At 42.6% G+C, this 72,089-nt stretch overlaps 2 protein-coding genes across 2 annotated transcripts; both read left to right on the top strand.

The window, feature by feature from the left end:
* Window positions 1-15,489: 15,489 nt before the first annotated feature.
* On the top strand, window positions 15,490-20,581 carry SPAM1 (sperm adhesion molecule 1). The gene is made up of 3 exons (XM_009482002.2): window positions 15,490-16,458; window positions 17,975-18,064; window positions 19,922-20,581. Exons 1-3 carry the CDS (start codon window positions 15,490-15,492, stop codon window positions 20,579-20,581), a joined length of 1,719 nt encoding a protein of 572 aa, XP_009480277.1.
* Window positions 20,582-32,384: 11,803 nt separating this feature from the next.
* On the top strand, window positions 32,385-60,553 carry LOC104038939 (ADP-ribosylation factor-like protein 8B). Its single transcript, XM_075725104.1, has 7 exons — window positions 32,385-32,573; window positions 37,027-37,107; window positions 51,421-51,494; window positions 51,852-51,945; window positions 54,104-54,171; window positions 57,670-57,740; window positions 60,504-60,553. The coding sequence occupies exons 1-7, from the start codon at window positions 32,385-32,387 to the stop codon at window positions 60,551-60,553; spliced, it is 627 nt and encodes a 208-aa protein (XP_075581219.1).
* Window positions 60,554-72,089: the final 11,536 nt, after the last annotated feature.

Raw genomic sequence — 72,089 nt, 5'->3', positions numbered from 1 at the left:
GTGTGATACAGTGAAAAATATTTGACTAAAAACAAACCAAAGAAAACTACTACTTGCTTTTAATAATTGGGTTGTGATTTGCCCAGTATTCTACATTAGGGTAGTAGTAGTGTAGTACAGAAATGTGATCCAAGTATACTCCCAGGCTGATCTGTGCTTTAATTAGCTGTATACTAATTGATATTAGTGATAGATATATATTTTTTTTATAGGATATTGACTAGTGATGCATATTTTTAGTGATTTCAAATCTTGCTATAGAGAGTGTGTTTGGACTCTTTCTGCCATGAAGCACTAGAGATTCAGCAGTGAATGTTTTGCACAATAACCTTAGAGAAATAGAATAGTCTGCAAAGTGACACGTGATAGACTCTTTATCTTGTCCCCGATTCTTCTGCAATGGAAACTGTCATTACAGAATCTGAGTTCTGCCAAGACTAATTATACGCAATACAGCAAATGGGATTTTCCAAATACTCTTGGAAATGTGTTCAGACATTTTATTTGGCTAACTTGCTAAAAACCAAATTAGAACATCAATAAATGGGCTGGAAGGATATTAAGAATTTTTATAAAATTGAGAATTAAAACTTGCAAGAGGAAAAAAAAAAAAAAGGAGAATGAAGAGGATAGAGTTTTTCCTAACATTTGAAATTAGTCATGGAACACTGCAGGAGTCATCGTAAAGCTGTAAAAAATAATTAGGACATATTAGTAAAAACATATAGCGGACTCACATTTAAATAACTTAACAGTAGCTTGGCTAAATCTTTTGCATACACATTTTTAAGGAGGGCTGTCTACAACCTGGATGCTCAGCTCTTGACCTTTATATCATTGGCATATTTTGATTTCTTCCACAGGCGACAGTCAGGAATGCCAGCGCAGAAATTTGTTTGGAGGTTTTCTCAGGCTTCAGGTCCTCATGCACTCATTGCCCTGTACTCAGAAACAGAACTCAAGAATGGGAGTAAGCAATGATGAAAGAGATGGTTCGGCAGTTCTTGATAAGGACAGCCGCAGCACTGGGGTGTAGTTTGATAAGCATTTCTTGAATCAGACATGCTGGCTAAACTAGCCAGTTTTGCTGGTTCATGTACTTAGTCATAAAAAAACCCTTCCTTTCTTTTCTTTTGGCTGAGGTACTTTTAACCTCAACAATTCATTATGTGGCCTCATAAACAGCTGCCCTAGTGCAATTGAGAAGATTACACTGAAGTGAGGGTGGAGTTTTAGAAACCACTGTTAAAATAAGTGCTTACCAAATTCTGAGTTTACAGACCAAGTGCAGCTTAATGCATTCATAACAATGAGGCTACATCCCACTATGCAAAGACCATCCTTCACATTAATGTTTGATCAGGTTAAACTTGCCATCAGCTCTGCAGCACAGATGGTTCATACTTCCAGAGGTAGACCTTCTTTCTGAGAAGCTTCCTATTCCTCACAAGTGTTAATGTTATCCTCACAACACCCGTGTGTGTTTGTGTTAATTGAATATCATCTCCTTCTCTTTTAGAAATGTCAAAATGACCCAAGTGGGGAATGCAATATAACTACAAGGTTATTCTTCCCATTCTTCTGTGGCTGTTTCATGACTCTGGCACCTGTTTGTAATGAACAAACAGCCTCTAGCCCAGGACATGCACCTCTAAAAAGAGCAGGAGGGTTTATATCCTCTCTAAGTTCAAGTTCTGGCAAGGAACTTCTTCATCCAGAAGAAGGACCCCTCCAGAACAGAATGTAAGAGAATGGGGCCATTTCTCACAACAGCACCACCTGGGGTACCCAAGGACAGGGCAGGAGGGATGTCAGGCACATTAAGTATTTTCCACTAATCCATGAAAAATACAAATATTGACCTTGGACAGCTTTTTGCTAGCAGTGGGGGCTGGTTTAATTCTATTCAGAGAAACTAAGTCTATGGACTGTATCTGTGTTGCTGGTACCTCTTTTTTTTTAAAAAAAAAAAAAAAACAAAACAAACCAACTTTGGATTCTGCTTCAGGTTCCAAGTTTAAATATGTTAACACTTAATTAAACATAGCCTTAGTCTGCTCCTCTGCTCCTTAGGAGTCTATTCTACATACTCCTTAAGACATAATCAGTGCTTCACAGAAGCTGGAGTTGAGTCTTTAGACATCTTTCACAACTTTGTATTTTCACAGCCTTCAATAAAGGAAGATACCAACCAACTTGTCCCAAGAACTTACAAAGTTACACTGTCTAGTACCATCTTTTGTCTGTAATGTTGGCAGTTATTTTTACATTTATGTAGCTAGTGCTTATAAGAAAACAAAAGAATAGGGACTAAATCCTCAATATTCCAGTCCCATCTGCATATTTGACCATGTATCTTGCACCACAGCTTTACAGGGATATCAAGACTTAAATTTAAGAGCTAGATTCTTCTGCCCCATCAAAAAAAGCAGTTCCACATGCAAACTTTTGTATCCATATTTTCCTCAGCACAGGGAAAAGACCAACCAATTTTCACATCAGTATTTTCTGTTGTTATTTTATGTCACTAATTAATAGGCAGTAACACGCACATTGTTTGCAATGCAAGAAACGGTTAATAAACACTTGAAAACTGTCATCTGTAATCTAAAATGATAATTATATTGATGATCTTGGGCTCATAAGTGTTTTTACATGCTGTTGTTCCAGATACCAGATATCACAGATCAGTAACACTCGTCTTCTCCCTTGGAAGTCACAAAGGGACCACAAAGTGGTCAAATTAGAACAGGGAAAGTGTGAGATTTTATGGACTTCTGCTTGAAATTTGAGAAGTGTGGTTAAGACTATTAACATAAGAATGTCAGGTACTGGTTGTGCTTATTGGGTTAAGTTTATTTTTAATGTTAGCAGATCTGACTTGACTAAGTGATGTCTAATTATTTCAAGGCTAAACGTGGACTCTCATGTCTAATTTTCACAAAAAAACAAAAGCTGAATTTTTCCAACATTTAGTGGTACTTCTTGAATATAAGCCAAACAGCATAATCAATAATTTTTGATGGGACACATCATCTGGTTGTGATGCATAATATTTGTGTGAAGTTCAAGCATTATGTATAGTACTCCTATCTCTTTTATTTTCTAACTGTCTTTGGCCAAGTGGGGCATTTTTTTTCAGGGTCACGGTGGCATGGCCCAGATCTATGACTGTGCAGCTACCAAAATATGGGAGCATACCTGCATTTTCAATCACATATGGCTCTGCAGTCCAGTTTATGCTGTGAAAAATGGTGAAATAATTAAATCAAGAAAATTAATACGATTTCCTCTAATATGTAACCTTTACAAATGCCAAATTCAGGAAAATGTAAAGCATAAGCTATTTCCCTAGACTAAGGGCATTTAGATCCATCAGTATGTACTTCTAGTCAGGTAGCCCCAGAGCAATTAGCGTTAATATATTGTAAAGATATTGACTTTTTGACAAAGACAAGGGCAGCTTTATGACTCAGCTCACTTAGACCAACATTCAAGGAGATTGAAAAGAGTAACATTTATCAGAGCTGTCATTGCTAGGCTGGGCCAAAGGCAATCCTTTTAACTGAAACTATCAAGTAAAATAATCTATTAACTTATACCCAGCAGAGTACATTACAGCAAGCTTTGGAGGAGAACCATTTTCCAACAATAGTTAAACCAAACTTTTCAAGATTAACCAATAATAAATTAGTTCTAACTAAACCAGTAAATACAATATTCAAAACAATGTTTTCCTCTTTTCTATATCAAATCAGCCTATTACTGAAATCCACTTATAAAAAAAGCTTACAAAGAATAAAATTTGTGTCCTGTAGTTTTCTGACTTCGATGGAGGCAAGAAATCTTTCATAACCAGAGCCAGAGGCATAGTGAAAGCTGAACTACTGCTACAACTCCTTTCCGAGGTGATCACATTTTGTTATGACAAAACCAATTACATAAAGGATCACTGTCCTAGCAGATGTCACTGTATCTCAGCTCTTTACGTATGATAATTTTAGTTCATTTTAATAAGCACATTTGCATAAGTGGAAAATATTTTCCCCCACAATTTCTGTATGGAATTCTCTTGGTTTGTCTTGGAAGTCTCAGTCTGTACCATCTCAGGAAATGTCACTTTGGATAATGTAGAAGCCAGCAAGGGGAGGTGCTCTGTTGGACATCATAGTTACAAACAGAGAAGGTGACGGCTTCGGGCAGTCTTGGCTGCAGTGACTATGAGATGGTGGAGTTCAGGATCCTGAAAAGAGAGAACAAGGCAAATGGCAGGATCACAACCACTGACTTCAGGAGAGCACACTTTGGTGTCTTCAGGGATCAGCTTGGAAGAATCCCATAGGAGACTGCCCTGGAGAGAAGAGGGTTCCAGGAGCTGGTTGATTTTCAAGAATCCCCTTTTCCAAGCTCAAAAGCAGTCCATCTCCACATGCAGGAAATCAAGCAAAGGCAGGAGGAGCTCCTGACAAAACTCGGACATAAAAAGGAAGCACACATGAGGTGGAAGCAGGGACGAGTGAACTGGCAGGAATACAGAGATGCTGTCTGAGTGTGTAAGGATGGGCTTAATGAAGTCTAAGCCCACCTGGAGTTGAATCGGGCAAGAGATGTGAAGGGCAACATGAAGAGCTTCTACAGGTCTATCATCAGCAGACCAGGGAAAATGTGGGCCCAGTGCTGAATGGGGCAGGAGATCTAGTGGCAAAGGACATGGAAGAGGCAGAGGTACTCAATGGCTTTTTCACCTCGGTCTTACTGGAAAGACTGGTCTTTTGGGATCCCAGGCTCCTTAGACCCATGGGAAAGACTGGAGGAAGGTTTACCTTCAGTGGATGAGGATCAGGTTAGGCAACATTTAAACAAACTGGACATATACAAGTCTATGGGGCACGATGGTATGTGCGCATGAGGAGCTGTATGTGATGAAGAAGCTGGCTGATGTCATTGTAAGGCCACTCCTGATAATCTTTGAAAGGTCATGTTGATTGCGGGAGGGTTCTGAGGACTGGAAGAAAGCAAATGTCACTCTGATCTTAAAGGCAAAAAAAGGAGGATCCAAGGAACTACAGGCTGGTCAGCTGAGCCTCACCTCAATCCCTGAGAGGCTGACAGAGCAAACAATTCTGGAAAACATTTCCAAACATTAAGGACAAGAATGTGATTGGAAGTAGTCAGCATGGGTTAACAAAGAGGAAATCATGCCTACCCAACCTGACAGCCTTCTACAAAGAGATGAATGGCTTGGTGGACAAGGGGAGAGCAGTGGGTATTGTTGATCTTGATTTTTTAGCAAGGCTTTCAACACTGTCTCTCATAACATTCTCACTGATTAAGTACAAGCTAGATAAATGGACACTGAAACTGAAAATTGGCTGAACTGCCAGGCTCAAAGGGTTGTGATCAGTGCCAGGAAGTCCAGCTGGAGGCCCGTCAAAGTCCAACTGGAAGCCTGTTCCTAGTGATGTACACTAAGGGTTCATACTGGCTCCAATACTATTTAACATCTAGATTAATTATCTGAACAACCCTTGGCAAGTTTGCAAACAATGAAAACTTGGGAGGAGTAGCTGATATGCCTGAGGATCATGCTGCCATTTAGAGGGACCTCCACAGGCTGGAGAAACAGGCTGACAGGAACCTCATGAAGTTCAACAAAAGCAAATGTGAAGTCCTGCACCTGGAGAGGAACAACCCCATGCACCAGCCCAGGCCTGTGGGCCAACTGTCTGGAAAGCAGTTGCAGAAGAGGCTCTAGGAAGTCGTGGTGGACACCAAGTTGACTAGAGTGAGCAATGTGTCGTTGCAGCAACAAAGACCAACAGCCTCCTGGGTGGCATTAACAAGGGTATCCATCACCAACAAGTCAAGGAATGTGTTTATTCCTCTCTATTTAGCATTGGTGATGCCACACCTGGAGTGCTGTATCCGCCCCTGGGCTCCCAAGTACAAGAAAGAAATGGATGTACTGCAGCAAGTCCAGCAAATTGCTACAAAGGTGAATAAGGGATTATAGCATTTGTCATATGAGGAGAGGCTGAGAGAGCTGAGATTGTTTCGCTCAGAGGAGAGATGGCTTTTTCCTGCTGTCATCTCTGGGCAGCTGGAGGAAGTGCATGAAGTCTATTTTCTACAAGTCTCATCAAGCAGATGCCATGCAAATGAGGTATTGCTCTTGGAGCAATTTCAACAAACAGAGCTGTCATCTCTGGGCAGCTGGGGGAAGTGCATGAAGTCTGGTTTTCTACAAGTCTCACCAAGCAGATGCCATGCAAATGAGGTGTTGCTCTTGGAGCAATTTCAACAAACAGAGCATACCTTCGTTCCTGGTGATCAGATCTATATCTAAGTCTAGCTTATAAAACTGCTTCTTGTCAGGGTTTCTTTAGTTACCACATCAGCAACTGTGAAATGGTGAAATATCTGTATGGATGTTTAGACTTCAGTCCAACTGCTGCTTCTTTAACAAGAACTTGTTTGCCTCCTGTGATTGATAAGGCTTTTGTAAGATAAAAGTGAAATGGACCATTGAAGGCTAGGTGAGGGAATCCAAAACAGAACCGTGACCACTCCTGTCTACTGTGCTTGTTCATCATCTCAAGAGAACCAAAGAGCTTGATCAGGAAAGAGGATCCAACTTTTTTTTTTAATTAATATGAAAACAATAAGCAGTCATCATAGACACCTCTTGATCCTAGGATCTCAGGTATGTGCAGTTTCACTTTTCCTTTACAGCTCTTGGCCATTCTGACTGGTAGTTCAGCCTTCAAACCATTGGTTTCCATTTCTTCCAAAATGTTGATGAGAACTTGTCCATTGAAGAAAGAGTAAAAATCTTTACTGTAAAGGGGGAAGGCGGGGGGGGATGGACCCAAACCAAAAAAGCTAAACCAAACCAAGAACTGCAGAACTACGTTTGACCAGAGCTCAGCTATTTGTGAAAGGCCACGGGGAACTCTTCGCAGATATGTGCATAACACTTTGGACACTCAAGTGTGGCGCAAAAGCAACTTGTATTAATATGTTGAGGGAATAAGGATGACAAGGCCAAAATCCTAGCTGAAAGTTTGTGCTGGTCTGTGGAATAGAGGTGCTGATGGCATTCCTGGTAGAGAATGAAGAATTTGCTTTAAGTTCCTTGACTTATGGTCAGAAACTGGGCTCTAGGGGCTCGGGGGCAGTGTGACTGAGGAGACAGAGGTGCTGTCAGGGCTGGTGGGAGGAAGCTGTTGCAGTTCTAGCTCTGCTGTATGTTGCACCTCACCACCTATGCTACATTTTACTTCCCTTCCTTACCTGTCTTTTACATACCTGCAGATAAGTTCTGAAGGGATATCTGATACTGCATGGTTGTATTTTCTTCTCCTTTTACTTGCATTTCCTACTCCAGGACTATAAGCTTCCGTTTTGAAAAAAAATTCTTCCTCTGCTGCCAAACCCCCTTTCACGAATCCTTGCTATTGGTGCTTGTTTGCCAGTCTTTCAGCTATGCATGCTTGTGTCTCCGAGTAGCCAGTTTCATTCATGTGAGCTGGTGCCTCTAAGCCAAGGAAAGGAAACTGAATTAGCTGTTCTTCCCTCCTCAGCTCGGCTGGGGACCTGGCACAAGGAATGGCCAGGAGCTCTGTGCTTCTCCATTGACACTATGATCAAAAGCTGGCAGAATGCCCAGGAAGAAAAAGAATGAAAAAGAATAAAAGGGAAAATATCCCTACCGCCTGTTGGTGTCCGAAGGGATGGATGAGGAAGAAACAAAGTGGGGTCTGCTAAACAGACTTGCTAATCTGGGAAGCTAAGTATCTGGGTTCTGGCATTTTTGGAAGAGCCCTGTAATGCAAAACCCCTCCTCCGGGAAACTCGACTCCTAGAGATCTCCTTCAGTACAACTTTTCTGTTTGTCGTGGTTTAGCCCCAGCCAACAGCTCGATTGGCAGATCCCCTGGTGTTGACTAACCAGGTGGCTTTTGCTAAATGCGTATCCCAATGTTTAAACGTCCCACCACCCATTGCTCTCAGGGTAGTCTTTAACAATCCATTGTATCGCTCAATTTTCCCGGAGGCTGGTGCATGGTAAGGGATGTGATACACCCACTCAATGCCGTGCTCTTTGGCCCAGGTGTCTATGAGGTTGTTTCGGAAATGAGTCCCGTTGTCTGACTCAATTCTTTCTGGGGTGCCATGTCGCCACAGGACTTGCTTTTCAAGGCCCAGGATGGTGTTCCGGGCGGTGGCATGGGGCACGGGATATGTTTCCAGCCATCCAGTGGTTGCTTCCACCATGGTGAGCACATAGCGCTTGCCCTGGCGGGTCTGTGGGAGCGTGATGTAATCAATCTGCCAGGCCTCCCCATATTTATATTTTAGCCATCGTTCACTATACCCAAGGGGCTTGAACTGCTTGGCTTGCTTGATTGCAGCGCATGTTTCACACTCATGAATAACCTGTGCAATACTGTCCATAGTTAAGTCCACCCCTCGATCACGAGCCCATTTATACGTTGCATCCCTTCCTTGATGGCCTGAGGCATCATGGGCCCACCGAGCTATAAATAATTCACCCTTATGTTGCCAGTCCAAATCCACCTGAGCCACTTCAATCTTAGCAGCCTGATCTACTTGCTGGTTGTTTTGATGTTCTTCAGTGGCCCGACTCTTAGGTACATGAGCATCTACATGACGAACTTTTACAACCAAGTTCTCTACCCGGGCAGCAATATCTTGCCACAATGTGGCAGCCCAGATTGGTTTGCCTCTGCGCTGCCAGTTGCTCTGCTTCCATTGCTGCAGCCACCCCCACAGGGCATTTGCCACCATCCATGAGTCAGTATAGAGATAAAGGACTGGCCACTTTTCTCTTTCAGCAATATCTAAAGCCAGCTGAATGGCTTTCACCTCTGCAAACTGACTCGACTCCCCTTCTCCTTCAGCAGTTTCTGCGACTTGTCGTATAGGACTCCATACAGCAGCTTTCCACCTCTGATGCTTTCCCACGAGACGACAGGACCCATCAGTGAACAGGGCATATTGCTTTTCATTTTCTGGCAATTTATTATACAGTGGGGCCTCTTCAGCACGTGTCACCTCCTCCTCTGGTGATATTCTAATGTTTTTTCCTTCTGGCCAGTCCATGATCACTTCCAAGATTCCTGGGCGACTGGGGTTTCCTATTCGAGCCCGTTGTGTGATCAATGCAACCCACTTACTCCATGTAGCATCAGTTGCATGATGTGTAGAGGGGACCCTCCCTTTGAACATCCAGCCCAACACTGGCAGTCGGGGTGCCAGCAGGAGCTGTGCTTCAGTACCAACCACTTCTGAAGCAGCTCGAACCCCTTCATATGCTGCCAGTATCTCTTTCTCAGTTGGAGTGTAGCGGGCTTCGGATCCTCTGTATCCCCGACTCCAAAACCCTAGGGGTCGACCTCGAGTCTCCCCTGGTGCTTTCTGCCAGAGGCTCCAGGTAGGGCCATTCTCCCCGGCTGCGGTGTAGAGCACATTTTTAATATCCTGCCCTGCCCGGACTGGCCCAAGGGCTACTGCATGAACTATCTCACGTTTAATTTGTTCAAAGGCTTGTTGTTGCTCAGGGCCCCATTTGAATTCGTTCTTCTTCCGGGTCACTTGATAGAGAGGGCTTACGATCTGGCTGTAATTTGGAATATGCATTCTCCAAAACCCCACAACGCCTAAGAAAGCTTGTGTTTCCTTTTTGCTAGTTGGTGGGGACATAGCTGTTATTTTGTTGATCACATCCATTGGGATCTGACGACGTCCATCTTGCCATTTTATTCCTAAAAACTGGATCTCCTGTGCAGGCCCCTTGACCTTACTCTGTTTTATGGCAAAACCAGCCTTCAGAAGGATTTGGACTATTTTCTTTCCCTTCTCAAAAACTTCTTCTGCTGTATTGCCCCACACAATGATGTCATCAATGTACTGCAGATGTTCTGGAGCTTCACCCTGTTCCAGTGCTGTCTGGATCAGTCCATGGCAAATGGTGGGGCTGTGCTTCCACCCCTGGGGCAGTCGGTTCCAGGTGTACTGAACACCCCTCCAGGTAAAAGCAAACTGGGGTCTGCACTCTGCTGCCAAAGGGATGGAGAAAAATGCATTAGCAATATCAATTGTGGCATACCACTTAGCTGCCTTTGACTCCAGTTCATATTGAAGTTCTAGCATGTCTGGCACGGCAGCACTCAGCGGCGGTGTAACTTCGTTCAGGCCACGATAGTCCACTGTTAGTCTCCACTCCCCATTAGACTTTCGCACTGGCCATATGGGACTGTTAAAGGGTGAGCGAGTCTTGCTGATCACTCCCTGGCTCTCCAGTCGACGAATCAGGTTATGGATGGGAATCAGGGAGTCTCGGTTGGTGCGATATTGCCGCCTGTGCACAGTTGTGGTAGCAATCGGCACCTGTTGTTCCTCAACCTTCAGCAACCCTACAATCGAAGGGTCCTCTGAGAGACCGGGCAAGGTGGACAACTGTTTAATTTCCTCTGTCTCCAAAGCAGCTATACCAAAAGCCCACCGGTACCCTTTTGGGTCCTTGAAATACCCTCTCCTGAGGTAGTCTATGCCAAGGATGCACGGAGCATCTGGGCCAGTCACAATGGGGTGCTTTTGCCACTCATTCCCAGTTAGGCTCACTTCAGCTTCCAGTACAGTTAGCTGTTGGGATCCCCCTGTCACTCCAGAAATACAAATGGGTTCTGCCCCTCTATAGTTTGATGGCATTAGCGTGCACTGTGCACCAGTGTCCACTAGAGCCTTATACTCCTGTGGGTCTGACGTTCCAGGCCATCGAATCCACACAGTCCAGTAAACCCGGTTGTCCCTTTCCTCCACCTGGCTGGAGGCAGGGCCCCTCTAACACTGGTCACAGTATTCGTTGTTCACTTCCTGTAAATGTGAATCAAAAGTTCCCTGATCAAGGTCGGAAGTAAAATTAGCCCTCTTACTCTGTCTCGGGAACTGCTCACTGGAAACTGGAGCTGCAATTTTCCTGGGAGAACCGCCTTTTCTAATAGTTTTTCCTTGCAATTCACGCACCCGTGCCTCTAAGGTTGAGGTGGGTTTTCCATCCCACTTTCTCATGTCCTCTCCATAATCACGCAGGTAAAACCACAGGATGCCCCGTGGTGTGTATCCTCTATATCCTCTCTCTTGAGCATAGGGACGTTGACTCCTAATGGCTGAGACACTGGTCCGTGCAGGTGGGGAGTAGGACAGATCCTCTCTGAGTTGTTGGAACTCTTGGCATATTTTTTCAGACAGTTTTTCCACAGCCGAGACACAGGCCCGTAGGGAGGAAGAGAGCTTTTCTTCGTAGTCCCGGAGTTGTCTAGCCACTTCATCCACCGTTGGTGCCTCGTCGTCTTTCCAGGCTAGTATTGCCAACGAGTTGGAATACGATGCTGGTGCGCTCCGTACCACCTTCCGCCACATGGATTGTGTGCACCTGACTTCATCTGGGTCTTTGGTTAACCGCTCATCATTCAGGTCACTGTAAATCACCTCCAGCACGCCTAATTCCCTCAGGTACTGGATACCTTTCTCTACGGTGGTCCATTTGCTTGGGCGGTATAAAACATCCTCCTTGAAGGGATACCTTTCCTTCACGCTTGACAGAAGTCGCCTCCAGAGGCTGAGCGGTTTTGCCCCTTTTCCAATTGCTTTGTCAATGCCCCCTTCCCTGGAAAGGGATCCCAGCTGCTTGGCTTCCCTACCCTCTAAATCCAGGCTACTGGCCCCGTTATCCCAGCATCGGAGCAGCCAGGTGATGATGTGCTCGCCTGGATGACGACCAAAATCTTTTCGCATATCTCGCAGCTCACTCAGGGATAGGGATCGGGTGGTCACCATCTCATTTATGGGTTCTTCCTCCTCTGGTTCTCGTGATGGCCCTGGTTCATCTTCATCCCTTACTAAACGAACTGATTTCCTCGTGTATTTTTTCTTCTGTATAGGGGCAACTGATACCGGCGCAGGTTGGTTCTCTGGTTTAGCCACAGTGTCTGTCACTGGGGTTTGAGTAGCCGCAGTGCTCATAGCTGTGGCTGGAGTAGCCACAGTGCCTGGGGCAGGGGTTTGAGTAGCTGCAAGGCCTGTAGTGGGGGTTGGAGTAGCCGCAGGGCCTGTAGTGGGGGTTTGAGTAGCCACAGTGCTTGTTGTTTTGTCATCAGATCCAGAGACCTTCTCTTTCTTTTGAGGGTACTGATTAGCGTTGACCACGGCTCGATAGGCATGGGCCAGTCCCCAGCATGTTGCAATGATTTGTGTCTCTCTGGAGCTACCAGGGTGACAACATACTTCTTCCAAATACTTTACTAATTCTTCAGGATTCTGCACTTGTTCAGGGGTGAAGTTCCAAAACACTGGAGGTCCCCACTGCCCTAGGTACTTGCGCATACGATCCCACACACCCTGCCACTCATAACTATCCAGCCTTGGGGTAGATCTCTGGATGGTATTTTTAAACTGCTTACTGACCTTTATCAAAATGGAAACAACATTCCCAAGAATTATCAATAGAAGTATCTTAACTGCCCAGGGGTGTTCAAGATACAGGAAAGTTGTTGTAATGAAGGAGGAAACATCATAGAAGAAAGCAGCAAAGGTGCCATTCTGTATTTCCTCCACAACAAGCCTCTCAGAGTAAGAAGTATAATTGCTAACTCTCTCTATGAGGTAGTACCCGAAGTACAGTAGTGACTTCTGTATGAAACCCAAATACCAAAGAATGCTCAAGGTCAGGGCTTTGATAAGGAGCCTCCCAAGCAAAAGATCATGAATCACTGCAGAGCATAGCACACTACACAAACTGACAGCAAGCTTTAACGCGTGCTGCAAAAAAAAGAACATGGTGCAGATCAGAAGAACTAATATCGTGACCGGCAACTGTTAACAGACTCCTTAATACACTCTGATTAATCTGTTGTTATCTCAAGTCCCTGTTCGGGCGCCAAAAAGGACTGTCGTGGTTTAGCCCCAGCCAGCAACTAAGCACCACGCAGCCGCTCGCTCACTCCCCCTACCCCGATGGGATGGGGGAGAGAATTGGAGGAGTAAGAGTGAGAAACACTCCTGGGCTGAGATAAGAACAGTTTAATAATTGAAATAAAGTAAAATAGTAATGCTAATAGTAACAGTATAATAATGATAATAATAATAATGATACACGAAACAAGTGATGCACAATGCAATTGCTCACCACCCGCCGACCGATACCCAGACAGTTCCCGAGCAGCGATCGCTGCTCCCCGGCCAACCCCCCCCAGTTTATATACTGAGCATGACGTCATATGGTATGGAATAGCCCTTTGGTCAGTTTGGATCAACTATTCTGGCTGTGCCCCCTCCCAGTTTCTTGTGCGCCTGGCAGAGCATGGGAAGCTGAAAAAGTCCTTGACTAGCATAAGCAGTACTCAGCAACAACTAAAAACATCAGCCTGTTATCAACATTCTTCTCCTACTAAATCCAAAACACAGCACTATGCCTGCTGCTAGGAAGAAAATTAACTCTATCCCAGCCGAAACCAGGACATGTTTGTCCTTGATTTCCTCCTACTTCTCAGAATAGGCAAGCTACTCTCAAATGAAGAATCCCAGAATCATCTCTAGACAGTATTATGTCTGTGACCAGAGGCAGGATCTAGTCCATTTGTTGACATAGGTTTGTTCATTGTTTTGGTCCCCCAAAGGCCTAGATTTCACCATTCTGGCAGAAGCTATGCTGCTATGTTATCAGTCACACTTTTCTGCCTTCCCTTTCACACATGCTTTTCTCCCACAATCAAAGCAAATCTGGAGTTTTCAGTAGATTCAGATGTGATGAAACTCAATGAACACACAGGGAATCTCATTGTACTACTACTACAACAATCTCTGCTGTGAACCTGGCTTGAGGCTGGATTTAGGAAGGTTCAAGTCTCCATCAACCTCTCATACTGTCAAGCTTTTTTGGGTATGCAACAATTTGATGGATGGAGGCATTCTGCTGTTTTATTGAAACAAATTACAGAAAAATCATGTAGCCAGAGGGATGATGAAAAAAATGCAAATGGATAATAAGTACAACCTGTTGTCTGTATGCACTGTTGGGGTAAGAGAGATCTACAGTGCTGTGCCCATACTGCTTATAAATTTTACACTAAGTAGTCACAGAAAAGACAAACAGAGGGAGAGAAATAATTCAAGATTGTAGGGACCAGAGATTTGCAGTTTCTACTCCTAGCTGAATTCAGTAAATGCAAACCAAAATCTTGTTTTGTTTTTTTTTTTTTAATCTGTCCCCAGAGATTTCTTTATTTCCAACCACTCTGTGGCCCACTTCATGGTGACTCCTGTATTTTCATGCACACTCTTACATACTCCTTAGATACTCTATGGCCTCATCATGAGGTCTCTATGGAAAGTGACAGATCCAGGTTTGAACCATTTCAAAATCAGGAGGAAAGTGGATTCAGGTGAGTTACTGCACAGAGGAATGCTTTAGATACTGGGCTACTATGTAAAAGTTGCTGACTGCACCAAGACTACCACCACTACTGTTATGTTCTTGAATAAAAGTGAGATTGCTCACTCGGGGCGTATGGACAACCTCACTTTCCCTAATGAATTACACTCCTGGGCAGACTTGGTCTTGGGGTCACTTAATCTGTAGATCTCAAATGGCCTCAAGCAACATATAGATGGCCATATACCAAGATGATACACAGCTTTTGAGCCTGTTTAAAAGAGCTCTGGACAGAAGATAAAGCGCCTATAGTATTTTGGATACCTCACTGAGTTAAATGAGCGTACATGGATTGTTTTCCTGCATGTGTACAACAGTCCAGGTTCCGGTTTTGTGTTATCTTGTACCTTCCCTTAAGTGCTCTGTAAAATTAGTTAATTAACACATAGAATTTTATTTTGAGATAGGTGAGAAATATTACATATGGATTACTGTTGATTGAGAGAAGACATTGTGAGACTGCGCACGTTTACAGACATCAGTAACTGGCACAATCAGGAAGCATACTCATTCTGATCCATGACTCACTGGATACCATTCCACTGTCAGTTTTATATCTGCGTTTTATATATATACAATTTTATATAGAGAGAGTTTATTTCCTCTATGATTGTACATTGTGCTTTTTCTTCAAAGGGGAATTTTATTCAAAGATTACAATGTATTCAAAATCACAAATGGTATCTCTTTCATGGTTAGAATTAAATATTTATCGTCTCTTACTTTATCTGCATTTGTTTCTTTTTCTGCATTAGGTCTCAGAAGTTGTTGAAAGGTTTCCTGCAGTCTGAAATGACAGAGCACCTCATATAAAGGACACTATTTTACACCTGCGGAATATTGCTTAATAGGTATTAATCTGAAGAAATATATTGTATGGTAGAGCTTTTGACAAACTACCAATCTTCTGAACACCCAGAAAGCATTTAATTTTTGTCTGATCAGAAGCAACTAATGTCACTGCACATGCTACAATGGAAACCCTAAGACAAATACAAAGTTTTGGTATCTGTGTTACCTGTACATATCCTATAGCATCCGGTATGGTGTTTGCCACCCTTCTAGTTTCTTGCTGCTCATCTCTGAACATAAGAGCTCGTCCACTTGTTTCTAATTCACCTTTCCTTTCTATCTGGAACGCTCCTACAGAACTTTGTACTGAAAGGACTGGAGTGCAGCTGGACATGAAATTTTTTTCTCTCATTGGAAGCACACTGAAGACGTCCATTGGGCAAAACATCACTCTCTTCTATCCAGACAGGCTTGGCTACTATCCTTACAAAAATGAAGTCACAGGAGAGGCGTTCAATGGAGGACTCCCCCAACTCTCGCTGCTGAAGAATCATTTAAAGAAAGCCAAAGAGGACATCCAGTTCTATATTCCTTCAGATGAACAGTTTGGATTGGCTGTCATTGACTGGGAAAACTGGAGACCTGTGTGGACAAGGAACTGGGGATCAAAAGACATTTATAGACAGGAGTCCATTGAACTGGTTCAGCAGAGAGACCTCAGTCTATCAGAAGCCAAAGCCAGGACTATAGCTAAAATGGAATTTGAAGCTGCAGCAAAATCACTTATGTTGGAATCTTTAAAGCTGGGCATAGAAATGAAGCCAAATCGTCTGTGGGGATACTACCTTTATCCGGACTGTTATAACTATGATTACAAACAAAACCCACATAATTATACAGGAACCTGTTTAGATATTGAAATAGAAAGAAATAATGAGCTTAATTGGTTGTGGGAGGAAAGCACAGCACTTTATCCATCTGTCTATCTAGAGACAGCCTTAAGATCTTCCAGAAATGCCCAACTCTTTGTTCGCAACAGAGTTCAAGAAGCCATTAGAATTTCGTATGTCTCTAATTCCACTCATCCTCTTCCTGTTTTTGTATATACACGTCCAGTATTCACAGATGTCTATACGGAATATCTCTCCCAGGTGAGTGGCACTAGACCTTAAATATTTCAAATTTAAGTGGAAAGAAATTACCAGGTCATACTTATTTAGCAAATATGCTAACTCGTATCAGGAAAAAAAGTGTGTAGATTTTGTATAAAAAAATAAATTAATTCATCAAAGAAATTTAATCAAACAGAACACTAAGTGGTCTATTTTCAAACCTCCCTCATCATATTTATCAAAAGGTGTTTTATTCTCCGAGTAGTTCTCACATGTAGCAAAATATTACAAAGCTAGAAAGCATATTTAGCACATTAGGTCAGAGGAAAGAAATTTGAGTAACCTCTTCCAAAGAGAATTAGTAAAACTGGGCTAGCCTAATGTCTGCTTTTCAGGTTATAAGAAGAAACAATAAAAGGGAGTCTTTCATTTCCTTAAAAAAGGGTTTACAAGCTAGTGAGAAAATTCTGTCCTTAGTTGTACTCCAGTAGCTTTCTAAATGGTACTTCAGCATCTCATGAGTTAGTCAAGGTTAGACTCTGATTAAGGTCTAATCATCTTATTGAAGTTCTAGCTACATTCTTCCTTTAACATTTTTACATACACCTACCCTATCAAAGATACCACCAATCTGGGGAATCTCTTCCTGGTCATCCAGGCCATGAGGTAGGGGAAGTTAGAGGTTGTGGTCCTGGTGACTGCATTGTGTCTGGTGTCCTCTCACATACTGGATAAAGCATCACCAGGCATTGCCCGCCAGCTCTGTGGATACCTTCAGGGAGCAAGGGGTGCTGCCAGGGTCCCTGCTGGGCCCCTAGCTAATAATTTAAATCCTGTAATCCTTACATTCGTCCTTATCATGTGTTGTGCCCCACAGTAAGTTGTTTTTTCCTTGTTCTTTTTCTACCCATAGTACTTTTCCATCCCAGATGGGCTTTAAGATCTTGTTAGGGCTGGCCTGATAGCTGACCCTAAAAGGAGAACTGAACAGAAACAGATTTCCCAAATCAATCTCTGTAAGAGGCCAGAGATGTTCTCTGGAGAAGAGAGATTCCTGTTGGTGAAAGTTCTTTCTCTTGCTACTTTTCTCCTTTACTACTTTCTGGTAACTGAAATTAAGTTTTTTTTAAAAAAAAAAAAAAAAAAAGGCTGTGCTTTCCAGTCTCTGCTTCAGGCAGCATTACTGAAACCAGTTTGAAACCAGTTACTGTGAATTCTGAGCAGCCAGGAGGCAATGCAGCAAAATAAAACTTAAAATGGTTGGAGGAGTGTGTGTCATATGCCTAACCACTGGCTCAGTTTTACAGCCTTGTTTTTCTAACCAGATGACATATATAAATTGGATATAGTTGGCAACATTTTCTGGCATCACCTATGCAACCCAATCCCAGAATAAAATAGTGTAATTGAGGGCAGAACATTTGCATCATGTGTAATTGCTTGCTGTCTTCAAAGTAGTTATTTTGGATATGTAATTTACTATATGCATTATACCTTTTGCCCGTATGTCATAGCTCACTTACATTAGTATGATTCTTTGCACATTTCCTCTCAGGATGACCTGGTAAACACCATTGGAGAATCTGCTGCACTGGGTGCTTCTGGAATTGTGATCTGGGGTGATATGAATTTAACACAAAATAAGGTATGCCAGATTAATTATTATATGACATTTTTAAAGAGCAATAAAGTGACAAGGACATAAAGCATTATGATTACTTACATCATATCTACTTTTAAAATGATGACTCCATATTGCCAGCAGTCTTCTCTGGTTAAAAAACAAACACATTTGAGGCTTATGAATCTTGTCATTGACTACACAGAATAAGAGTTCTATTTTTTAAAATATCACTGTTGACTCTGAGTAACTGGACAAGCTACTACAATAACTGTAGGCAAGTTAGCACTTGTTTAGTTAATTTAAGAAAAGAATTCCTATACCTTCATTACATTCCAGTCATGAGGTACAGAAAAAATTACTTGTGCTTGCCCAGAACAATTTTTAAAAGACCCTTCTGCTTTTAGAAGTGGTGCATTTAGCAATAATATTTAAAGCACCAGGAGGAGTCAGTCTGTGAAATTTCACCTCTAGCCTGTTCTGTGTGTTTTAAGTAGTACTTTGATTAACTTCATTGTAAGAAAGATCTGAGTCAGAAGGGGAAAAAAAAATCCAATTTGTTTTAGGAAGGTCAAATACATAGTTTGAGAAATATTGTTATAAGGATGTTCAAATAAATATTTCAAACTAGCTCATTCATACCCAGGCAAGCTAGATATAATAAACTACTATACAGTAAGACTCTTCTGAAGTCTTCTAAGAGTAAAGAACTGAAACTCTTCAGCACTGCTGGGCCTCCTGTCACAGAAAGCATGGCCAAATAAACCTCCCCAGCTCTGGAAGGGTCAAATTCCCCAAAGCATCCCACTTTGACTCTTTTTTGTACGTGCCTGCCTTTGAGAAAGCGTATCAGTTGCACCTGAAGGCTTTTTGCCCATTACCCCAATATCAGAACATAGAGAAGCCACAACTTTTATTGCTTGAATTTTGAGATTTGTATGAGCAAATAGAATTTTCCACAGCCCAGTCAGACTATGTATTTGTGAACTAATTGCACCTTTTTTTTTTTACAGCTATCACAGTCAGTAACCTTTCAGCAATGAAATATTATTGTGAGCCTTACTTCTGCAAGAATCGCATCAACCAAAATTTTCAGGCAGGGTTTTTATATATACCTAAAAGAAAAACAAAAAACTACATATAACCCAGATTCACTTAAGTGACCTCCATGGGTATAAATACTAGCTGTGTCTATGTGTGGTATTAGGCAAATGCCCTAAGGAGACACAGTGTCAGAAACAAAGAAAAAGTTTGCAAAGCTTCTGGTTATTAAACTGTGCTAAGCATACAGAGAATATATGCCAATTTCGTGATCAATTAGAGTGATCAATTCTCTCAGCATACTTTCTGTTTCACCATCCTCCCAAAATACTTTCCATTCAAAAATGCTGTGAAAGCTCCTTACTCCTACAGTCTAGCTATTCAGGTCAGGGGAAAATTGAAGAGTCTTACAGCGTTGATTTGATACAAAAATTATTTGTTCAGGCTGAAGAAGTGGGATTTTTTTCAAGATCCCTTCAAACCTTTCAAGACATATAAAAAGGAACTTTGATCCTTCATGTAACTTCTTTAAATGCATCTGATTCAAAATACTACATGAAACATACAGATAAAGGAAAGCTTAGTCATCTAGCTTAGTCATCTGCTTTCTAATATAAGTGCTTTTCATAACATCTCCAGCAACCACCCAACATAAATTTGCTGTGATCCTTGAGCTATATAGCAACTTCTCAGATAAAATTCCTTCCAACAACCAGTTATAACTACTATCAAAACCTCAGGAGAAACATTCACAGATATCCACTATGGTACTGTTATTAGAATGACAGCATTTTAATGGTTTCCATACTAAACACTGCAGATATGATGCTTTTTTCACAGAACACCTGTAGGACTCTGGACAACTACCTTAGGAGGACTTTGACCCCATACCTCATCAATGTCACGATGGCAGCCAGAATCTGTAGCCAGGTGTTATGCCAAGACTCTGGTGCTTGCACACGGAAAAAATGGAATTCCAGTGACTATCTTCACTTGAACCCTGAGCATATCGTCATTCAAATGACAAAAGATGGAAAATACACTCTGCAAGGGCAACCAGCGTTTCAGGATCTGCAAACATTCATAGAAAAATTTGATTGCCGCTGTTATGCAGGGCACAGTTGTGAACCTAGAGTTGATATAAATGATATCCATTACCTCCATGCTTGCATTGCAGAAGATATTTGTGTTCACATATCCTCAAATTCACTTTCTAATATAGAAGCCCCTGAAGAGAAGATCCCGTCTAACAGAACTGTGTTTTCAGTTACCTCTCAAAGTAAGGTGGCGTTATCTACACATCCTGAAATAGAAGATTTTCAATCTACCTTCAGAAATAATATGCTCAATATAACAACTGCAGAATATAACACTGTCACAGGTGCCACTGGATATAATTTACAAGGAAATGATACTCGTACTTTCAGTGGTTCTTCATCCTATAAGGCAAGGATGTTTAATCTGTTTTGTTTAATTATAATTTCAAGAACCTTAGTATAAATGACCCATAAAAGTGAGAATATTATTTTCCCTGGCTGTGTTTGAAATTCTAAAGGTTTTATTTATATAGAAAAATCATTCCTGAAAGGCATAAACCAGCTGCAACTCTGTGGTCTTATCTGTATCAGGAAATCTTTTCTATTCCATAGGTGACACTTCAGCTTGAATGTATTTCTTCAGTTTAGTTCTATAAACTACTATTTGTGCCAAAGATACACTGGTATGTATATACTGATTTTTACCATATGAAAGGATAATCCAGAGTAAGGAACATTTTTTTACAGTTTACATTTTTAACTGTTATATTTGGAAAAAAAAAATGTCGATAATGCTGTTTTGTATATTTCAAGTTAAGCCAGTTAAATACATCTCAACCTGGATTTCATTGAGTCTCAGCAGTCAACAGGTTTGATGCTCTATGCAGGAATTAATTTCATTCTATATGAAAATTAGCTCTTAAAAATATTTGGCTTAACTTTAGATCTGTGGGACTTTGCAGCATAAAACTTATCTGATTAATGTAGTGTTTCTCCACTTTTCACAATATCTATAGGGACATTGTGGTTTTTCTTTTAATTAAATATATTCATAACTGTTCAAAGGGTTCTAACTTGAATGTAAATGTTGACTTCAAATATTACAGCTTCATTATTTAAAATGTGAGCTGGAGCGGTTTATCCTTCTTTCTTTCTTCTGCTCCTCTTCTCCCAAGCCCTCCCCCTTATTTCAAGATGCCCCCTCCTTGGCTTTCAGCTGTTTTGCCTGGTCAATACTCACAGCTCACCTGATCTGCCTCTGCACTCCCTACCCGCACTGGTGACCAGTCCTAGTTTCTCTGTCCAGCCAGCCCTAGCAACCGGATAGGACTGTCCGTGCCATTTGGACAAAAGCCTGTGAGCATGGGACTTTCTCTATGCCTGAATATTTTCTGAGCAGTCTCTTTGGTGGAAACCAGTTTGTTCCTCAGGAATACTCAGCAGTGGAGGCTGCAAGATGCAGCGACGCTGGAAACCTGGCTCTCCCTTTCTTCACCTCCAGTGCCTGTGATCCCCAATCTCAGGACCACCTTTTTGATCAAGTCTGCTAACGGAACTAAGACTATTTGCTTAATATTATTTCATTGCCGAAAGCAATGTTGAAGTGGCAGAGATGCCTCAGAAGAAAACTGCTCCCAGTTTCATATCATGAGTCCAGTTATGGTTTATGTATAGTCAGTTTAAGCATTTAGAAGCAATTAACTGTAGTTCATTTGATAAAATATCCTTTTTAAAATATCCAGATCATTATGTCAGATGCTTAATAGACAGCTGGACTTCTGATGGGTGAAGAGTGGCTGCGGGCATGGATAGATTAAAAAAGTCTCCCTAAAGCTAGGCATGATCTGCATAAATAAACCACCACTTCCCACAGATATAACCTGCCTTACTAATGGAAATACCAGGGATTTCAATATAGTAGCCCTTTATTTCTGAAAAGTTAATGCCTAAATTTAGCAGAAAACACATATTATATCTGCTGCCTTTGAATTTACAGGTTGCCAGTCATAATAGACATGCAGAAAAATACATAAAGGGTTTAGATTTAACATGGAGAAATAGTGTTTTATGGCTTTTGGACAACAAGTTATCAAGAGGAAGTGACAATTTTCTCATTGCGGTTATGGTGTTGAATCCACAAGTCAAGGCTATTTCTGCCATCAATGTTCCAAGTAGAATAATGAATAAAAAATATACATGTAGTGGACTGTCCAGCACAAAAGAAGCCAGCTGGTTTTGATCACCTCTGTAAAAACATAGTTTCTTCACTGCAGCTTTGATTTTGGTTATTTGATCTTGGGTAAACAAAAGCCGTGGTATGTCTTCTGCATAATTCCTGTACCTGAGGTCCCTCCCTGTCACGCTGGACTTGTGATAGTTTCTAAAAACTGGAAAGTCACTGGTAATGTCTTAGTGTATTTTGTATGACTTCTATGAAGTTCTATTTTTTCAGCAAAACACTTTAACATGGTTAAAATTTTATGTTGACACACAGCATTCTACTTCAAACACTGCACTGCTTTGTTAAAGCACAAATTGGCAGTTTCCTGAGGTTAGGCTTGTTTGTATCTAGTGCTCTGAAAGACACTGGATCTGCAGCTCTTTGTGGTAAGAGAGCTTGCAGGTTCACAAAATCTACAAGTCTTGCCATAAATATTTTTGACTACCAGCCAAGCAATAGCAAGCAGAGCATTTGTGACAAGGAAAGTGTGAAATCAACAGAAAAGGAGGAATGAGAAGTTAAAATCACAGAAGAGTTGAGACGGAGCGCCCAGGACCTCCTAGTGGATGCAGAGGAAGTGAACTGCAGAAGTGGGTAAGGATGAGGGGGAAGGCTGGAAAGACGGATGTCCTGTTGGGAGTCTGCTATAGACCACCCAACCAGGAGGTAGAGGTAGATGAGGCATTCTAGAAGCGGCTGGCAGAAGTGTCGCAATCGCTAGCCCTTGTTCTCATGGGGGACTTCAACTTGCCAGACATCTGCTGGAAATACCACACAGCAGAGAGGCAGCAGTCTTGGAAGTTCCTAGAGCATGTGGGGGATAACTTTCTAATACAGCTGGTAAGCGAGCCTACCAGGGGAGGTGCCCCGCTTGACCTGCTGTTTACCAACAGAGAAGGGCTTGTGGGAAATGTCGAGGTCGGAGGCCGTCTCGGGCTTAGCGACCACGACATGATAAAGTTCTCAATTTTGGGTGATGCTAAGCGGAGGGGCACCAAAACTATTACCATGGACTTCCGGAGGGCAGACTTTGCCCTCTTCAGGACCCTGGTTGGGAAAGTCCCTTGGGAGGCGGTCCTGAAGGGCAAAGGGGTCCAGGAAGGCTGGGCCCTCTTCAAGAAGGAAGTCTTAAGGGCGCAGGAGCGGGCTGTCCCCGTGTGTCGTAAGACCAACCGGAGGGGAAATCGACCGGCCTGGCTGAATAGGGAGCTTTTGCGGGGACTCAGGGAAAAAAGGAGAGTCTACCGCCTTTGGCAGAAGGGGCGGGCAGCTCAGGAGGAGTACAGGGATCTTGTTAGGTCCTGCAGGGAGGAAATTAGAAAGGCAAAAGCCCAGCTAGAACTCAATCTGGCCAGTGCTGTAAAAGACAATAAAAAATGCTTTTATAAGTACATCAGCAATAAAAGGAGAGCCAAGGAGGATCTCCATTCTTTGCTGGATGTGGGGGGGAACATTGTCACCGAGGACAAGGAAAAGGCTGAAGTACTTAACGCCTTCTTTGCCTCTGTGTTCAACAGCCAGACCGGTCATCCCCAGGGTACTCAGGCCCTTGAGCAAGAGGATAGGGATGGGGAGCAGAATGGAGCCCTCATAGTCCAGGAGGAAGCAGTTAATGACCTGCTATGCCACCTGGACGCTCACAAGTCTATGGGGCCGGATGGGATCCACCCGAGAGTACTGAGGGAGCTGGCAGAGGAGCTTGCCAAGCCACTTTCCATCATCTATCAACAGTCCTGGTTAACAGGGGAGGTCCCTGATGACTGGAGGCTTGCCAATGTGACGCCCATCTACAAGAAGGGCCGGAAGGAGGACCCGGGGAACTACAGGCCTGTCAGCCTGACCTCGGTGCCGGGGAAGATTATGGAGAGGTTCATCTTGAGCGAACTCCACAGGCAAGTACAGGTCAACCAGGGGATCAGGACCAGCCAGCATGGGTTCACAAAAGGCAGGTCCTGCTTGACCAACCTGATCTCCTTCTATGACCTGGTGACCCGCCTGGTAGATGATGGAAAGGCTGTGGATGTCATCTACCTCGACTTTAGCAAAGCTTTTGACACCGTCTCGCATAATATCCTCCTCGGGAAGCTGGCAGCTCACGGCTTAGACAGGCATACTCTTCGCTGGGTAAAGAACTGGTTGGGTGGCCGAGCCCAGAGAGTAGTGATAAATGGTGTTAAGTCCAGTTGGCGGCCGGTCACGAGCGGTGTTCCCCAGGGCTCTGTTTTGGGGCCAGTCCTGTTCAATATCTTTATCAATGATCTGGATGAGGGGATCGAGTGCACCCTCAGTAAGTTTGCAGACGACACCAAATTGGGTGGGAGTGTCGATCTGCTCGAGGGTAGGATGGCCCTGCAGAGGGACCTGGACAGACTGGATCGATGGGCCGTGGCCAACTGTATGAGGTTCAACAAGGCCAAGTGCCGGGTCCTGCACTTGGGTCACAACAACCCCATGCAACGCTACAGGCTTGGGGAGGAGTGGCTGGAAAGCTGCCTGGCCGAAAAGGACCTGGGGGTGTTAGTAGATAGCCGGCTGAACATGAGCCAGCAGTGTGCCCAGGTGGCCAAGAAGGCCAACAGCATCCTGGCTTGTATCAGGAATGCTGTGGCCAGCAGGAGCAGGGAGGTGATTGTCCCCCTGTACTCGGCGCTGGTGAGGCCGCACCTGGAATACTGTGTCCAGTTTTGGGCCCCTCACTACAAGAAAGACATTGAGGTGCTGGAGCGTGTTCAGAGGCGGGCAACGAAGCTGGTGAAGGGTCTGGAGAACAAGTCTTATGAGGAGCGGCTGAGGGAACTGGGGTTGTTTAGCCTGGAAAAGAGGAGGCTGAGGGGAGACCTTATCGCTCTCTACAACTACCTGAAAGGAGGTTGTAGTGAGGTGGGTGTTGGTCTCTTCTCCCAAGTAGCTAGCGATAGGACAAGAGGAAATGGGCTTAAGCTGCGCCAGGGGAGGTTTAGACTGGAAATTAGGAAAAATTTCTTTACGGAAAGGGTGGTCAGGCATTGGAACAGGCTGCCCAGAGAGGTGGTGGAGTCACCATCCCTGGAGGCGTTTAAAAAACGGGTAGATGTGGCACTTCGGGATATGGTTTAGTCTGGTCTACCCTTGATTAGTCTAGAGTGGGCTTGGTAGTGTAGGTTAATGGTTGGACTAGATGATCTTAAAGGTCTTTTCCAACCTAGATGATTCTATGATTCTATGATTCTAAGTGAAAAAGTGAAGCAATAGGGAACGTGGACAGACCAGTCTCTTCCCATTCAACAGTTTTTATCTACCTGGCATTTAATACAGACAACCTTTCCTTGAGACCCACTGTAAAGATAAAGGAACACAGTAACTGATATGTTAGATGAGACCTATCCATCTGATCCCATCTCTTTTTTTCTTGAAAGCAGCCAGGACCAGAAAGAAAAGTAAAAGGAAGGTGAGAGGAAAGCAGACTATTGCAATAAACTGTCTACAGAAATGTGCCCTTCTAAGCTCCATCCATAAATCTCATTTGGGATATTTATGTTACCTACATGTATCTGCAATTCATACTTTAAATGCTACAAACTTGTCATAGTGAGATTCAGGCCAGCTACATGCTGTGCAAAATTACAGTATTTTCCAAGTATATTATTTTGTTCTGTATATATTTGTCTTGGCTATATTCCATGCTAAAGAGTCACCATAGAGTCAGAGAGTAAGGAAGGAGAAAAGAAGGAAAAGGGGTGCTATGCCTTGCATAGCTGGTAACTATCTCATGTTCAAAGCCAAATTTGTATTCTTCTAAAGCAGACACCCTCCCCCCCCCAAATATTCACCTTCCATTCCCTGCATTTCTTGTAATCATTAGTTGTCTCTGTAGCCATATAGTTTCAGTTTCTTATGTTCTTGTACTTTTTAAGAGATTAAATACTAGAGGAACGTTCATTTCACTTTGATTGCCATTCATTATTTTGTACTTCTCCCTTCCAGGCAGAATTCAGGCTGGCAATACTTGAGGGAGTGGGAAATAATGAAATGGGTTTGATGAAGTGGTCTAAATGAAAGTCATTTAACTACCTCCAGTGCCCTCCTTCAATGTCTAGAAATTTTGCTAAAAATTTAATCAAAATTCTGCTTCTCTGTCTGAAGACTCTGGATCTGGTTTATCGTGCTGCTTATTCTGGGACACACGAAGATATTGGCCCTTTTAAGAGAGATGGCTATTGGCACTTACAGACGCTGAACAGAATCGAAATCATAGTCTAGTCCCTGCCTTACAGTTTCTTGCTTCTCTGTATTAAAAATAACAACATGGAGAGAGATTTTGAGACACAGGCCAATAAGACCACTTTGTAGACAGCCTAGGATGTGACTAGCATCCCAAGGAGTGCAGCAAAATTTGCTTTAACCCCTGCATCGCACTGGGACACCTTGTTGTATATAGACCAGCAAAGAATTGTGTGGAACATTTCAGACCTGTGCAGTATGTACGAGACAACTCCCAGACACAGATTAGATTTGTACATGTACCTATCCATCACTTTTCAATACAAACAACAAGGCAGCAAAGACAGTTACGTAATTTTAATACATACTCAGTTATGAAGCATTGATGACCTTTTTAAGAAGACAACTAAATTCCATCCTTCAAGCATACACACTTAAAACTTACTTGAAAGGTTTTCACAGTGTGCTTGTGCAGGCCCTTTCGCGCTGGCAGATACCCATTCTGCCAAACAGCCTGCAAAATTATGGTCTGAGATTTCAAGACAGGGTCTCGAGTTTCATTCCAAAGAATAACATTGCTACAAAACAGGGTTTATTGCATGGCTTAAAAAAAATACTGCTTTACTAAACAATAACTTCACCTTTCTTAGAGAAATTTCTTTTGTGTTGTTCTTTCTTGGCAGTATTTTTCCTGTCCTATTGAAAACCATTGTATAGGTGGCTAGAAACAGATTCAAAAAGCTTATTGGTCTAACTTCACCCCTTAACACTTCTAAATGTTTCCTGCTGTGAGGCCATCCCAGACCCTTCTGTCTATTTTTCTGGAAAGACTCCACTGAAATTTAACCCAGTATCATGGTATCTTTCTTAATGACAATAGTCATGTAAACACACAGTATTTGAGATCAATCCTAAGTTTTTGTGTACACCAGTCAAGGATCTGGGTCTTCAGAGAACAGTTCTTTCGTTGTAGGTGTTCTCAACCTTTTGCAGCTACTTTTCACTGTCAGCAGTGCTCAGGACTGCCAAGTCTTCCTGCATTTGTTGTCCCCTTGTTCTATATGAGAGAGCAAAGGGCAAGGAGGTAAAGGGCACCTGTCAATATTAGCATCCTAAAGGGAATAACTTTGGATTTCGTTATGTTCACTAATGTGTTACCACCACCATGGTGTATTGATTACAGTTCTCCTTGGCCAGTAGTAATTAGATGACATTTTTCAGTGTATGCTTGTATACCCCTTAGTTTATAAATGATAAGGTATTTATTGATTAGTAAACAGACACAAACACTCAGCATGAAAATTAATGTGAATCACTACTTCATATATTCAGCCAATATTTTGTTTCTGTGCATGCAATTCCAGAACTTGGTGTTCAGCCACATATATATGCGGACATCAGACAATATGCAGTCACCCTTCTCTGCCTTTGTTTTCATCTCAGAAAATATATTTATTCAACAGAACTTCAAGATCCTGCAGAAGAAATATACCATATGTTGGCAGTCTCCTCCTGGAGCACACTGCTCCCTCAGGCTACTAGCAGGTTGAGACAAGATGATAGCTTGCCACTGTCAAGGGATGATTTCCTGAGGCAAGGACCTAACAACCACCCTTTTAAAGGGAGGCTAAGGGCACCCTGCAGTCCCATAATGGTAATATTGTTAATGTCACAACAAATCACGAAGTACCTTACTGCTGGGACTAATAATACACAGGCTTAGGCTGTCTGTAAGTCCTATGCATTGCTTTCAGTTTTCATGCTGCATATACCCAACTCAGCCATCCAAAATGCAGAGTTCTTGAGTTAAAAACCTTGATCTGCCCCACTCTGTCAGTGTAACAATCCTTACAGAGATCCTTTTTCACCCCTTCCTTCACTGGAGCGTGAGAAAAATTATTAAGATACATACTAAAGACTCTCTGACACGCCAGCCAGCAGAGGGCACGGACGATGCACACAGACGCTGGCGGGTACATTACAATGCTTTCACTGAGAAGTTCAATGCAGTCTTTCTATTCTCTTTAGCAAAGCAGCTGCTTGACCCTGGCCTACAAACAGAAACGACGACTAGTCTCTGACTAAAGCAGAGCCTCATTAGCAGAAAAGATGTACAGCTTATTCTACAGGGTTTTTTTTCACAAACGTCTGGTATATCAGGACAAACCTGAAAATACCAGAGTGAGACATCACCTCTTCTCATGCTCTGCTCCCTGGAGATTTCATTCAGCTGAAGGCTTCTTCTCATGAAGATCTTCAGCTGTCACTAAAATCCATGCTTGAACTACAGATAATGTGATCTGATCTCTTTGGTAGTACTCCGAACTAGAGATGTGGGTCCCAAATGTCTTGTCTCTACCCAAATATGGAAATACCTGGATACGCAGTGTTGGTTCAGGTCAAGTTTTGCTGACTACATATTGATAGCATCACCACCATCATCATCTGAAACATAAGATCCATTGTTATAAATTTTTATAGCACAAATAAGTCTCTGCAGTGGAGTAAGCTGCTTTGCTATCCCTTCAGAGACAGAGCGCTTGGAAGACTCAATATGCTAGGTGCTACACAGCCCCCTAACACTGCTAAACTGGTCCTGAAGTGTGTAAATCTCAATAGCCAAGACTGAAAAGTGAAATATTTTATCAGTGGTTAAATGTTTCCCAGAAAGATTAAGTGGTTTGTCTACAGTCACACGGGATAATGAATTGTGGCCTTCTGTGCCCCAGCTCAGACTTTTAGCTACAAGAACAAACGTCCTCTGAGCTGCTAATTGTAGCAAGCTAGCAATACTTTTACATTCAATATTCTATTGCCAAACAGTCTGCAAAACAAAGAATTGCCTTTCATAATCATACAGTTTTGCAAAAGATATAACAGATTTTAGAACAATATTACAGATCTTTGAACTTGGACAAACCCTCAAAGATTTTTTCAGATATTATATTTTGACCCCCTAGACACTGTAAAAGACTTCAGTCAGTGTACAGCTGAATTAATGTTTCAGAATTTACCTGCCCATCCTCTGCTGGTCTTTTATGAGGATATGACTGAAATGTATTTTTTCAGAATATGTTACTGTATCTGCAATATATTGTTTCTTTAAGTTTCCATCACCATGAGCCTTAAGCACTATTGCAGTATTTAAAAATTCCTGCAAAAATTCTCGCAAAAATAGAGACTGCTCTATTTTATGTGAATTTTCCCCTGTACAGTAATTGGAACTTCTTCATTCACAGAAACCACTCTCACAAATGGACTGTCTTTATTCCACATATCACCAGCTGGGTGATATGTGGAGATGAGAGAAATTCTTGTATTTTTCAGTTTTAAGGCAGCCAGAAACATTTCACCTGTTCACTCAAAATTCGGTAATTGCTTTGGCTGAAACAAGTTTTTAAAAATAACAAGATACACAGCAGAAAAATGATACTGTTTTGCCCGTGAATTATTTCCTGAGGTCCTTTTACCCATCTGACAGAATAACCCGTTTCCTCAACGTCAACTTTTCCACCCATGTCTTCAGTGACCCCCCCAGTTATGTTTAGAGTAAATGGTAATCAGCCAGTAAATTTGTGGTGGCTGTCTGAGGTGAGGATGTACATAAGTATTGAACAGCCATCCAGCTGCTACCAAGAGGCAAGTAAAACAGCAGAGGTCTGCTACACTCTTCCTCAATGCAGGACCTGATCACGCTCCCCTCTTTCACTGTGCCACCAATTTTTAAGAAACTTTGAGAGCTGTACCATGCTCTGAAACTGCTGAAGATACCATCAACGCCTCAGTTTTAAGAGCAGCATCCAAAATTCTGACTCTAACCCAAACCACCAAAGCTAGGGACAAAGGGAGTACCTGTACCGAGAGCAGCACCATATGCTACTGGGGGGACAAAAAAAAAAAAAAAGCCTCTTTTCATTTGTTTGGGACTCACCACTTAAATCTGTATGCTTTCCGCCAGATTTTATATTAAGAGAAACAATGAAAAATAATTCCCTAACATTACCGTTGGGTGGCAGGACCAGCTCCAGTGTCCAATTTCCTTCTGGAAATGTTCAATTAAATTTACAAGGGTAAATAAATGAGTGAATCTGTGAAAAAATCTTAGAATTACTCTATGAGTCATTCTGACTGTTGTCTACAACCAGGGCGTGAAAAAGCATACAGTTTTTCACCTTTGCAGCTAGCCCAGAACCAATTGCTCTTGACAGCAGTGTCACCAGACCTTCCAGGTTTTGTGGTCTGACTGATGCAGCCAATGAGGTTTGTCACAAATTGCATTATCTAAAATGCTGAATTATGTCTCTAAAAAGAGCACGAAAACGAAGTTTCAAGATGTTTTGATGAATTTGCTATGTTTCAATAGCAGAAGTACCAATGCCAAATTTTTGAAGTGCCTTGTTTATACCTGTACGAAAGTCCTTCATCAACCAATGCCACCAGCACTGTACCCTTCTAGAGCATCACATATAATTTCAGTGACAACTTCAGAGACTGGCAGATGGATACAGGCTAAGTGTTAGCTCTTTATTTATGGGGAAAACAAATCCTTCTCTAATGCCATACGGCAAGACTGTATGCTAAATGTTAGAATAGAATAGAATAGAATAGAATCGTTTAGGTTGGAAAAGACCTTTAAGATCATCCAGTCCAACCATTAACCTACAGGACCAAGTCTACTCTAAGCCAATCAAGGGTAGACTAGACTAAACCATGTCCCCAAGTGCCACATCTACCCATTTTTTGAACACTTCCAGGGATGGTGACTCCACCACCTCTCTGGGCAGCCTGTTCCAATTCTTGACCACCCTTTCCGTAAAGACATTTTTCCTAATTTCCAACCTAAACCTCCCCTGGTGCAGCTTAAGCCCATTTCCTCTCGTCCTATCGCTAACTACTTGGGAGAAGAATGTTGCTTATCCAGTGCAGGCAGAAGATTCCTGGTGAAGTGGCATGTCCCGCCATCGCTCGCTATACAAAACCACCGTCACAAGCGTCTCTTTTTGAGGCGAGGAAGCATGCTAAGGGAGACTCTCCAAAAACTGTCAGAGAAGAACCCAAATAAAACCGCGGTAGGCCCTGGATCTGACAGCCTGTGCCGACACGATGAACAATTCCAGAAGAGTTTCATGGGAAGAGCGGAGACCGTAGGGGCGTGAGAACCACCATCGCTAGAGGTGAAGGACCTACAAAACTGATCCTGTCAAGGAGACCAAGTCCAGCAGCTGCCACAGGCCCGTGCTGCAAATGCAGCCCTCGGCCATCGCTTGCCGGGCGCGGGGGGCTGGACAGGCGGCCCACGGCGGCAGACCCGCGCCGCCCCGTCCCGCCACACTGCCGCCGGGGACCGGCCGTTCACCTCACACGGCCCCCGCGGTGCCGCATCTGCCGCCCCCCTGCCGCCCCCCGGCCTTGCGGCGCCTCCCCGCCACCGCCTCAGGCCCTGAGGACTGGCGGGACGCCCCCTCCGCCCGCCGCCGCGGGCCCGGCCCCGCCCGCCATTTCGTGTGGGAGCCGCCCCGCCCGCCCCCCGCTGCGGACGCGGCTCCGTCACCTCACCCGACGGACGCCTCCCCGCCCGCCCCCGGCCAGCGCCCGGCCCTGACTCACGCTCGCCCGCCCGGGTCCCTCGCCGGACGCCCCCGCCGGGCCGCACCGGAGCGGAGCGGAGCGGAGCCCCCCCGCGCCTGCAGCAAGTGGCAGCGGGAGAAGGGCGGTGGCGCCATCACGTGAGGGCCCTGCCTGGCGCTCGGCTCCCCGCGCAGCCCCGCCGCCGCCGCCGCCGCCGCCCCCCGGCCCCGTCCCGATCCCAGCCGCCCCGCCTGGCCCGGCCCGGCCCCGCGCTCCCATGCCCAGCAGCGAGGCGGTGCCGCTGGGGCTGGGCGCCTGCCGCAGGTCGGGGGCGCTGGCCGGGATGCTGGCGCTGGTGGCGCGGCTGCTGGAGTGGCTGCGCTCGCTGTTCTGGAAGGAGGAGATGGAGCTCACGCTGGTGGGGCTGCAGTACTCGGGCAAGACCACGCTGCTCACCGTGCTGGCGGTACGCTGCCGGGCCGGGGCAGGGCGGGGGGGGGGCTCAGGGCGGCGGCCGGCGGCGGGGGGGGTCTCGGCGGGGGGCGGCGGGCGGCGGGCGGCGGTCTGCCCTGCGGGGGACACCGCCCGCCCCGAGCCGGCCGCCTCGCCCCGCTTCCCCCGGCAACAAGTGCGGGCTTCGCCTCCGGCCCGCGGCCCAGCCGCCCCCTGCCATGAGCTGCCGCGGCGGAGGGAGGGAGGGTGGGCGGGCGGGGGGCATGGGGCTGCTCCTGCAGCTTTTGCAGCCTCACAGCAGGCTCAGGTGGGTGTGAAATTGTTTTAAGACGGAGAAAGAAAATGTCTCCTGCGTCTGACCGCAAAGCGTGCCCATCTGGAAGCAGATTCCTGGGCACGGACTCTTGGCCGTGATTCAGAGTTGGCTTTTCACGGCCAGCGTATCCCAAAATAACTCAGAATATATTGTGCATCCTCCGAGGCCACAACTCCCCTGTCACTGAATTCTCCCTTCCCATCACCTGCATCAATATTAATGCCTCCCACAATTCCTTGATAGCTCTTTCCCAGCATACAAGTCTGATTTTGGCATTCCCTTCCCACTGTGATAATGGCCTTGCAGCCTTGTTCCTCTCTAGCACTGACACCTACCATGACATTTTCCATTTTGTTGCCATGCTGAAATACGTTCCTCATCTTTGTTTGCTATGCTCTCCGCCTTTCTGTGTTTGGTGCATCCTGAAGATTTACTTTTCATCGGAAGATGGAAACAAATATATATGTTAAATATGATTAGTACTAATCATGAAACTTCTCAGTGCGTACCCTTTTCTGCGAGGTGATCACAGCTGTTATTGTATTGCAGCTTCACCTGCCATGAGATGCAGGCTTCCAGGTGTTCTTCAGTCCTTATCCTGAAAAATTACTGGATCAAGAATCAAAACCAGACTGGGAGGTGTATGGCCTAAAGTCAAAGAGATTGGGACAGTGATGAACACGAGTATATATTTGTTGTTTACTTTCATATACGATTATGGATTAAGGGAAAAATAAGAGATTAGTGTGAGTGAAGAAGTGGAGAGAGAGAAGGAGAAAAAGGAATGGCCTAGGGAAAGTACAGAAAGCAATGAAAGTATGCATTGGGGGACATCAGCAATCAATTAACAAAATATCTGGAACAGGTATTTTAGTTAGCTTGTTAGTCACTCTGCTGGTCTGGGTAACACAGGGCTTAGCATTCCTCGTGCCCACTGGAAGTGTTCATCTCCCAAGGGCGGGCTTTGTTGAGGAAGGGGGAAAAGGCATGAAAAATTATATTGCTTCTTGGATTGATTTCATAAACAGAGCAATGAAAAACACAGCAGTTCACAGCCCTCTAACAGTAGTGTGTGGTGTTAGACTTCATGTGTGTAAATGTTTGTCCGCTCATGTATATACTACACCACCTGTGGAATGGCATCATATGTGTTTGTCTCTCTTGTGCTAGTATCTTGAATACCAGAGCACTGCTGTTATTGCAGGTCTGATTTTGCCAGCAAATGTATCACTTAAGAATATATTCTACAAGGCATCTATGTTGGCTGACTTGGGGAGTGTCACAGGTTGCAGGTTTTGTAGCCTTTGGATCTTTCAATCTGGAGGTGACACACTGCGATAATCACTGAAGAAGGGTGGCTGAAGCATTTGGGAGTAAGGCAATGGATAATAGCTTACTCTTGAATACAGTTGGTATGGGATGGCAAATAGGTTGGGAACTCTGTGCATTTGTGTGTATGTGGCTAGAGTGTGATGAGATGAAAATAATCGTTGCCAGATAGTGGTTACTTGAAATGCAGATGGCAGTGGATCATAAAAACAAATGGTAGGAAATTTATATTTTTTCCACTTTGCAATAGTATTCAGAGATCCTATCATGCTAACACTGAATAAACACCCTTTGAGACAGTCTACTCCCTAAAAAGCTTGAGCCATCTTTTGTCCTCTGTTACCAGTGGAAACCTTGGATAACGTCACTGCCTTTTACTATGGATGTGCGCTGATGTAATGGAGTAGAGTCTGGCCCATGGTCATTATGGTAAGGGGTTATGGCAGTATCAATTATCAGTTCAACAATCAGCAACATTTAAAGAGGACATTACAAACTTCTTAGCATCAGTTGTTTTCATCTGTGTCAGGAGTTATCTCTTTTTTCAACTGAGATACGACAATAAACTTTTTTACACATCTTGAATATTCGCAAAAATAGGTAATTTGTCATGTAAAACTTCCTTAGCAAGCAAAATGGAACAGATTTTTTACTTTATGGTGCCTGGAGCACTTGAAACAAAACACAGTAATCAGAGTTTTTGGACTAATGCTGGCAAAAGATTCAACATATTACTTTCTTTTACTTGTTGTGTGGGAAAATAAAGAACTGTAAACATAATACTTTCTTTGTAGCTGGTTCCGTTCAACCAGAAAGGAAAATTTTTAGAGGAAAAGACTAAAAGACCAATAAAGGGGACGCTAATTCACTAATTCTTTGCATTCTATCCCCAATACCAGAGCAGTGATGATGGGTTTTTTTGTTGTTTTTGTCTTCCAGTTTAGCATGTTACATACGGTGTATAATTAGCTAACAAAAGTGGAATCCTGACTTTCTATGTATGTTTTTAAACAGTAGCCCCCTGAGTTGTCTGGCTGTTTTTCCAGGCATTCCTGTGTTTGAGTAATGATGCTACATTCTCAGGGTTTATGTGTTCGTATGTGTTTATATGTCTGTCCTCCACAAATAAATGTACTATATATTTTAACAAATTAGGCCAGTACCTGCTACAGGAGATGGTTACTGATTGGCTTTGGCTTACTCCATTCAATTAAAAACCTTCTGTCACTGCTGGGTACATGTATCTGTATGGAACTGCAGGTGCATTTGTTTCCACTTTTTTTTCCTACTGCTGTTGACAAGTCATTGAAGCAAGGAAAAAGGAGAAAAAAAAAAAAGAGACTTACAGCAACAAAAGGTGGGGAACGTGTATAGTACAGAATTTAGCAAGAAGGTTCTCATAGGTAAGGTTGAACAGGTAATTGATGGAAGTTGTTTCTTGCCTGAAGGATCTAATTCCAAACCCCAAAATCTTGTGAGATGATCAAGTAACTGTCAAAGGTTATACAGCTTTGAAAGTCCTAGATTAAAAATTATTAATCTTAGCTTGTGAACACAAACTAGAGACCTAGTGTATTCCCACTCTGCCACAAACAGTGAAGAGAAAAGTTGCAGAAAGCATATAGAGACCAGCAATAGCATTAGGGGTAGCTGGTGGCAATGTGTACACTGTGAAGCACGTAGCTGCTCTGGTGCACCCTGAGCTCTGATCATCCATTTCTCAGATGAGCGGGACCTGTTGAAGCATGCCTGCTCCACTCCTTGTCCACATACCCATATTTCCTTCCAAAAAACACCCAGGGCACATAGGATGATGAGATGGGTGAAGGGAATATGGGCATATGGATATGGAAGGGCAATGGCAAGTCCAGAAGGTCCCGCTCTCCTTTCTGGATGACTAGAAAACCAGGACTACTGTGTACGTTGCAGGGAGTGCCTGGGCCTCCATGTAGACATAACTTTTAAGTAACCATCTGCATATCTTAATGCACCACTCCTAGGAGATGCAATACCATGTTAATGATACAGTTTGAAAAGGAAGAATGAATAATGAGTTACGTACTTAGATCTCAGTTTCACCTTTCTCCTCAAAAGCTGTCTTCTGTAGTGGGTGTGTGTGTGTCAGGTTCCTGTTGGCATGATGACAAGCATCTGTCTTGTAAAAATATTTCTCTGAACTGGGAGAGGAGGCAGCACTTTGGTTTTATGTTTTGGGTTTATGGTGTGCTGAGTTAGTACCTTGTATTTTTCTATCTTAATGGTGTTCTCCTAGCTTCCACAGCAGGACTCTTCTGCTGTCACCTACTGAGAAGGAAGGGGTCTGCACGTAGTACTCTCTACACGAGTACTCTTTCATCGTTTATTACATTTGGAGTTAAACCATTGGTAACAGTAGTGAGAAACTACAGGGAGAAATCCTGGTATAGTCAGTTTTATCATATTTTATCATATTGGGGGTTGGACTAGATGACCTTTAAAGGTCCCTTCCAACCCAAACCATTCTATGATTCTCTGAGTCTATATTTTGACCGTGCTGCTTTCTGCTTTGCCTAGGGATCAGATGAGGAATAATCTGAAGTCTTGTGGTTTCTGGGGTGTTCTTTGTCTCTGAGGAGAATAAAAGATCATTTAAAGGGACTGAAATGAACAGTCTTCCTTGGTGTGACAATGCATTAATTGACGTGCTGGCCAGTGCTTTTGTAGAAAATTATCATATTTTACAGTGTTGTAAAATAAAAATTCTGGCTGGCAAACAAGAAAGTCATCTGCTGTGTATCAACTATTTTATAATAAATTTTTTTTTTTTTTTTTTGTGTTCTAGTCAGGGCAGTTCACAGAAGATATGATTCCTACAGTAGGCTTCAATATGAGAAAAATAACAAAAGGAAACGTTACCATAAAGGTAGGTGTGCATATTTGAATTAATACAGAGTGAATAATTAATAGACAAAGTGATTTCAGCTTGGAATGTGAAAGCATAGGAAATGTCTTTTAAGATGATAGGATCATTTATCTGTTTTTCTAGCTCAAAAATAACTTTTTAAAAGCATATGGTCATATATTTCTCTGTTATATTAATCTGTTTGATTTCGTGATATGCATGCCAGGCAGAAGCTTTGTTGCACTCTTTTGGGTTAGAAATAAAATTCTGAGACATTAAGGGAGCTGAGTTGTCTCCTGGAGATGGCTCTTCTCTTCTCTGCCCACCCCCAAACTGTAAGTGAAATCTGCAGCAACTTCACTCCTAACTTATGCATCTCAGCAGAAAGTGTGGTTTAGCTCGCATAACATGAGCTATATGGAAGTAGAACATCTAATGCAAGTTAGTTGTCAGGGAACCATCTCTTAGGCCTACAGAGAAGTACAGATGATACCAGTTGGGTTGTGATTCATGCCATAGGCATCAATACAGAGATAAATCACTCCAGTAGCATTAAGGCTCTCTCTGTTGTTTGATTATGAAAGGGGCCTGGTTGATTAGGCTAGATAAAATTCATAACTTCTATCTAAAATTAGGTGAAGGGAATATAGGTTTTTGCCTTTATCTTGACTTTTCCTTCCTTTTCCTTTGTTTCTTCTCCTTTCTCCCTCAGTTCTAAAGATACTCTTTTTCCTCTGGTTTGGTGTGACTCCTAAATCTAGGGAGGATTTTCTGAAATGACCTGTAATGTGAATATAAGCAGTTGTTAACTGTCTGCCCACTTGCTCTAAATAGCAAGCAGGTAAAGGGTGGTAAAAGGGATAATTGACTTCTGTTGATTGGGAGATGTAAAGCTGAACTGAAAAACCCTAAACTAAAATGACCATAGGGATTTAGATACTGTGACTGCCTGTTTGGTTTTGGTCTTAGTATCTTGCTATACTTTTTCAAAATTTCACATGACTGTAGGGCCTTTAGCTGTACATTTCACTTGTTTATCTACTTCTCTGTTACAAGGTTGCAGAATAATCAATAGGTTCCTCTACAACTGCTTGTGTGTTACAGTGCCTACCTAATAAGCCAGTCTTTTGAAATCTATTGAAATGAAAAGTCTGATGTCACCCAACTATTTCCTCTCATCACCCCAACTCCCCTTCCTGTATACCATCTTGAAATTCATGTCAGGTTTGGCTGAAATAAAAACTCCTAACATTACCTATGAGTTGGTATGATTTTAATTTCCCAGGAAATTTGGGCAGATTGCCAAGAATAAATTATGTTGAGGAGCTTAAAACTAGGTCCACAGTAAAGACTATAAAAGGCCTAAAAGGAAAATGGAGTAAAATGGAGTAAAAGTAAAGTCGAGGAGAATCATTATTGCCTTGGTAACGTCAACTTTGTGACTTTGTGCATGATCATTACATGTACATGATTAGATCCTACTTTGGGAGAGAGTCTGACCTCAGTCTTACCACAGAGCAGGTGAGCAAGTAGACAAAGTAGCATCATATAAGCATTTTTAATTCATGCATTTCCTGAAAGGTAAATGATTGATTAAAACCTAAACTTTCTTTTCAGTGTAGATGGTGTGCGCGTGTTTGTGAGTTTAAAAAAACCAAACTGTCACACGATGAGCACTACAATACTCAATGCAGCGTGGCCAAACTCTTCTTTGAAGTAGAATGTGCGTCCTTCCAGGATACAAAAATTTCAGTAGAGAATTTTTTCAGTAGAGAATGCCTTTCTGTAGCCTTGAACAACCAGCTTTTGTGTGATAGTAGGAGAAAATGTCCAATTTAATGTTTTAAAAGAAATACAAATTATTATACCTTTATTATATTTTTTATTAATATATATTGTAGCAAGTAAAACACATACTGCAAGAGAGTTGCAGGAGTGAAACTTCTGAAATTTGAGAGGAGAACACCCTCACTCTGCACAGATAATGGAAGTAGAAAGAATTTTTGTTTTGATTTCTTACTTTTTATAGATTCTTCAGGGATAAGTTAAGAGCTGCTTGAATTGCTAACACTTAAAAATGTGAGTGTGCAGTGGCTCTCATTTTACAGTTTATTCCCAAAGATCAAAATTTTCAGCATTGTTTTCATGGAGTTCACTATTAGTAGTGTGTCTGGCAAACCCTTATATTCATATGCTGCTGCCTAGTGTAAGGTAAATATATAGGAACTAACGGCATCATGGTAATGAAATCCAGTTAAACTTTGGAGTTTGTCTACTGGAATAGGTAGTCAAGACCAGCATTACTTTACACAGTGGGCAGCTCTCTGAAAACGCAGAGGAATTTATATAGCAGTATGAGTAAGCCTGCATCAGTGGGACTTTATCTGGGGAAAACGTAGGTGACCAGAATCGAAAGCCTCTCAGCACTGAGTCTTGCAGACAACCCTGTATGCTTAGTTTATTTTGGAGACCCAGGAATTGGAAGGAGTAAAAGGTAACTGAACTGGTCTTTCAGGAGACAGAAGGAGCGCACGTTCTGCTGAGTAACAGTTATGCAGTTTTTTCTTGTAAATGGAGGTGGTTATTTCATCATGCTTTCTGTTAATTCTTATGAATGCTATGTTTGAAACTGGTGAAAACCCACAGAATTTAATCGATTATGAGGTTTAATTTCTGGTCTTGGCCCTTCTTCACCTCTATTCTCAGTATATACAAGATCATCCAAGCTCTCCCTCATCTCTGCTGGTTCATTTCTCTGTTGCTAGCTTGCTTGTGGTAGTGCGTACACTACCTCTAAGGTAAGGCTGGTAAGTGGAAATTTCAATTTACAGGAACATCTGTTTTGATTGCAGTAGGGCAGTATTCATGCTGCATAACAAGAAGGTATACTGATAGGCAGAGAGCTGTTTCCCCTTACCTTGCTGTGGAGTTTCCCTCCAACTCTCTGCAGGCCCGTTAGCCTCTCCTTATCAAACGTGTTCCCCTCTTCCACTGCCTGGTTTCTTTGTGCCTCATCCCTTTGCATGTACATACAAAGGCCAAACCCTCAACACCTTATTCCTCAAAATACCCGCTCCTGTACCTTAAAGAGGAAACAACAAATGTCATTGGAATGAATTTGACATTTAAAATGTCCAGGAATTAATTTGTCAGTGAATGAGGAAAAAAAAAAGAAATTCTAGTCTTGGGTCCCTCTGTTTAATGTGTCTCAACAACCATCCATATGTTGCTGAGCAAAGAGCTGAACTCTGCTATAGAAAGAACATACTTCAGCCTAACAGTAGCTTGGCACATTCCTGTTTATCTTTTCCCAAAAGAGTGCCTTTTTAACCAAAACCAGAACTGAATATTTTTTCCTTTGGGGTCCAAATTCTGCTTTCCAAACAGAATTTCTTGTAAAGGGGAAAAAAACCAACCCCTCTTAAAAAAAAAAAAAAGGTCATAAAATAACCTTTTAATACACCTGCTTTTCTGCCCGTGGTAGCACTTCTAAACCTCAGTATGATGTTCCTCATGCTAGGGACAAACTAGACTTACCTTCTGGGAAACCTAAGAGGGAGTCAGGTCAGCCTAGTGAAGGTAGCAGAGATTAAAGGTCAGATTTTACAATCAGCTTAAGTCAACCATGGTGTGAGGTTTTACATTCTACGTTCAGCCTGGCTGTGCATCCTTGCACCCCTTTTCCATCAGGACCAGTGATCACATGGCAAAGTGGTAGTCAGATCAGCCAACTGATAGAAATGAAAGCAACCTCTAAAAAAATGAACAACCAACCAAACCACACCCGCCCCCATACTAGTTCCTCCCCCGTCAAATTAGCTAAGTAGCGTACTCCCCACACAGCAGCCTGATTGCTGGTGCCACCACAGTGTGGGAAAGCAGGATACAAACACAGGCAAAATGATGCATTTTGGGGGCAGCCTGGATAGGTTGACTTAGCTGCCAAACACCATATTTAGAGCACAGAATCTGAACGGGAAGAAAGCACTCTCCATCTGGTGAGAAAAATGAAGTTTTCCTTCATCCTTCCACACTGGTAGCTGCAAACTTCTAAGCACAGCTAACACAGCCTGTTGCTAGAGGTCTGCCAGAATTATGGGTTCAGTACCCACACATCGACTGACTGTGGATTCAGATGGATCAGTGACTATATTTTAAAAAAATAAATGTTTAATGCTATATTGTTAGGTTTTATGAACTTTGGAAGGTGGTTTTGTAGTCCTTACAATGAATTCATGGGTCATATTAGTTATGAAAGACAATTTATGGAGAAGTCAATGGGCATTGATATCAGAAGAACAGTCTGATTGATGTGCTAATTGTATAGAGTTTTCTCCCCCAAGATTCTGTTTATAATACAGAAATTAACATGTACACTACCTATGGCAGTAAATCAAATAGTGCATTTACAACAGGAACATCAGAGGTTCTGCCTTACAAATGCAAATGCGTCCTAAGGCTATCTCATGCTTTCTTGACATCTTATACATCAATGGCAGATGTGTAGGAGAACAGGACCACTGGCAAAATTGTGATGAGCATTGTGATATGAAGCAGCAAATGCTGACTCAAAAGCAAGAGTTGTTTGTTTCAGTTTAAGAAGTCAAACTGTCTTAAGTTTTCACTTATTCAAAGAGGTATCTTATTGTTCTTTCAGGCATGCAGGTGTTCTTTGTCCTCCTGCCTGAGCCTTCCCTTCTCTTTCAGGAGAGTACCTTTGTACTGAAGGAGTAGCTTCCACTTGAGCTTTAGCAATGCTTCCCAATTCATCCAGGAGAGGATTCTACTTTAATTATTCGTCAATGTCAGTTTCATACACTTTTCATCACATCTGCCTTGCTTTACCACTGATCAAAGAAGTCCACAGATGCCACAGTCAATAAAAAAGTTACCACATTCAACCCTAGTCCATAAATAATCCACAGGAATAGGAATTTCCTTTCAGTTCCCTTGTTTTCTGTCTTTTAGGCCATGATTTAGAGTTCATGTAGAGAAAGCATAGGGATAGTTGGAATACTATACTGATGCTGCTACAGAATTGTCAGACATGGAAAAAGATGGGATTGAGAGCAGCCCTGCAGAGAAGGACTTGGGGGCACTGGTGGATGAAAAGCTGGACATGAGCCGGCAATGTGCGCTTGCAGCCCAGAAAGCCAACCATATCCTGGGCTGCATCAAAAGAAGCATGGCCAGCAGGTCGAGGGAGGTGATTCTGCCCCTCTGCTCTGCTCTGGTGAGACCTCAGCTGGAGCACTGCGTCCAGCTCTGGGGCCCTCAGCACAAGAAGGACATGGACCTGCTGGAGCGGGTCCAGAGGAGGGCCACGAAGATGATCAGAGGTCTGGAGCACCTCTCCTATGAAGACAGGCTGAGAGAGTTGGGGTTGTTCAGCCTGGAGAAGAGAAGGCTGCGAGGAGACCTTACAGCAGCCTTCCAGCACCTGAAGGGGGCCTGCAAGAGAGCTGGAGAAGGGCTTTTTACAAGGGTGTGTAGCAATAGGGCAAGGGGTAATGGCTTTAAAGGGAGAAAGAGGGTAGATGTAGATTAGTGATAAGGAAGAAAATCTTCACTGTGAGGGTGGTGAGGCACTGGAACAGGTTGCCCAGAGAAGTTGTGGATGAAAATGATCCGAGGGCTGGAGCACCTCTCCTATGAGGCCAGGCTGAGAGAGTTGGGGTTGTTCAGCCTGGAGAAGAGAAGGCTGCGAGGAGACCGTATTGCAACCTTCCAGTACTTAAAGGGGGCCTACAGGAAGGATGGGGAGAATCTTTTTAGCAAGGCCTGTTGTGACAGGACAAGGAATAATGGATTTAAACTAAAGAAGAATAGATTTAGACTAGACATAAGAAAGAAATTTTTACACTGAGGGTGGTCAAGCGCTGGAACAGGTTGCCCAGAGAGGTGGTGGAGGCCCCATCCCTGGCAACACTCAAGGTCAGGTTGGACGGGGCTCTGAGCAACCTGATCTGGTTAAAGCTGTCCCTGCTCACTGCAGGGGGGTTGGGCTAGATGACCTCTAAAGGTCCCTTCCAACCCAAAGCATTCTATGATTCTATGATTCTATGATACTAATCCTTTAGCTGTTTTTTGTCAGACTTTGGGGTAGGCCACCGAGAAGGAAGTACTATGGTAGTGCAGCATCACTGCCTGGTTTCTTGACTACAGTTCTATCTCCAAGTTACATACAGTTCCATAAGGCAACAAGAACTAAGGAACCCATAGTTGTCTTTACTTTCTTCCTATTTTGGCAGTCATTTCCAGAAGCTAGCAGATTTATTCTCATATTTAGTCTCTAATCCTAGAGATAAAAGTAGCATTGCTGGCATGCTTGTGTATATGAGTATTTATTTGAACCACACTGAAGGAAAAACACTGATTTATGCAAGCCTAAACATTTTGTAGGAAGACGCCAATTTCATGTGCTCTTTCATCGAAGTTGAGCGTGATCGGAAATGTAAAGCTGTCAGCTTTAACCATGAATTGTCAAATTTTGGCTTGTCAGTATATTTCATAAAACTTGTCACCTATTATTTCCAAAAAAAGAGGAGGCAAAGAGGAAAGATTTTACCAGGCAGGAAACTATGGATTTTTAGGTTGTGGTTAAGGTATTAAATTACAGGATGATTTCCAGTGTCAAAATGCCTAATGTACTACAAGTTACAGACCTGTTACAACTATTTTGATGAAGTTCATAATGAAACTGATGGCTATCACTTTTTTATGACAAAAAAGTCTGTGAGTGAATTCATTCCAAGCAAGTTTTGTTTCCTGAGTGATTTGATTTTGATGGGATTGCTCCGTTTTTGGATTTTCTCAGTATTAGTAATCTTTTTGCTTTGGTGAGGTTTACTGTTCACTAAGCTAGACAGTAGCTAAAAAACTTACTTTAACAAACCAAATTTCAAGAGCCTCAGCAGATATGCATTGCAAACTGTTATTTTAAATGATTGTGAAGCTCCACCTAATCAACCTTTGATTCTCACAGTGATGGTCCTAGGGTAGTCTCAGGTACAAAAGAGAAATAGAGCAACACAAGACACGCATACGGACAGGCAATGCAGCAGCTTCATTTTCCTTGCTCTTGCACTTCGTTTAAGCTTGCTCTCTTAAAATAGCACTGTTAGCCAGTTTCTGCACCCAGCCTGGGTGTTGCAGTCGTGAGGGACCAGGGAGCAGCGAGCAGCAGCTCTGGGGCTGGCGCTGCAGCGGAAGGGCTGTGGTGGCCCCGGCAATGGCCACTAGAGGCCAGCGTCCTTCCACGGGAGCTGCAGCCCGGGCCAGTGCAGGCCAGGCTTCTGGGGGGCAAAGCCAAGCTTCTTGCTCCTTGCTGTTTGCTCTGATGTGGCAGAGAGGGAGGAGGAGGAGTATCCCGGCTCTGTGTGTTCCTCTTCCAACTTCCTTTGTTGCAGTGCTCCTCCCTCCTCTGGATAGCAGAGTTTCCAAGTCTCCAAACATCCTCATAGAAACAGAATCCTCTTGCTTTGTAATGCTTCATCAGCTATTCAGCAGCAATTTAAAAACATCTTACCTGTCATGTCACCATCTCATGTGTCATGCAGTAATACAAGCCTCTGCGTCTACTGCCTGTATAGCTCCAGCAGCGTTTCAGCAAGTACTGGCTATTCCGTATGGCCTGGGTTGCTCTGAAAAGGCCATGCAGTGTCTGGGTTGATCTCAAGTCAAAGCAGGTATTTCTATAAAGAAGAGCTTTTGTGGGATGTCCCAGTGATTTATGATAGTTGTGTGTAAGGAAAAGCTGTACTGCTGGATTGAAAAGGGCTGTGATCTACATCAGGAAGTCCAGTTACTAGTGATACACCCAGGGATTGTTTTGCATCTTCATTAGTGTCCTGGGTGATGGGACAGGATGCACCCTCAAGTTTGCTGATAATACAAAACTGGGAGGAGTGGCTGATGCAGCAGAGGGTTATGCTGCTATCCAGAGTGACCTTACCAGGCTGGAGAAATGGGCTGACGGGACCCTTTATGAAGTTAAAGAAAGGAAAGTACAAAGTCCTGCATCTGAGAAGGATCAACCCCCGGCACCACTACAGGCTGACTGGCTGGAAAGCAGCTTTGCAGAAAGGGACCTGGGGGTCCTGGTGACCACTGGCGAGCCGTTTACCTTTGCAGCAGAGACACCAATGGCATGCTGGGCTGCGTTAGGAAAAGCTTCGACAGCAGGACGAGGGTGGTGATCCCTCCCTTTTACTCAGCACTGGTAAGGCCATGCCTGGAGTAGTGTCCAGTTCTGTGCTCCCCAGTACAAGAGGAATGTGGAGCTACTGGAGAGAGTCCAGCAAAGGGCCATGAAGATGATTAAGGGACTGGAGCATCTCTGATACGGCGAGATGCTGAGATATCTGAGACTGTTTAGCCTAGAGAAGAGAAGGCGCAGGGAGATTTCATCAGTGTAGCCAGAAGATGTAGCCAAACTTTCCTCAGTGGTGCCCGGTGACAGGGCGAGTGGCAATGGGAACAAACTGAAATACTAGAAATTCCATTTAGACTGTAAGAAAAACCTTTTTTACTGTGAGGGTGATTGAACATTGGAACAGGTTGACCAGGCAGGTTCTGGCATCTCCATCTTTGGAGCAGTCTGCTCTAGGTGACCCTGCCTTGACAAGGGCGAGTTGGACTATACAATCTCCAAAGGACCCTGCTAGCCTCAGTGGTTCTGTGATTCTGTGAAAAGCATCCACCTGCTCCGGCATGGGATCCTCCACAGGCTGCAGGTGGGTATCTGCTCCACCGTTAACCTCCATGGGCTGCAGGGGCGCAGCTGCCTCACCATGGTCTTCACCACGGGCTGCAGGGGAATCTCTGCTCTGGCTCCTGGAGCAGCTCCTGCCCCTCCTTCTTCACTGACCTTGGTGTCTGCGAGTCCTTCCTCTCACATACTTTCATTCCTCTCTCTGGCTGCAGCTTGTCACGCAGGGTTTTTTTTTCCCCCTTCTTAAATGTGTTATCACAGAGGCGTTACCACTGTCACTGATGGGCTTGGCCTTAGCCAGCGGTGGGTCTGCCTTGGAGCCGGCTGGCATTGGCTCTATTGAACATGGGGAAATCTTCTAGCAGCTTCTCACAGAAGCCATCCCTGTAGCCCCCTGCTACCAAAACCTTGCCACACAAACCCAATACACTCAGTGATCAGCTAAGAAGGGAAAAGTATGAAAGCACTCTCCCATCTGATTGTTTGGGAAGAGAAGCGTTGGAGACTGTATCTGTGCTGGTAGTTGTGCGCTGCAGAGTGTGAGACAGGATCATGGGTTAGATAGGAACCTCTACAGTGGTCAGGACAAACACATGGGACCAGAAGCCAGTGTCCTGAGTCAGAACAGGCAGTGTTGAATGTCTCACCAGTCATTCAGAGTCACTGTTAGGACTCCTAAAAATGAGGACCAAGAGTTGGTCTCAAGGAATCATCTAAACCAAATTTGTGCTCTGAGGTGAATCGGGTATTTATCCAAATATCTTAGGTAATTGTTTTCTAAAATTTCTTCTTCCATGAAGAAGGTTCTAAAATATCCCTTGTTTTGTACAATGTTCTTTCACTCTAAGTGTTAGAAAGTTTTTTCCTAATATCTGACATGAGTTGCCGTCATCACAAGTTGAGCCGCTTTTTTCTTCTCTTCTAAGTCCATTTCCAGTTCTTCAGTGAAAGTTCTATGATTAAATTAAATAATTATAAACTGTGAAGTGTGCATATAGCATTTTTTCTGTCTGACATGACTAAAAGAAAATACCTAGTTGCAAAAAGTGTTTAAAAGTTGGACTTTATCTCCAGTGAGGAGTGACAGCAGGGCTCTTTAAAGGACAAAGACTGATTTCAAAGAACATAGTGTTCTGGGAAGTATTGTCTGCAGAAAATGTAGCCACATGGCATTATTTTTTCAGCTTTAAGAGCGACTGTAAAGGCATTTCCAAAATACAGGATAATGATAAGTAGTAAGTATTCTAAGATAGTAAGGTATTCTAACTTCCATACAGGTTACATGGCTCTCCATACAGGTTACATGGCTACAAGTAAGGCTCTATAGTTTTGTATTCACAGGGCAGTTTATTAAAAAATTTAAGGTTATTTAATTTATCTCTTTTAATTCTTCCCATTTATTAGACAGGGAAGCTGAACATTACTGGTTGAAGATTCCAGTCTAGAATAGGTGACTATTTAGGATTTGTCTCCTGTGAGCTTAGCCAGGTGAAAAGGAAGAAGCCAGCCTGAGCCAGTTGTCTAAACTTGGTGGAGAGCAGTGGGTGCTTTGCAAGAATGGTTCACCTGGTAGGCAAGGTGGGTAAGACAGATGCAGTTGTTTCCTGCTGTGGGTGCCCTCTGAGCTCTTCACTTGCCACAGATGCATTTTAGTCACTTGGACTACATGCCTACATTTTAGGTGGCTGAAGTGGAGGGAAATTAATCCCATGCTTTCCAGTTACTCCCTCCTATTACACATTGAGTTGGCTATGAATGCTGTGACTGCTTGCTGTGTATGCATGAGCTCATTAGTCACATCTCAGTATATGTGGACTTGTCTGTGTACAACGTGGTGTTGGGTGTTGCCGGTGCTACCTTATTCTGCACAAAGACTTTTCTGTGTTTAGAATTTCCTCACCTGTTTGCTCAGGTTAGGTTTTATGGCTGATATTTTCTGAATACTTCCAAGCAGAAAGATGTATTTCTGAGTTCAGGTATTTGTAGTGTTGGATTCAGCTTGCAAATTAAGATCCCTGAATGTAAACAGCTATATGTCTGCAATGAGGCTTAAGCTCCTTTAATAACAGTAGAGGAGCTTTAGTCAGTACTGTCAAGCCTAGAGCATCCTAAAGAAGACGTTACTTCTGGTCAGCTGAATAGCTGTCTAGGCTTCGCTGACTACTGTGAGATTGGAGGTACTAAACCCATGCACTGACACTGAGATAACAAATGTGTGATCGTACACATGTCTCTCCACAAGAAATATCCTACCCAGCATGTCTGAAAAAAAGCCATGTAAAACTGACATCTAGAAAATACTTTTTCTGCAACTTTGTCGTTAACCATCAAGCCTTCTTAAAATATTAGCTAATTAAAAGAAACACAACTAGAGTGTTAATGAGCCTTCCTGTAACTGAAAGCTTTTGAAAACTTTGAACCTATTCCTCAACTGTGTTTTTGGTCAACTGTCATGATACACCTCTGTGCAAAAGAAAACGATTTGCTCCTTAGACGTAGCTGGTAGCTGCGGTCTTAAGAAGGAGCCTTACACATGAAGAAATTGAACAAGAGACATATCCAGAGAGATTCCTGTTTTAGAAGAATTTGATTTAACAGGTAAGTATAAGCAGCATGGTAAATGATGGTTCCAAAGTACGGTGATTAATCTAATTTACAAATTAAAACATTACATTATTTTATGAGAGTGTCGACCTGCAAGCACGATAAGAATTACTACTGTATAGGTGTAGACAGTAACAAATAAAATAGTGATTTATAAAATGCAGTAGAAATAAGATGTATGCCTTTGAGATTGAGCTTAAACAACAACAACTTGAGATTTTAATCTCCTGTGAGGCAGTGGTACTGGGTATCAAATAAACTTTTTCTCTGGCTTGGTGATTCTGTAGGCATTTTCTGATTCTTAAAATCAGCTGGTCTTCTAGGGATAAAATTACCTCTTAAATACTATGAAAATTTTATTCCAGAGGTACCGACGAAAGCCATGGGAGCAATTTGAAGTCCAGTCTCTTTTTAAAAAAACCCAGACAAAATAAACTGTTTTTTATAGCTAGCTGTATATTCTGCTGTTAAGGTGTAGTCTCCTGTCTCTACCAGTTCACACCCAGAATATACCTTTTACCTGTGTATTAAATACTGTGATACAAAAATAGGTGATGTACAAAACATGCAAGGCTCATGCAAGAAAACTTAGACACTAAGACCTCTCCCCTTTCCTTCCTGGGTGCCTCTTGCATTCTCACAGTTCTGTCTGTTCAGTCACGTACAGTGGAAATGGTTTGGGGCAGAGATTTGTGTTTTGAATAGAGTTGTTAACTCTGTCATTGGCTATTCAATATAATAAAGAGTATTACAAAGTTACTACTGCACCATTTGAATTTCATAAGCAAAGAGGTAAGGATTTTTTTTATTTATTTCATGCATTTGTTTTCTTTCCCTATTTCAGATAATTATAACTTAATATATTGACATAAACTGGGTTCCCAAGCCCTATTCAAAACACCAAGTCTATTTTGTGTCCTTCTTATGTACTTTAATAAATAGCTGTAAGCCTTATTAGGGAAACTGACTGGAAATGACTTATCTTTCCATTGTTTCAAGGTGACTTTTTCTCCTAATGAGAGTAATACTTGTTCTGCAGTGTGATTTCATATAGTGTAGATATAGTATATCATCAAACAAGGACAAAAACGGTATTTCTTTATCTTGTATTATTTATTTAGTGATTAGTCCATGCTGCATCATCTTGTAGGTTTTTGTGGCTACCAGGAATAATCACTGTCAGTCTCCAAAAATCTAATCTTACTACTGGCCTTCCCTGTCCTCTTTCCCCTTCTTTCTTCTCTGATCTACCAAGAAAATAATTTAGTTTCTGTTTCCAGACACACAGGTGTGCACCAGATGGTTACTGATAGTTTCAAGGTCCTGATGAGTTATTGGAATAATTAGTGTTGGTGTGAGGTTTGTCATCTAACTAATACTGAACTGTGTACTGGTCTCTTTCAAGCTTTTAAAATAAAAGGTTTATTTTATGAAGACTTTTGAAACAGCGCTTCAAATGTCAGTGCGGATAATAATTGATACCCAGTTCATGGTCAGAAGTTCACTCAACTCTCTTTCATCTGTAAAATTCTTGTTCTTATAAGGGGGATCTACATTTAGGTGATAGACTAATTTTGTGCCAGAAGGAATGGTAAGATATCAATCCAGGAACGATTTTAATGGTGAATTGGGAAATATTTCTTTCTAAAATATGAACATAAGGTGTTTGAAACGATAGCAAAATTGATGCATAAATATGATTTATGGATTGTGGAATTAAAAATACAGCCCACAGTAGTTGAAAAAGGCCTTATCCCAGGGGTCTATTAAGTCTCGCTCTTTTGCACAAGTCTTCGTTGCCACAGCAGGTTTAAGGTGTTTGGATTTATAAAGTATAAGTATGAAAACAACTCTGAAGAAAATTTTGCTTCTGCGTATGTTACTTCCAAATTTAGTTTGTGCTGTAATGGATATGCCTCCTAGATCTGGTATATGGTACATACTGTTTTGATAGCTAAATCTGATTAAAATAAGAAATAATTACTTCTCTCTGTCCTTGACATAGGAACAAATCCATTCCTTTTATTTTTCAACATTCATCACTATTTTAATAGGTGTGTCACTTGTAACACAAATGTCTTTGGATATAGCTGCAACAGCTACATCATCATGCAGCCTTTGCCTGCACGATTTAGATCCTTTCCCCTGGTATTTTGATCGTGGAAACAATTTTGAAACAACGTTATGGTCATCCACCAAAAATACTGAGTTTTTGCAAGCAAAGCAGAATAAGTAACTCCTGTACAGAAAAATAATGTGCTAGCCTTTTAACGATAACGAATTCAGTGGGATTGCTGCACACTAATAGCATGCATAAATATTTGCAGGATTGGAGCTATATAAAATCCCAAGCAGAATTTGAGCTTCCTTTCCTTAAGATTCACTGATTAGTCACTTCAGGCCTACCCTACACTACTGTTTCCTTTCTGGTTCTGATCTGTTAATCCATGTGTCTTTTAAAGCACATTTGATGAACAAATGGGAGAGCTGTGGAGGCATTGGAGCTCCCTAGAGTATATCATCCTTTACGTGGACTCAGTCTGCTCTCCAACCAACTCTGGATTTACTTAATATCTGTCTTTATCCTGCTGAAGGCCTGATGCATTCTAAACTCAGGTTTCCCTAGCCCCATAAAAATGCAACTTCATAACTGTTTTCAGACAATGATGCTATTCTTTCTGGGTTTTAGGCTGTGTATTTGCAAGAATTCACTTTGGTATCCAAGTAAGACCTTTCTTGCAGAGAGTGGAAAGGATAGTGTTCTCCAAATGGACATTTGGAGCTGTTAATGTCACAGGATTGACTTGCCCTGTGAATGTGCCTGTCCCCCTCCATTGACTGGAAGGGGCTGAGAAGACCAGTCTCTTGAGGAAGGTCACTTAAAAAACTGCTTACATTTAGGCGTTGTCCATACAACCTGCATGCTGCATGTAAGAGTTCTTTTGTTCTGTTCTGTTACTACTACTACTGTGTAGTTCAAAAATGTTTTGGGGTTGGGGTGTTCTTACTTTTTCCAGGTATGGGACATTGGAGGGCAGCCAAGGTTTCGAAGCATGTGGGAGCGTTATTGCAGAGGAGTCAATGCAGTTGTGTAAGTTTTCTTGTGTATGCCCATACAAAATGTATTTATAAATATTTATTATTAATATAGATACGCTTTTCTTCCTGTACACCTCCATCACATAAGAAGACCCAGCACAATAAAAGTAGGGTGGTTTATACATCCAGCAACCCAGATATATAAGTAATTGTATGTTCCAGGCCATTTTTTCCCCACAGCCTGTATTTAATTCTGCATCTTCCTGTATTAATAAATGCAAGGCTTATATAATTAAGGACTGTTCTAATGCTGTTGTCAGTGTGAACACATTTGTCACATTTCAGATGTTTTAATGCAACTTTCTGCAAGTAATGGACAATACCATAAATAACTATATTCCCATTGCAGTTACATGGTGGATGCAGCAGACTTAGAAAAAGTAGAAGCTTCAAAGAATGAGCTACACAGTTTGATAGATAAGCCACAATTGCATGGAATTCCAGTAAGTATTTTGATTATTATTCTTACCTGAATGTAGACATTGTAGCCTAAATCTTCATGAATTGGTGCCTCTGGACTCTTGAAAATACTGGCTTAAATATGATGCAGCCTTGATACATTGAGCACTCTTACAAAAATTATTGTGACATTTTTTCAGAGGACTCAGCATCTTATCAGTGCTGCAGTGTGTTTGTATGTTTTCTCGTCTAAAGGTCAGAATAGATTTGGAAAAAAAGCATTTTCACATGTGGTATTATCAGACAGTAATTACTTCCAGTCTGTCCCCTTGTTGGCTGGGTTTGAACCAGTGACCCAGTTATGTTTCTGGCAGTATCTTAAGGCATCTGAGACTTGTCTTTCTGAAGGTTGGCAGACACTAACATCAAATAGCGTCTTCTGCTTCCAGAGATTGTGGAGGAGCTTGACTGTTTATGTGTCCTGACTTTTTCTTCTTTTTTGACTTTTTAGTTTCTCAAACTAAACTGTGTGGAAAAAATGCAAGTATGCATCTGTTCTCTAGTAGAGGTGTCTAGTAGGAGGTGTCAAAGAATAGTATATTCTGCTGAAATTCTAGTGAGGAATTATGGAGGTGGAGACTAACGTTTAATTAAACGTAATCTGCCAATTTAGACCTAGTAGGAATCCATCAGGTTAGCATTGATTTTTGATGCTGACATCACCAAGCAAGACTTCATGCCTTTGATCATAAGAAAGAAAACAGTGGTACATACAAATCAGGAAGAAGTTACTCACAACTTGATGGCTCTTGCTTGGCCCCTTTTTTGTAAGCAAGTATTTGGACACTTGGCCAGTGCAAGTGATCGAAGTCATCTGAGGATGAGTAGATGGAGAGCCAACATAAAATCATTGTGAGAATAAAGGTCTCACACATCCTTTCTCAAAGGAGAATTTTTCAAGTGATTCTCCATTTTTTTATAAGGTTTGCTATTATTGTTTCATTTTTATATGTTAAGTACATATTGAACAAATCCTACAGAAATCTGTAGTCATGCCATTCATGGCGAGTGACGTTGCCTGTCCTTTGTACTGTCTTCACATACTGTTTCACTTCTCACTTTTCCTTCCTTAAATGATAGGTCTCATCTTCAGAAGTATTTAATTAAGTTTCTTTCCTTTTATATTTTATAATATCACATTCCAATTGCCCAGCCTGACCAGCACAATAATTTCCAAGGTGCAGTAATGTATTTTTTACTTAGTTTTATTTCATAGGTAGTAGCTAGTATTGAACTTCCTTCAATTTATTGTACTCAGGCTTTGGTATTAGAGATTTTAAGGTAGCTTTATTAATCTGAGACTGCAAGTAATGAGTTTTAATGTGTTCCAGATTCATGCGACAGTCTTGACTCAGAATTGTAATGCAGCTGGAAAACAATAATGCAATGGTAATTAGAAAAACCTTCCATTGCTTACTTTATCTTAGAATGTGCTCAACCCATTTATCTGACCCTAATTTATACTCGAAGCCTTAAGTATTGCGTAGGAACTCTTAAGTTCCAGCATCTATTCAGTAAATTTTCTGCATTTCTCAGATGTAATTCATAATGGCTGCCTTTCTGATTTCTGCCATGGATGATCAAAGTGGAGGGAGAGGAATCAGTGATTTGGCTGGTGCTTGGGTGATACATGGTTTGGATGCCTGGCTGTTTAGTATGTCAACGTTAAGAAGCAGGGGAGCAAAACTAGAGAGAGAATCATGTCTGGGTCTTGAGGACCCAGCCTCTACTGCTGGGGTCCTACTTTTGATTAACATTAATCTGGTCCTGTGACTTGAATGTTGGTGGCCTGAGTGCACCTGGTGCATGCTGTCCTCCAGGTTTAGTTGCATGCAATCTAACACTGTTCCATAATGCCATCCAGAATTGAGAGATTCACTTCCAGAGGAGACTTCTGATACATACTGATACACCTAGAAATAACTGGATCCAGTTTTCAGAGGGTGTGCATCCAGCATCTGACCCTGGCTAGGAGCGGGATTTCCACAATGCTCCCACAGTCATTGGTCATTTTGAATATGTCCGCTATTGCATTCTAAATATTGAGCTGCAAGATCCAGAATAATGCCAACAAATGGTTAAAGACAAAAATAAACTTCTATTGCTCCTGGATTTAACATGAATATGAATGATTTCTTTCAGGTGTTAGTCCTTGGAAATAAAAGAGACCTCCCAGGTGCACTGGATGAAAAGCAGTTAATTGAGAAATTGTAAGTAGCTGGCCTGTGAAAAAAGCTGAAACACTGTGAAATTCAGGATGTAAGAGAAAATCGTTGGTGGTCTATGGCAATAACCAACTATAAGATTCCATTTTACATTCACAGATACTCCACTTCAAGCTCTGCTGGCAGTTGAAATAGCAATCTAGGCTGATAACTGGCTGCAGGAGATTTGAACCTCTCTTGATTATTATTTTGGTTGTATAAAGTTGTTTCAGATAATCCTGTTTTCCCATCACTGAAGATAGAACTGCTATAGATAGCAATAGGCTCACTTACACTTTTCAGACTACATTGTAGTGGCAGTTTAATGCTCGAATGGGATTAGAACAGAACCATTTCAAACTACTGTCTGTAAATTTAAGCAATTCAGATATTTTTGGCATGTGTCCAAAGTATATACTTATGGATTACTGAAAGTAACTTAAACTGATGTATTGTAAGGGTAATTGTAAATTACGTAATTTATGTATTTACAAATATGTAAATTTATATATTTACAAAACATACACTTTTGTAAAAATGGCCAGTATAGCAATAATTTTGCAGAATAGGATTCTGTATCTCAAATCACATAATTTTAATCAGTAGGAGATAAAAGTGAAGTGAAGTTTCAGTATAGAAGGATGGTCCAAAGGCTAAGCAACTAAATGGAAACACAGAATCACAGAATGGTTGAGGTCGGAAGGGACCTCTGGAGGTCATCTTGTCTACCCACCTGCTCAAGCAGAGCCACCTAGAGCTGATTGCCCTGGACTATGTCCAGACGGCTTTTGAATATCTCCAAAGACAGAGACTCCGCAACCTCCCTGGGCAACCTGTGCTAGTGCTTGGTCATCCTCAGAGGTGAAAGGTGTTTATGTTCAGAGAGGGCCTCCTGTGTTTCAGTTTGTGCCTATTACCTCTTGTCCTGTCACTGGGCTCCATCTTCATGAAGTCTCCCTTCAGATATTTGTACACATTAATAAGATCCCCTCCTTGAGCCTTTTGTTCTCTAAGCTAAACAGTCCCAGCTCTCTCAGCCTTTCCTAATATGTGAGGTGCTCCAGTCCCTTAAACATTTTAGTAACCCTTCACTGGTCTCTCTCCAGTAGCTCCACATCCCTCTTGTACTGGGGAGCCCAGAACTGGACACAGCATTCCATGTATGGCCTCACCAGGGCTGAGTAGAGGGGAAGGATCACCTCCCTCAACCAGCTGGCAACATCCTAATGCAGCCCAGAATACCATTAGCCTTTTTTGCCACATTGCTAGGTCATGTTCAACTTGGTGTCCACGAGGAACCCCAGGTCCTTTTCTGCAAAGCTGCTTTCCCAGACAGTCAGCCCCCAGCATGTACTGGTGTTCCTTCCCAACAGCAGGACTTTGCACTTCTCTGTGTTGAACTACATGAGGTTCCTGTCAGCCCATTTCTTCAGCCTGTGGAGGACTTCTGGGTGGCGGCACAACCCTCTGGTGTATCAGCCACTCCTCCCGGTTTTGTGTCATCAGCAAACATGCTGAGGGTACACTCTGTCCCATCATCCAGATCATTGATGAAGATGTTGAACAGGATTGGACCCACTATTGATCCCTGGGATACACCGCTAGTTTTTGGCCTCCAATTAGCCTTCACACCACTGATTGCTACCCTCTGGGCCCAACTGTTCAACCAGTTTTCAGTCCACATCACTGTCTGCTCATCCAGCCCATACTTCCTCAACTTGACTATGAGGATATTATGGAGACAGTGTCAAAAACCTTACTGAAGTCAAGGTACACAATAGCCACTGCTCTCCCTTCATCTACGAAGCTGTAGATTTCATTGTAGAAGGTTATCGAGTTGGTCAGGTATGATTTCCCCTTTGTGAATCCATGCTGACTAATCCTGATCACCTTCTTGTCCATCACATGTGTGGAAATGATTTCCAGGATTAGTTGCTCCATCACCTTCCCAGGGATCAAGGTGAGGCTAATAGTCATGTAGTTCCCTGGGTCCTCCTTCCTGCTCTTTCTGAAGATAAGTGACATTTGCTTGCCTCCACTCTTCAGGCATCTCTCCCAGTTGCCATGATCATTCAAAGGTTATTGAGAGTGGCTTCACAATGACATTAGCCAACTCCCTCATCACTTGTAGGTGCGTCCCATCAGGGCCCATGGAATGGCCCTCTCTATGTCGTTTGCTTATGTTTTCCTTAACCTGATCCTCTTCCATCAAAGGTAAAACTTCCTTGCTCCAGACTGTCCCCCTGGTCTCTGGAGCCTGGGATTCCTGAAGGGTAACCTTGCTAGTAAAGACGGAGGCAAAGGCAGCATTCCGTACTTCTGTCTTTTCCATGTCCTGTGTGACCAGGTCCCGCATCTCATTGAGCAATGGGCCCACATTTTCCCTTGTCTTCCATTTGCCACTTACATGCTTGTAGAAGCCCTTCTCAATGCCCTTGACGTTCCTCACGAGATCCCATATCAGTTCAGCTTTGGCTGTCCTAACCGTATCTCTGCATGCTTGGGCAATGTTTCTGTATTCCTCCCAGGCTACCTGTCCCTGCTTCCACCTTCTGTATGCTTCCTTTTTGCGATTGGGTTTGGCAGGAGCTCATTTTTCATCTATTTATGCCTCCTGGTGCTTTTTCCAGACTTGTTAGGATGGGCTGCTCTTGAACTTGGAGATGACCCTTGAATATTAACCAGCTTTCCTGAGCCCTTCTTCGCTACAGGGCCTTATCCCATGGGACTCTTCCAAGCAGATCCCTGAAGAGGCCAAGTCTGCTGTCCTGAAGTCCTGGGAGGTCACTATTTATTTCTCTTCTTCATTAAGAGTCTCTTGTGTGATCTCAAGACTCTTTCCTTGTCGGTGCCTCCGCCTCCCCATCTGCTTCAGGAACGTAATCTGTTTCCTGCATGTCTGTGTCACTTGTGTGAGGATAAATAAACGAAAAAATAACAAAGAACTCAGAAACTCTGAGGGGGGTAGGGGAATTCCCAGAAAGAAACAGAAGTTAATTAAGAATCAGTTTCTTCCTAGATGTAGAGGCATCCTTTCAGTAGGAATCAGAACTGATATATTTCAGTATGATATAATAAACAACCTGAAGATTAATGGTGTGATCATTTGAGTACTGTTACTTGATTTTAAGAGTTACTAGAGATAAAAACTCTGAATTCTAAGTGAAAAGAGTAAAAAGTGAATGGTAAGACATGTTAATGTTACTTGGTTGCCACTACAAAATGTTATTTTCAGCTCATGGATTTCTGTGTTTTTATTATGCACTATTACACTGACTTAATGAGAAATTTGATTTTTTGTGAAATTACTTGGTATCTTTTTAATCTTTATAGTTTAAGAAATGTGGGGTTTTTTGTGTGCCGCAGCATATTTTAAAAATTTAATATCTGAGGATAGAATTGAACCCACTGAGTAAAAAGCAGAAAACGTGATTTAATAGAAAACTGTGTTGTCAGTTTTTGTGGAGTTTTAGCACTACTTATTTTATATCTTTTTTTCTGTAGAAACCTCTCAGCTATTCAAGACAGAGAAATCTGTTGCTATTCTATTTCATGTAAAGAGAAGGATAACATCGGTAAGCTTTTTCTTACACCATCATCAGTGTATACTTTGTACTTTGGATCAGATGTTAAAAATGTTAATGAAATTTGAATATCTAACTCCAATATATAACTGAAAATCTCAATTTATTTTGAAAGACTTTGTTGCAAATACTGCATGCAATTGTGTTTGTTTTAATATACAATTATGTGTAACTTAAAAGTCACTTGTAGGATTATTTAGTTCCATGAGAAGTTAAGAAATTAATTTGACAGGGACCTTGGAAAAGCATATTTAAAACCCGAAGTAGTTTAATCTCTCATAAAAACTGTGTTACTTTTGAAAAAAAATAGCAACTGGTTATGAAGGCCTTCCAATTATTATGTGATACTTAATAAGTTTTGGTAAGTGTTTTGCTCCATACATAATTTTACTTTGTAAGCAGGCCTTACATAGATGTGGCAGTATGGTGGTGTTCCTCAAACCGAGGGACTAGTGCTTCTGTCCTGCTGGAGATGCGCAGACCTTATCCTGAAGTCAGTGAGGTTGTCTCCCATCTCGCCTTTGCTTTTTGCACTTTCCTCTCTCTCTTCTCGCTTTCATCTGCTTTTCTGTACCTTTCGTCTGTCATGTTCTCCCCTTCCATTCTCTCCACAGGACAGGAGAAAGGGGTGAAGCACAGGCTGAGCCAGCAGCAGCAGTTGCCTGGGGGCACGCTGCCTCTATGGCACTCTTCTTCCCTGCATGCTGCTAAGACAAGTGGTGCTGGATGGGAGGCGGTAGATATTTGTAGCAGCTTCTTGAGGAAGACAGACTCGTTAGAAGAGCTGGGCAGCTCTGTAGGGCTCAGCTGAATGAGAGACAGTGGGAGTGGGAATGGGAGAAAAACAGTTTCTCCCAGCAGCATGGGAAGTTTCCATCCTAGGCAGAGAGGACCAGGTAGTGGAAGCGGTGAAGAGACTATACCATGACACCTGGGCTTCAGAGAGCTGGGGGAAATTTCAGCTGTGTGCAGGGATGCGTTAGGCAGTGAGGGCTTCTCTTGGAACTGGTGTACGCAATTTGGGTACGTTGGTTTGAAGGAGACCAGACCCAGGTTTGCTGCAGGTTGGGGTGCAGCAGTTATCTCTGAGTGAGGGAAATACACTGAGGAAGGTTAGACTTTGGGATATAAAGACTGAGGAAGACAACATAGTCAGGATTATCTGCACAGGTGAAGGGCAGTGAAGGTGATAGTGGTTTTAGAAGTGCAGTACTTGATCCTCATCAAATTGGCAAGGCTGCAGTAGAGGATCTCAAAAGTGGTATTGTGACTAGAAGCTGGTAAAACCAGCTTAATTTCTGAAAGGATCCTGGAGAAAACAGATTTTGATCCTGGTTCATTTATATAGATGGCCTGGAGGAGAAAAGCATCACAAAAAAAAGCATGCTAAAATTTGCAAATGGGAAAATAATGAAAAGAATGATCACTAATGCAGAGCCGTACATCACTTACTTGTGGAAGTCCTGGGAGTAGTGATGAAAGAGACTTAAGTCCTAACTGAGAATCAGTCAAGTATCTTCCAGTGTAACATTGTGCCTAGAAACGCTAACCTGGTTCCTGAGTATTTGCCAAATAACATATTGAGAAATAACAAGTGGGAGCAGACTGTGTATATCATGTGTTTGGAACTGTGCGGGCATTACTGGAGTGCTATGTGCCATATTTTGAGGGAGACCTTGAGAAACTGAAAAGAGGTTGGGCAAGAACCTAGGGAGATCAAGGGACTGGAAAATATCATTTATAATGAAAAAATATAATGAAAATATATTTAGCTTATTAAAGCGATGAAACTACTAGGCTGTTAAGGAGAAGACTGGGAGCTGTCGTCTTCCTCTGCATTTTTGATTGATGTCAATGCAGTTGAATGAGATGATAGTCATTTTTCAGTGCAAACTGCGGCCCAGCTAACGGGTCTCATCAGGAGGTGTAGGTATAAGGCTGCCAGTTTCTGTGACCTGAGAGACTGTGGAAGATTAGTATATAGTTAGTAGCTTTGGTTTAGATGCCATGGGATGCTTTTATCTGCAGACTCAGTGCCTAAGCTGCTCTGCCACGGTATTCGTGGAGTTCTGTCTTGAACTTAGGACAGATGTGGCAGCAAATTTAAATTTGAGGGCTAGAGCTGTTGCTGCCCGCTGACATCCTTCCTACCTCCCTGACAGATGTTACTGCCTTGAGGCAAAAACATCAAATCTGCTTATGGATCAGTTCGTGAACTCCTGCAGTTTTCAGCCCAGTGCCTTAGATTGTATCAGGTGGGGTACCAATTTCAGCTATCAAATTTTAGTTCAGTGTTGCATATCTTTCAGAGACCTTGGACTCCTACAACCTACCTAAATGGCTTCTTAATGCTTTGTCAGATGTTTGCCCTTCTCTTTCCTTGCGGTTGTGTATTTCTGTCTTTGTTCTCACACTGCATTTCATTCTAGTCTGGATTTTACAGTTCATTTTATGGTCATCTTAAATCTTTGCTTTTCCAACAGTTCTTTATCTGTGGCTTAGAGAACTTGATGTCAGTCATATTTCAAGAATACAAAATGCACGTAATTTCAAACCAAAAAACAACAGAAAAAAACCCCTACCTGGAGTTTTCAGTACTGAATTTTTAATTAGGTGTAAATGAGAGCCTGTGGTTTCTGGGTTTTGTTTGTTTGGGGTTTTTTGATTTGTATTAACCTGCTGGTGTTCTGTTGTCCTTTTACACTCTGCAAACAGGCTGTTGAGTTTTTCATTTTGTTTTATCTATCCTGGCAGACATAACATTACAATGGCTTATTCAGCACTCCAAGTCAAGACACTGTTGAAGAAAACTTTTGCTGAAGATAACTCTTCCCCAATCACTTCGACTCCTATCAGCTATACACAACTGAAAAGATAAAGAATGCAACTGTGTACTACCAGGACTCACTTTGGTCATATTTGTTAACAGAAGTAAAACTGAATTATAGCTTGTCTTTCTATTTTGGTTCTTTTTTTAAAAACCCAGATATTTGTCTGCCTAGGTGAAATTCCTGAACGCCTTAATACAAGACTGAAAGAAATCAATACTTTTTTGGGCTGAAATGTTTGAGTTTATGCATGTGAATTGTCAAATACTTAGTAATTTTTTTCTAATTTGAAACTGAATAAACTGCACAGTGGAAACAGATATGACTGGGTTTTTTTGAATGTATCATATAATTATTCATACAGAATGTTCTCCCTGCAAACACCTGTGGTTAAGTATCAATAATCAATTAAAACCATAATAAAAAGCATCTTATTTGAACAAAATGCTGTTAATCAGAACACTTTCAAATACTCCGATTGGTGAGAAGTTATTTCCAGTCATGTATCTGTAGTTACCTAGTTTTTCCAGTCACTAATGTAGGTGATTCATATGAATATTCTTTGGGAATTGAAAAATAACACAAATTCTAGACAGTCCTGTCCTTCTCTGTTGGGAAAGGAAAGAGTCCAGAATTGGCAGCGGATGGTTTTCTCTCTTAAACAGAGAATGGAATACAGAGAGAGAGAGCAGGTGAGATCATGTGCATCTTTTCTGACATTATTACCCCCAAAATTCATGGATTTCCTAAGCATTTTTATTGTAAATGAAGTAATTTTCACAGTGCTTCTGGACTACTCTTTCCATTCCTGAACCCTGTAGAATTTTCACATGTACAGCCTAATATAGCTGGGCTCAGAAGTAGGATTAGTCCTTTCGAAACAGATTAAAGGAGCAATTCACTTTTTAAATTTTGATGCTTTGCTAACATCTTACAGATACCTGCTTCCGAGTGCTTCACTTAGAAGCACTCTGATGGGAATTCTTCTGTGAGTTTGGAAATGCTATTAAATATAGAAAGTTCATGTCAAGAAATAGTAGACTTAAAACTTATGCAAGATAGATGCTCAGTGGCCAAGTGTTTCAAGGACAATTGCAGATCTAGGAGAAGTTCTGGGATGCTGGTCTAAAGATGTGGTAAATCAACTGATTGCTATACTATTAAAAAGGTTGTAAGTCATTTATGCAGTTCTTGCACTTAAGTACATGAACTATAAAAATAGCAACATTTTTTGTCATGTCTTTGTGAGATGCTTTTAGGCTAGTGGCTCTGATAAGCTGCTTAAAACGTATACTGCCAGACTTGACAAGATCTTCCTCGAGTGTCACAGGAATGCTGCTACAAGCATGATAGGTTATAGCGCTTGTTCATAAATGTTTGCAGTATTACTTGCGGAAGTCTGGCCAGAGGGGCTGATTTTTCTATGGTTACATGAAAATAATTTGACTATGTGTTAAGTGCTGAGTGCTTAGTAAATAAGTAAACAGTGGATGTTCCTGAAATGGGATGTTGGAAATGACCTTCCAAAATCTGACTTGTAATCCATCTAGTCACACTTTGTATGCTGAAAAGCCAGCATTAGATGGCTAAGGTGATGAATTTTGACTGCTGTTGCTGGTCTTGGACTTTTGAAGTAGTAGAGCCATTGCAAAATGTACTGGAATTGCAGGCATTATGCATACAGTGCAAGAGAACAGCCACTTCTGCACCCGTGATCTCAATATCCTTCCTGTAGTTGTCCTTTTTGACGGTAGTGCCTCATCCTTCCAACCTACTATCATGGCATGCAAGGTCATGCCTCTGGTGTAGGAGCTCCATATCAAATCTTACTGCATCACTCCTCAATCTGAACCTCTCTTGCCCCTTTGCTGCAGGAGGTGTGTGGGAGTGGACGTAACCTCTTTGCAAACTGATTGGAACCAGCAGGTTTTCCAAGATGGCATGGGTGAGAAAAGCAGTGCTGGCTCATGTCCTTCCCTTGCTTTGCTCAGTGTAGTATTTCCTTGGGAGATGACCAAAGAAGTTAACCTCCGGTATGGTTTATACACATCACCAAGTACCAATGCAAGCTAAAAACAACCTGTGGAGGGAGGAAGTTAGGTTTCAAGTTGGCTGAATGAATCTTTGAGAACAAGAGATGAGAATGAGCAATTTTGTTATTAAAATTATGCCATTATACAGCATATGCTGATTTTTTTTCTTGTTTCTCCTACTACGTGACCTTGTATCCGAATCTAAGGCAAATCAGCACAGGCACTGGCCTCTCTGTTCCCATTTGAAAGACCCTGTCTGTTTTTCAGCAACTTGCCTTCAAGTAATTTTTCAAAACAGGCTTAGCTGAAGATGAGTGTTTACTGTCACACTCAATAGCTTTGTGGGAAAGATGAATTGTAGCTGACTGACAACTCTGACATCCTATTTCTGAGACACTATATGGCCATAAAGTGTAACAGAGATCTCGACCACTGGAGACAGTATTGCAGCAAAGTTGTTTGGAGAGGTCACAAACTTTCTCTGCAAAGGAGCCTCTGTGCAGGGAGTGTCCCCGTGCTCAGACAGCAATATATAATGCAGTGCCTTGCATGGATCCCCATTATGTGTGTTTCGGAAGCAGGGAGGGCATGGAGATACGTGGAGTGACCACACTGATTGCTTTCTGCTTCTCAGTACTCCTGAGAATCTGATTGCAAGATGGAGAAGCAGAGGCTGCTGTTGTGCTCTGGCTTTGCCTGGGAGGTGGTAAGTGCCATGCTGTGCTTGGAGGTCCTGATGCCTAGGCCTGCGTGATGGTGGTAATCTGGCCTACATGCACAACATCCTCCAGACTATGGGAAGAGAGCAGTGTTGGGGGGATGTGGACAGCTGAGGAACTAGGACTAACCTTCGGTTCAGGCACAGCTAGTAACCCCAGACCCCACAACGTCAAAAGCCCTAGAATAGCACAAGTGCAACAGTGATAGTCATGTTTCCCTTCCCTTTTTTTCCTTCTCCAAGCGTAGGAACAGCTTAACTGTCACCCAGGGCTATACAGAACCACCAGGTGCTAACCATCTGTTTTACTTCCAGCACATTTTATTTATTAATTTTTTTTTCCTGCTAGCAATGTAATTTTCCCCATATTTCTTTTCCATTCGCATTGTGTATTGTAGAAAGCAATCATGAACATAAAATTTTAGTTAAATGATGTAAAAAAGCCAAATCAAGGTTGAGTTTTTTATCAAATGCACTATAAAACTTTCTACATTTATTGCAGAGAGCAGTGACACATACATAATTTGTTCCTGAATAAGCTAATTTGTAAGATGCTGGTACTTCAGTCACCTGAGCAGCATACTAAATTGAATGCCTCTGTTCTGTGCTTTAGGATAGGGTGTATGTACCGACTGTCGCGAGACTTTCAAGTAGGCCGATGGAACATACACAAGAATTGTGTATAGTGACCCCAAAATTTTAAAGCTTGTGAAACAGAACAGACCGTACCCTTGGCTGGTATCTCCTACAAGGCTCTTCTGCCTCTTGCTATGACCCAGTCTGGTGTGTAGCACACACACTGTGATCCTGCAAGGGCCTGCATAAAAAACTCTGCCTAGCTCAGGCCATAATGTCATGGCTTAAAAGCACGTAAGGGAAGTGGGCTGTGGGTGAAGGGCTGGCTTCTGGCTGTTAGTTTTCTGCACCATGGTTTCCAGGCCAGTCCATGCCTTGGAGTCAATAGGTGGCAGTCTATACAGTATGTCTGTGCAGCACTTCTTCCTATGGATTTGTCTTACTCAGTTGCCTTCAAAGAGCAGGACACATTTATACTTTTCCCTTCAAAGGTCCTGGGCTACACTGACAGGAGGCATGGTATCTCTCCATTGTATTTTTGTGCTTGGGACCTAAGACACTGGCAGCATCTCTTATAAGGAGTGCCTGCAAACCTGGTCTAGAGCCAGACATTGTCAGCATGGAGTGATGCGGGATGGGATATTGAAAGCAAAGAAGTGTGAGGAGAGATGTCCTTACATCCTCCTTACTTATGGGGAAGGGTGGTTTTAAGATCTGTGGGGCAATGAATGAGAACAACATCATGTGTCATCAAATGTGATATGATCAATTTTTATCCCTAGCAAGAGATGGTGTTGCATTATGGTCTGAATTGAATGATTCATGTCATCATGCAGTCAGGCTAGAGAAAAACAAAACAGTATTCCAGGTTCTCGGAAGCTACGGTCATCTAAAAGCCACCAGGGCATGGGACAGGGTGGAACAACTTTCTTCCTCCGCTGCAGAAGACACCGAAATAGGATATCTACAAGTGGTCACACACTGCTCCCTCAGCACAGACAGACAGTCTGCATGAGAGATGGAGTCTCTCATGGACTCCATGACAAACTGCAGTCTGTAAAGACTGGATGGACTGGATGCTGTCCTGTTTTCAGCTTTCAACAGAAACCTTTCCAGATTACTTGTGACCCACTGGCAATGGTGTTACCCTAAAAAATACTGAGCTCTGCCTTTCTCGGTTGGCTCCCTGCCAAGACAGCCATCTTTTTTTGCAACTCGGGCAAGTGACTTCACACTTGTCCATCCTGGCTTTAACCCTTTTCAGGAGCTGTTTGCAGCACTAGCAGGACCTAGTACATTTCACATGGCTTGGCTTGTGGGAGAGCCAGATTCAGACTTAAGTCAATTCCAAGGAAGGTCTGGGAAGCTCTTGGACTAATTTTTGTGTGTTTTTTGCACAAAATAAACTGTCTGTTCTGTTGTTCCCATTCTCTCTGCACTTAACTGTTTCCTGGCAAAATGGGCATAGTCACAGTCTTCTCAGTGCTAAAGTTGCCTTGAAAGAAAATACCATGTGCCACTTCTTGAGGGCACTCTGTATTCATTGTGGCATCACATACAGGATCCCAAGAAGAAAAGGGAGTTTGGAACTGGCCTAACAAGGAATGCTGAAGAGGCAATCCAGTCCAAGTGGTATGGGTATGTGAGAAAAAATGAGCTTGTAGCATACCATCAGAGACGGTCCCTTCACCAGCCCCAGTTCTGCCAAGAGTATTGATGTGCCTCATGGCATGGCCTGCAGCTTTTTTGGTCTCTCCTAGAACATGAGCATTATAGAATCACAGAATCATTTAGGTTGCAAAAGACCTTTAAGATCATCAAGTCCTACCTACCAACCTACCACTGCCAAGTCCACCACTAAACCACGTCCCTAAATACCACGTTTACACGTCTTTTAAATACCTCCATGACAACCCTTTCCATGAAGAAATCTTTCCTAATATACAACACAAACCTCCCTTGGTGCAACTTGAGGCCATTTCCTCTTGTGCTATCACTTGTTACCTGGGAGAAGAGACCGACACCCACCTCACTACAACCTCCTTTCAGGTAGTTGTAGAGAGCAATAAGGTCTCCTCTCAGCCTCCTTTTCTCCAGACTAAACAACCCCAGTTCCCTCAGCCGCTCCTTACAGGACTTGTTCTCTAGACCCTTCACCAGCTTTGTTGTCCTCCTTTGGACACGCTCCAGTGCCTCAATGTCTTTCTCGTAGTGAGAGGCCCAAAAATGAACACCGTATTTGAGGTGCGGCCTCACCAGTGCCAAGTACAGGGGGACGATCAGTTCCCTAGTGCTGCTGGCCACACTATTTCTCATACAAGCCAGGATGCTATCGGCCTTCATGGCCACCTGGGCACACAGCTCATATTCAGCTGGCTGTGTGAAGACTGGGTAGGTGACAGATCCTGTTTTAGTACCACTATTCTGTCACAATAATCTCAAAATGGATAAACAGGGCCAACACAGCTGACCCATGGCATGAACTGATGATTATGGATGTTCTCAGCCTGAATATAGAGCACTTCTTCGTCTCCTTTGCCTTGGTCAGCATGGTCAGTTGAGCGAGAAGGTACATTCCAAGAGCTATCCATGCAATATGAGAATTTGCAAGCTGAGTAACCAAATGTTTCTTGGAAAGTGGACTTTCTGTGGAGGAAGACTCTCATAAATCAGCCTGGGGATGTGGATAAGCCAGGTGGGAGGTAGGTGAGAGGCAGCAGGTAGAATGTTTGAGGTGAAGAGGTGCCTTATGCTGGTTCCCATCCCCTGATTTGCTCTAAAAGGGGCATAAAGCCATCCCCTGATGATCCAAACTGTTCTACCCTCTGTTTCTGATGTGGTCTGAAGTAGTTAGCACTTGGACTGGAAATGGAGCACTTCTGTGAGGGTTGTTCATGGTCATGGTCTCTGTAGCCAGTGCCCAGCATGTCAGCAACTTTGGCATGAAGGAGGACAGTGGGAGCAGGGTGGGAAAAGCAGACTGAGAGCTGGGGCAAAGCCAAGCTGCAGGCAATGGCAGAGCCTGTGTGCTGCATACAGTATCCAAACCCCCCAATATTCTTAGCCTTTTCTCTACCTGTGTGATTGTGACTTCTGTGCTGACTGGTTCTGGCAAATGCTGCCTCTCTTGGCTTTCCAGATGTGGCTGCTGAGCAGGTCTCTGCTGGTTGGTGGGGAAGGGAAGAAAGCTGATGCCACCACAGCCATATGGCAGCTAACAGGATTGGGGCCAATTGGCCCTTCAAGGCTCAACTCTTGCCGAGCCTTGTAAATCTGCTGGCTTGAAAAGGCAAAAGGACAAGAGACGTGCAGCTCATGGCAGCCATCTGTGGGTCTCTGTTCTTCACTTGGGAGGGAGGGAGGGAGCAGGACAAGGAAGGCTATTGCCCTGCTGTATAGTCCCCCCGGGGTGAGCCAGGTGCCAGGCTCTTTGTGGCATGGTTTGGTAATTCTCCTCGCAGGCACCTGTTGCTGGCATAGGAGCACACCTGGGCTGATGAAGGAAGGGGCTGGGATCACTGCTTGTGTCTGAGAGATTTTGAAGAAGCACAGCTTTTAAGAGAGTGGACAGGTGGTCCTGTGACATCCAGTGTCATAGGTTCTGCCCTGCTGCTGTTGGTTGTGGTGGCCTTGGCCCCTCTGGAGGGGGCTGTGTCAGCATAAGCATTTGAATTTGCATTGAAAAAAGCATTCAGAAGGGTTAGCTGCCTCTGCATAGATTTTCTCAATGGCTCTCCAAGAACGCAATATTTTGGACAAGGTACGGAGCCTTGTAACAATTCAAATATTTCTTTGGGCACCTAAGCCCTCGTTTGAGAACTGCAGCTCTGGTTGATTCTGCTTTTCATGGGCTTCTCATACAGTGTCCAACACATCCTGTGATGGAGTCAAAGCTCCACACTTGTGAGTTGAAGAAAGAGGGAGGTGATTTCCCTGTCATCTCTGAATACCTAATCCTTGCTGCCAGAGACAACTCATCCCTGGGGCTCACAGATAGGCATTTAGAAAATGCCTTTGTTTTTTGACTGAGTGGACCAGATTGCACCTAGTGCACATAATTTTGCAAAATGGTCCCCAAGGAGGGTAGCTCATCTGCCTTTCAGTTTCAAAAATTGAAGCACTATGATACATCTATGTAGACAGTATACTTTTTCAGGAATAAGGTATTTACAGATAAGTGCACTTAAAGTAAGTGGGTTTGTTAAGCAGCAATGCCCGACTTTTTGCTCATTGTTATCTATAGATTGCATGGAAAGTGTTTTCACTGAAGTGGAAAACAAGTCAATACGTTTCCCTAATCCATCCTTCAATGTAAAAGCAGGCACACGCACTGCTGGTATTTACTTACCGATTAAAGGACAAGGAGTGCAAGTTTGCAGCATGTCACTTGGTTTGGAGGCTGCACAGTACAGCCATGTTGGACCAAGAACCTTTTTACAGAGATTCAAAAATAAAAGAGCTTCCATGTTTTGAATCAGACTGTCCCCCCCCAATGCTGATAGCATTACAAGTAATCTCTAAGCAAGGTTCTCCCCTTTATATGCTATGGAGAGGCTGTCCTCCAATCTGAAGAAGAGACTGGAGTAGATCCCGAGGCAATCAAGACCATTTATGCAGCATCTTATACTTTCTTTCAGCTGTCTTCTCCTCCAAGTTTATGGCAGTAGGACTTAAATGGAGTGTTTTAAAACACTCATAGCTGTGGGGTTTTTTTGGCAGGTGTGATGATGCCTAGTGAAGAGATACTGTGCATCAGATTTTCTTCTCCTTTCTACTCTTTCTACTCGCATATGGACACAGAAATCCTAGGGATGGGTAGATTTCACATAGAGTAAAAAGCTGCTTCTATGCCCAGAAATACAACTTCCTGGCTAATGAAGAGGTGATCTGATGCCTCTACAGTTCAGAAGACAGCATGGAAAGATATATATTAGTGCATGAAGTGGCAGAATGTATATCAGTTATAGACGAAAAGGATTTCTTGACATCTGTTGGACAATATGTAAGTGTATTCTTCAAAAAATAGCTAAAATGAGACCTTTAGGAAAACAGTCATTCATTTTCAGTCCCTAGAGAGGAGTAAACTGGGTTTTGAAGACTTAAGCTTTATCTTTATTTTTAAACGTTTAACCGAAAACCACGCCCTAGGTCTTGATCCATGCACAACCCCAAACACACATGCACCTACTTTGATTGGATGTACAAGTGTACATCCATGTACTTTACATGTAGATGTACATGCAGATGGCTAGTTGACTACCTGCCTACTTGAATGAGGTCAAAATTAATCAGATTTTTAGAAGGACGGGTCATCAGTCACAAGGAAGAAAGAGCCCAACATGTCCTCTCTTCTGTAGAGATTAATGAGGATTAACTGTAACTATTTTTGCTGTACTCATGCTGTATGGAGGTCTGTAAGTGCTCCACAAAGAACTTATCAAGATGGTCCAGGTAAATTTCCATATTTATTATACAGTGTGACAAAATTCAGCTTCCAGATCAGATTAATTAAGAGCCTGTGATACCACTCTGCATCTGACAGCCTTCAGTATGTGCCATCTTGGATCAAAGTCCCATTCCTCAGCACTCCAAAGGTCAGCTCCCAAACCATGACTCTGTCCATTTCCTTGGTGCTTGGTATGCAGCAGATGGAAGATGCCTTGAGCATCCTGGGGCTGAATGTTAATCTGAAGCCTGGCACATTAAGATACCTTTCATGTTTCTACAACCTCAGCTTCCACACTGAGTGAAGGAAAACAGTTTTATCATGCACTTGTTTATCAGCCAGTTTATTCCTTTGTGCTCTACAGAAAAATCTGCCACTTTGCTGGAGAACCTACTGGGGAGTGGAGAAATGGCTTGGTCAAAAAGTAAGTTTTACTTGCCATACAAAACTGCATTGTCCTTGAGAAAGGTGAATTACTGGCACTGTAAAGCAAGGCTGCTGTGAGATGAAATGGCAGAAAATATGTTTTTATTATAAACTACTCAGGACGGCTGTCTTCTATTTCCAGGACCTGAGAGCTTGATTTTGTTAGTTTTGCTTGTGAGTGTCCTGGTTTCAGCTGGGATAGAGTTAATTTTCTTCCTAGCAGCAGGCATAGTGCTGTGTTTTGGATTTAGTAGGAGAAGAATCTTGATAACATGCTGATGTTTTTAGTTGTTGCTGAGTACTGCTTATGCTAGTCAAGGACTTTTTCAGCTTCCCATGCTCTGCCAGGTGCACAAGAAACTGGGAGGGGGCACAGCCAGAATAGTTGATCCAAACTGACCAAAGGGCTATTCCATACCATATGATGTCATGCTCAGTATATAAACTGGGGGGGGGTGGCCAGGGAGCAGCGATCGCTGCTCGGGAACTGTCTGGGTATCGGTCGGCGGGTGGTGAGCAATTGCGTTGTGCATCACTTGCTTCGTGTATCATTATTATTATTATCATTATTATACTGTTACTATTAGCATTACTATTTTACTTTATTTCAATTATTAAACTGTTCTTATCTCAACGCAGGAGTGTTTCTCACTCTTACTCCTCCGATTCTCTCCCCCATCCCATCGGGGTAGGGGGAGTGAGCGAGCGGCTGCGTGGTGCTTAGTTGCTGGCTGGGGCTAAACCACGACAGTGAGGAAGTCAGATATTCCAGGCAGTGAGCCTTTTAAGTTTTTTATTATAGAATCATAGAATCATTTTGGTTGGAAAGGACCTTTAAGATGATCCAGTCCAACCAGTAACCTAACATAACCAAGTCCACACTAAACCAGTTAAGGGTAGAGTAGCAATTTCGTGTTTCCTGGCTTGGTGGCTGGATTATTTTTAATGAAAGTAAAAACTAGGAATCATTAAGATTGGAAAGGATGTCTAAGATCATCGGTCCAACCATCAACCCAACACCACCATGTCCACTAGACCATGTCCCAAAGTGCCATGTCTACCATTTTTTGAACACTTGCAGGGATGGTGACTCCACCACCTCTTTGGGCAGCCTGTTCCAATGCTTGACCACCCTTTCTGTGAAGAAATTTTTCCTAATATCCAATCTAAACCTTCCGTGACACAGCTTGAGGCCATTTCCTCTTGTCCTATTGCTAACTACTTGGGACAAGAGCTCAGCACCCCCACGCTACAACCTCCTTTCAGGTAGTTGTAGAGAGCAATAAGGTCTCCCCTCAGACTCCCCTTCTCCAGGCTAAACAACCCCAGTTCCCTCAGCCGCTCCTCATAAGACCTGTGCTCCAGACCCTTCACCAGCTTTGTTGCCCTTCTCTGGACACGTTCCAGCCCCTCAATGTGCTTTGGTAAGAGAGAGAGTCCTACCTCTTTGACTCTACACAGTCTTCCCTGTGCTCTGAGATTTCCTGATTGTTTATGGCCCAACCTGTATTGAACTTCTGAAACCTTATGAACTGCGAGTTTCAACCTTTGGGTTTAGCAGCTGCCTCTTTTGTAAATGCGCTAAATGAAAAAGAAATTGATAGAACATAAAATCTCTGTGTTTGGGGGTACTTTTTAGTTAATATAGTGATGCTTTAATATGTCCCTAACACCCAGTTTGTGTTTTGCCCGCAACCATCAGCAAATGCACATGGCCCATTCTAGATACGATGCATATAGCTGCTAACATATTTGGTCTATTTGTTGGGTAATCTAGGAAGTAAAGGTATTTTATCTGCAAAAAGTTAAGGTTAGCATATCCATTCAGGCTTGGAGGTAGACAAGGCATAAGTATTTTCGTGCATTGGAAGAAAGAAATCACTTAACCTGTTCTTAACCTTCTTTAACTTCTCAAATTCTCTTCATTCTCATTTCTCCTGTAACTAGAAAGTCCTAAAGCTGTTTTTAATGCATTTGACAAAACAGTATTACACACTTCATTCGCATCAATTACACAAAAATCAGAGCTGAATGGTCTGTAAGTGGAGGTAAACGGTACATTTAATGCTTCAAGAAAACAATATTTAATAAAGACTGCTCAGAAAGATCTATAGTGCTAGAACCAAGTATTCCATCTGAAAACATTTTGTTTTGGAAATACAGGAATGGAGAAAGAGTGTGGAATATATTTATGACTTACATTTTAAAGATACTACTGAAGAGATTAGCAATTGATCCCATACACATTTGCAATTTTGTTTCTTAAAAACTTCCTTTAGAATATTTGTTTGAAGTCAAATTTTAATAAGGTCA

Source organism: Pelecanus crispus, chromosome 1 (genome assembly GCF_030463565.1).
Source record: "Pelecanus crispus isolate bPelCri1 chromosome 1, bPelCri1.pri, whole genome shotgun sequence".
Lineage (NCBI taxonomy): Eukaryota > Metazoa > Chordata > Aves > Pelecaniformes > Pelecanidae > Pelecanus > Pelecanus crispus.
The sequence above is the reverse complement of the archived record's forward strand: the minus strand, read 5'-3'. Positions and strand labels throughout refer to the sequence as shown.

What these genes read in the sequence shown, in the direction of transcription:
- SPAM1 (XM_009482002.2), top strand. Translation starts at nt 15,490, where the DNA reads ATGGAAACCCTAAGACAAATACAAAGTTTTGGTATCTGTGTTACCTGT. An exon ending in ATACGGAATATCTCTCCCAG is followed by an intron (nt 16,459 to 17,974) that starts GTGAGTGGCACT and finishes ATTTCCTCTCAG; the next exon opens with GATGACCTGGTAAACACCAT. An exon ending in TGAATTTAACACAAAATAAG is followed by an intron (nt 18,065 to 19,921) that starts GTATGCCAGATT and finishes CTTTTTTCACAG; the next exon opens with AACACCTGTAGGACTCTGGA.
- LOC104038939 (XM_075725104.1), top strand. Translation starts at nt 32,385, where the DNA reads ATGCCCAGCAGCGAGGCGGTGCCGCTGGGGCTGGGCGCCTGCCGCAGG. An exon ending in CACAATTGCATGGAATTCCA is followed by an intron (nt 51,946 to 54,103) that starts GTAAGTATTTTG and finishes GATTTCTTTCAG; the next exon opens with GTGTTAGTCCTTGGAAATAA. An exon ending in TAAAGAGAAGGATAACATCG is followed by an intron (nt 57,741 to 60,503) that starts GTAAGCTTTTTC and finishes CTATCCTGGCAG; the next exon opens with ACATAACATTACAATGGCTT.